Source organism: Populus trichocarpa, chromosome 3 (assembly GCF_000002775.5).
Source record: "Populus trichocarpa isolate Nisqually-1 chromosome 3, P.trichocarpa_v4.1, whole genome shotgun sequence".
Classification (NCBI taxonomy): domain Eukaryota; kingdom Viridiplantae; phylum Streptophyta; class Magnoliopsida; order Malpighiales; family Salicaceae; genus Populus; species Populus trichocarpa.
In genome coordinates, this window is record NC_037287.2 from 3,823,230 (window position 1) to 3,895,318 (window position 72,089).

Genomic DNA, 72,089 nt, shown 5'->3' on the forward strand with positions numbered 1-72,089 from the left:
GGCAAAATATGAATTGTTATGGTTTGAGAAGAGATCGAGTGTTTATGGGTTGAGAAAAAAGTAGTGTTTTTTTATATGACAGAGCAGGGGCTATGTTGAGAGGAAGATTGATGCGAACCCGAAGGGTAAGAACTTTAGAACCCACAAACAAGATAGAAACAACCCAAGAAATTTAAAATCAGATTGATAAACACCAAACCCAATGACTATATGAATCAAGAAACCAAAGTTATTGGATGAAAAACCCTAACTCTTTAATTATAATGAATAAAAAACTAGAAATAGTGAGCTAATAGCTCAACTAGCAATAGTCAAAAGGAGTCTGTTGTTCAAGGATTAAGGCAACTTAACACCTAAGAGAGGGATGAATTAGGTGTATCACTACATTCAACAATTAATGCAAATTATATCAAGTAAATATAATAACCAATAATATAATTAAAGTATTTAAAGTAAAGAGATAAGGGAAGATAACTTAATTCCATGCCATCCTTTTTATTTTAAGTCCTAATTATACTATTTTTAAAATGAACTAGGCTAACAACTTAGCTCAACACAAAATTAATTAACTTGTCATGCATGTTTTTAACTTGTATACTTAAACATTACATTTCTCATATTAATTCAATCTCATCTTTTTCTCATTTACTATCATGCATACAAAATACCAACACATCACCATTCAACCACAAAACCAAGATCACTTTCCTCTTAATTTACTAAACCAATGATTTAACCAATTTTAACAAAATTTCACAATTTAATCATAATTCCACCAAGTTATTTTTTGAACATATGACTTTCAATATCCAAGACACAAACAACAATTCAATTCAACAATTCCGCTTACTATTTATAAAATCTTAAACTTCCACACATGATAATCGTATGCTCAACCAATAAGTCTATTTCAATTTTCCTAATTATAACAATTAATCTTTCACAAACCAGTGACACAACATCTTGTACACATACTTAATTTCCATAACAACACCACAACATCTATAATTTATATATGGAAAAATTACATTTAACATCCTATGATTTTTTGTGAATTACACTTTTTCTTTATAATTTAAAACAATACTCTTTGCCTCGAGGTCAATGTAGAATTTCAAATCTAGTGAAATGTCCATTTTACCCTCATATAAATTATTACTTAAAACCCACAAACAAAAAAGCAGACAACATATCTTTCTCTCTCGTTTCTTGGATTTGTCACCTTCCCTCGTTCTCAGATCCAAACCATTATTTCACCTACTCAAGATTTCTTAAGATGTAACGATTGTAAGAGAAAGGGGTTATCTTAGCTGGAGGAGGGAGAGAATCGTGGTTGGTGGCTATTAGATCGAGTCATTGTTGGTGGCTAGGTTGTCATTGCTGTCATGGTGGTTGAGGTTGGTCGGCGTACATGGTAAACCTTGTTGTTGGTGGTTGGCGATGAGGAGAGGTAATTTTTCGCCTCTTGTGGTGCTACTGTGGTGGTGGAGGACAGGGAGGAGAGCAACACCATGGTTAAGAGGAAGGATTTGTTTGATTTCTATCGGGAGAAAAAAGTTGGGCCTGTCAGTAAATTCCTTTTATGACTGGTGTTACATTTTATGTGTTTTATCTTATCCTATAAGGTTTCTTTAGAATAAAATTTTGTTATGCAATTTAGTTTTTTTTTTAAGTTTAATATGTTGTAGTTTAGAAAAAATGCAGTGTTTTGTTTGTTTTGCCTTCTCCTTTTCTTGCTTCCTTTATTATTTGCAATGATTTGTGCTGTAATTATCTTTAGTTTTGAAAGATTGTCTCAAGTGGATATATTTGCCTTATTTGCTGCTAGAAATTTTCTTATTATGATTTTTCTAATGTTTGCATTCAACATGATGGTCACTACCTCTGATGATTTTTATTAGAAATTAGCCTTGTTTGGTTTCATTTCTTTTATACAATCCTTATAATTTTAGTTATTATACAACTAGCAATTTTACGGTTAATTGTTGTGCATTTTGACTATTTTGCTTTTTTTTTTGTTGCATGTTAAATTTTTCATGAGAGAAAATGTTGTTTCAATCATAGACAACATAAAGACTCGATGTGAATCCATGTCTACAGAGGACTTGAAAAATTATCCTTGACATGCCATTGTAGCTAAGCTCCAAATGTAGAAAATGCAGTAAATAAAGCAATTAGCAAGTGTTCTAGGTCTGCCAATTGATACAAACACCCTCAATAAGATGATGGCATTACATCCTGGAATAAACAACCATGTCAATAACAACAATCAAATGGTTGGTCAACATGCTTTGAGTGGTTCGACATAGGTTGTTTGTCATTAACAAACTACCAAATTCTGCTCACGAGATAGAACTCGATGAATTTACTTAAAAAAATATCTCCCCTTTTACAAAGATAATATGTTGATTAGTTTTGTTGCAACCACCTATAGGTGCTACTAGGGGCTGCTGAAGACTGGTGACTGTGCTATAAGTGTTGTTGAAACAAGAATAAAATGGGTTTGTGTGTTTTGGTGTGTTTATTGTGATACAGATAAACCCACAAACACTATTAAGGATTTATTACATGTTTCAATTAGTCTAATCACAAGGTACAAGATAAAAGCATTAAAGGGGGCAATGAATGAGTTTGTTACAAAGGTTTTGGCTAGGGCTGATTTTGGAGATCCATTGAAGTATCATGACGAGGTTCTAATTCATCTAATCCAAGTGCAAGAAGGGCCTAATCCATGTTCATCATAGGCCTGATATATTTAGCCCTATGACAGCCTTGTTTGAGCAAGATTTTCTAATGTTACAAGGATTCTAAGCAAGCAAATATTCTCTTACTAATTTAAAGAAGATTTTGGCCAGATTTGATTCTTAAGCTAGGAAGGATCATTTAATGATTTTTCTAATCGGAAACTAATAAAGTAGCAATAAAGGGTGATATTTGTATTTATTATTATCCATGTATTACAAGGAAACCTAGCTCTACAAGAAAAAGCAAGAGGCGATAAAATTAATTCCACATTCAGATAAGATTTTTCTAGTCTATTTGGGATATTTAGAGGTAGCAACTCTTCTTAGAGTTACAAGCAATATTTATTTCAGCTATAACACCTTTTTAAGCTAGGAAAATCAGACTTATCTTTTTATTTCTCTTTGGTTATTTGTGGTAGCATAGAGAAACTTTATTTTAACTTTTATTTTTAAGTGTTTTTGGTTTGTTTAACATTTGTTAGGTTTATTTAAATTATGTTTTGGGTCTGATTGTGATTGGGCCTAAAATCAACCTACATCTTAAGTAAATGGGTTCAAATAATCTTAAGACACTTTTTTATTTAGTCTTACGATCAAAATTGTTGATGAACTATTATTTTTTAGTATTAGGAGGATTTCTCGTATTCTTGGGTTCTCCAATGAACTAAATTGATTTATCAAAGAATAATTGGCTTCATGGCGTCTTCCTTATACTTCCTGTTTGTGAATTTATATTTGTAGGGCGTGAGTTCTTATTTCAATAGTACTAGTCCCCTTGGGACATGTTTTCATCGTGTCACACTTCAATCAAACCTATGTTGGCTTTTTGGGATTCGTTGTCAATCTTGTTGTGGGTTATATGACCATGTAATCACGAGGTTCGCATAAGATAATGTTAGAGAAGAAGATTAATCCATGAAATTTTTTGCAAAAGAAAAGCTTGGATGGTAGTCAAAAGATGGAGTGGCCTTTTCATTATATTTTTGTTTCAGGATCTTTTTATTCATTTTTAAAAAAATAATGGCATTCATATAAATATTTAAGCAACTTTTCTGGACTTATTTTTAAGAGTATGTAAAGTGTTACTTAGATATCAAACTATAAGAGGCAAAACATAACTTTTCAAACTATAAAGGCAAAGTGTAATTTGCATCAAATCACCAGATGTTAAATGAAAATTTCCTTTTATATATATACTCATATATTAATGTAATTTTGCCTTTATACTCATATATTCCAAACACATACTCAATTCCTTTACATGCTTATCACACCAATTTATATAATTTAACCCAATTCTCAATTTCCATTCATAACAACCATATCCTCATCCTTATATTATTAAATTAGTATTTACATATCATGATTCCAAAAAATCTAAATCCTATCATTTCCACCACAACACTACAAATCATTTATTATGAGTAAATCCACAATTCTATGTTTTTTTACATTTAAGTTTCCAAACTTCATTTTCTATGCTTTCCAACCATACATCATAACATACCCACATCACATGAAATTTATAAAACCTTTTCCAAACACATTTTATCATATCTATACATTGAATAAACACATAATTTCATAACATTAGATCAATTTTGCCATTATTCTTAAAGCTCCCTCATGGTTGGCCTAGGAGGATGATATTTCCCCCTTTATTTCTTTTCATTCCTTTTTATGATTTTATCTTATAAACACTCCTATCTTATCAATTTAAGCAATTTCTCAACAAAACATCCATTTCTCCAATTTTAATCTAAGAACCCTTGAATAGTAAATTCAGGATTTATTCTCTAATCCTAAAAGACAAGTTAAAAGTGTAAATAAATAGAGCGTTAGTCCCATACCTTGGACATTTTAACTCAATTTGATGAGTTCTTGCCACTTCACTAATTTCCTCTCTCTCCTCCAAGAATCCAAGCTTTCTCTCTCTTCCTTCTCAACTTCCCAACTCTTAATCTCTTTAAAGTTCCTCACTTAGTTATCTTTCCCTTCATAAATCTACTCACACACACCATAAGCCCTTAAATTTGGAGAAAACTAAACTCAAATTGGAGAAAAATGTGAAGATTCCATTACTTATACCCATGTGTTTTTTCTGTAATTTATCCGGCCATCGATACTTTCACCTATTTTCTTATTACTTAATTCGTTGAGATTTTCAAACTAATTACATGCCATATGCTTATGTGTTTTCACTCAAATTTATTCAATGTTATATTTGCCATATGCTTGCTCTTTAATCTTATCAAACTAATTACTAAGTATTACATGTAACACATGAATCAAATTTTTTTTATTCAATGTTGTAAAGGGATTATGGTTAAGGTGATGTAAAAAACAGGTAAAGAAAAGGTTAATAAACAAAGAATCTTGTATAGCATATAAATGACGAACTCAATGATATATGTTCATCAAAACACATGAATTCATAAATACATAGCTTCTTTTGATTTTTAATCCCCACAATATATTCTTATTAAACTCATAAATGAAATATTTTCTTTCATTTCTTCTAGCACCAACATGTTTCTACTTTTTTTGTCATTTTTTTACTTGACTTGCCCAAAACTGATCATACTCCATCACATAACTATTTTTCTCAAAATTTCCAACCATAAACCCATATAAACATCACACATATGTTCTATTAGTCTTTAGCCAGGGAAAGAGAACATATGAAAAGTTAAGGCTCATAAAACAAGGGAAAGCAAAAAAAAAAAAAACATGTTAAGCTCAAAAGGGTTCACTAATGGATAACATTATTTTGGTTGACTTTTTAGGTTTAAATAGTTAAATTCATACATGCCATTATCATGTTCATGCACACATGTAATGTAAATATATTCTCGACAAGATATTAAGAAATTTATGGAAACACATAACCTTTAAATGAATAACGCTCATCAAATAATCATGTTGGAAGCTTAAAAGCTCACAATAGATAAATTCATATGTTAAGTCAATATGTCATACTTTTAAAGTTAATCCGTAAACCAATTCAGCTTTAAATATTACAAGTAAAACCATTCATTCAGTTTATACCTTCATCAAATTCAACTAGTTCAAACCTATAATGCATATATTCACATTAATAATAGGGAGATTAAAAGAATAAATTAAAAAATTCAGCACAATTTTTCTTTTATTAAAAACAAGTAATCATACCCGAAGTGAAGTAAATCACACATGCAAAGGAAAAACACTCGAACATGGACATATTTGAATAAAGCAGGTAAAACATGTATAATCACACTAGAAACAAAGAGAGAAGAAAAAATAAAAGAGAAAAGCAATTTTTTTTGTTATTGTTTTTTTTTTAATGTTGGGTTGCCTCCCAATAAGTGCCTTTGTTCATTGTCTTTGGCTTGAATCCATGCTTATATTTAAGGTTTGGCCAAATTGCACCATGATTAAATATGTTAGTCAACAAAAGGTCCAATCTAATGAGAACACAACTTACCAGGAAAGAGCTTCAAATGTGAATGAAAAAGAGAAACTTTCTACTCAATGCCTAATTCCTTCCACAAAATCATTTTATCATGGAACGTCTTTGTAAACCCATGACCTAAACAATTGGTAAAATAATGTTAAATAGGGTAATCCTTAATTGAGAATGGTGGATTAAAAGGAAAATTATTATGATTGGGATGAATATCCTCAATAAATTAATTTAAATCTCAGATGAGATAGATTAATAAATGGATACGTGAATGTTAACCCAGTGACAAATCACGTAAATTCTCCAATTAGATAAAATAGTTATTTAAATGATTTTTTTTATAAATTAGGATGAAAATAGTTAGACAACAATAATAAAAATAAAATATAACTCTAAATAAACTAATGGTTGGTTGAGTTCATTAGCTCAAAGAATAATCGTAACATAGGTAGGTTTGGCACAAAACTTCTTAGCAAGTTTTTTTCTACCAGCAAAAACAATAAAATTAAGGAATGACATCACTACTTTCACATAATTTGACATGGAGTCTCTTTATGAAGCATGGGAAAAATAAAAAAAAAAGTATTTTTTTCACAAATGTCCCCATTATACTTTACCAACTTTGCTACAAGTATAAGCTTTGTATAATGGTATAAGTGCTAACACTCGAATCATGATTGATGCAGCTGTAGGTGGAGCGTTTATAAGCAAAATGCATGATAAGGCATACGAGCTATTGAAATGGCCTCAAATCATTATCAATAACCCTTTGAGAGACAAGAGGCAGGAAAACTTCTGGAATTCATGAGGTAGATGTTATTACTACTTTGGCAGCATAAATCACTTTATTAACAAAGTGGATGGACAGTTCAAACATCAATGTCATCCACTCAAAAAGTTGGGTTTATGAGATATGTAGTGGATCTCATGCTATTAATGATTGCTAATTTGGTAGCTTTTTCACTCTGTCATCTTCAGAACAAGCACACTTTGTGTTTAATTTTCAAAGGTAACACCAATCGTATTCCAATACTTACAATCCAAGTTGAAGAAATCATCCAAATTTCTCTTGGAGCAAAAATCAAAATGCATTGTAGCCTCAAAACATGCCCCCTTAAGAGAAAAAGGTAAATTTAGAAGAGGCTCTTGCTTAACTTACTACTAATACTAATCATTCATGACAAAAAACAAAAAGTAGCATGCAAAATCAAGCAGCTTCAATCCACAACCTGGAAGTACAAGTGGGACAACTTGCCAACATGATTTCAGGATGACCACAAAGAGCTTTTCCAAGCAATACAAAGAATAATCCATTATATCAAGTGAAGGCAATCATGTTAAGGAGCGAAAAACAAATAAAACAACCATAAGACTTTGTTGATCATGATTATCAAGGCATTGAGAAGGAAATGAAAGCATGTACGGGACAAGAAAAACATATGGGTTTAACAAAGAAGACTGATTCGCAACCTGAAATTTATAGTCGACCACCATATGTTCAACCAGTTCCATTTCCACAATGGTTATAGAAGAATAAGCTAGATAAGTAATTCTTTATTTTTCTTACTTTTTAAAGAAATTGCATATTAACATCCCTTAAATAGATACTTGGAACAAATGCCAAGCTATGTAAAGTTGATAAAAGAGATCTTGTCTAACAAAAGGAAATTAGGTGAGTATAAGACCATGATGTTAACAGAGTAGTGCACAACTATCTTACAAAACAAATTACCACCGAAGCTTAAGGATCCATGAAGTTTTACTATTCCCTATATAATTTTGAAAAAGCTCTATATGATTTAGGTGCAAGTATAAATTTGATGCCTTTTTCTGTTTAAAGCAATTAGTGCTAGACGAGGTCAAGGCCACCACTATCTCTTTACAATTAACGGTTTGATCTGTAAAACACCATAGAGGTGTAATTAAATATGTTCTTGTTAAAGTTGATAAGTTTTGTAACGACCCAGCTTTTTCAAGGCCAAAATCGCTGGAATTGTTTTTTTTTTTTCCGTTCAGTTTCTAGATGTTTTTCACCATATCATTCTTTATATTTATCATTGCATTCTGTTCATTAATAAGGCACAATCTATGTAAGATAACATAAATCAACATTCCTATAAAATAAATTCTCAATACACGTGCCCATAATATTATTTTTCCATACTCATAGGCTTACATTACATCATATCAACATACTCATAAATTCACATTCTTGTTCTAATCTCGTTATCATCACGAATTCATACAAGAGTGTCGAACAATAAGTTACACAACTAGTACTTTTGTTATCTTGACCGCATGTAATTTTCACAACACGACATCCTCATTAGATGAATACCTCATATGAATATTCATATACATTATATCAACTTATTTGTACATTCACATCTGTGTTCCATTTCAATTTTTCATTACTAGTCTTTACAAAAGGGGTCGGACGACTAATTGAGTGATTAACACGTCCGTTCATGCAGAACTCATATCACCCATAACATGCAAATATATAGTTCTTTTCAAAATGTATGAGCCGTGAAACGAACTTCTTTATGCACCATGTTGGTATGATGTCCCTGTTACAGCACAAGGTAATTTCAAGCATTATAGGCAATTTAAGAAAACATAATAAAACAATATTAACATTACATTTCATTTATGGATCAAAAGAGCATAATTCTTTCATTTCTCCTTACTTATGTAAATACCACCATTAATAATTCGTCAATTACCGATGCTAATTACAATACTCAAACCTGATCATTCTTCTTGAATACCGTTAGCCAAACTAATGTTATTCTCTGTTTAAAGCATGACAATCTTAGTTCTTTCATATACATAGTATATACAAAACATAGTATACATGAATGCATCAGTTCTTAAAACTAACTCATAACACAAATCCGACTATCCTCTTAGGATGTCATTAGCCAAAGCCAATCGTTTATTCATCCAGGTCATCCACTTAGGATGCTATTGACCGAAGCTAGTCATTTACTCATCCTGGTCATCCAATTAGGGTGCCATTAGTCGTAGCTAATCATTTGTTTATCCCGGTCATCCACTTAGGATGCTATTAACCGAAATAGTCATTTATTCATCTCGATTATCCATTTAGGATGCCATTTACCGAAGCTAATCATTTATTCATTCTGGTCATCCCTTTAGGATGCCATTAGCCGAAGCTAATCAATCACTTATCCAGGTCATCCATTTGGATGCCATTAGCCGAAGTTAATCATTTATTCATCCCAGTCATCCGCTTTGGATGCCATTAGCAGGAGCTAATCAATCATCTATCCTGGTCATCCATTCGAATGACATTAGCCGAATCTAATCAATCATTTGTCCCGGTCATCCATTCGGATGCCATTAGCCGAAGCTAATCATTTGTTCATCCCGGTCATCCACTTAGGATGCCATTAGCCGAAGCTAATCATTTATGAATCTCGATCATCCACTTAGGATGTCATTAGCCGAAGCTAATCATTTGTCAGTCCCGGTCATCCACTTAGGATGTCATTAGTCGAAGCTAATCATTAACCCATCAATTTCCAGAGGCAGTTAATGTAATCACTATAACAAGATATTATATCCTTTGTAATACATCAACAAATATTCCATAACAGTTTAGCATTTAGTACAACACAACAATAAACCCTTCATATTTTTCATCCAACCATTCATGACGGTTAATGTTCAATACAATACAACAATAGATCCCTCATAATACTTATACAACCATTGGTGATAATTAACAATCAGTATAATACAACGGTAGATCTTTCGTAATACTCATACAACCATTCATGACAATTTCATTCAATATAATACAACGGTAGATCCTTCGAAATACATTCGTCACAATTACATTCAATAATATGAAATAGTAGATCCTTTGTAATACCCATACAACCATTCATCACAATTACATTCAATAAAAATACAATAGTAGATCCTTCGTAATACATTCGTCACAATTACATTCAATATAATAAAATGATAGATCCTTCGTAATACTCATACAACCATTCGTCACAATTACATTAAATAAAAATACAACAGTAGATCCTTCGTAATACTCATACTACCATTCATCAGCAACCCAAATTCAAAATAACCCAATCAACATCTCATATTCGGTTTAAAATTCATCACAACACAATAATATATCCACCTCAAATGGGTCATTTTAGAACACTAACATTTTCGTAATTGTTTCAACATTCATTAAGAACTCGATCGACATTTCATAGTCGTTTCGACAATCATCAAGAATTCAATCAAACACTTCATCGTCGTTTCATCATTCAACAAGGATTTAATAAAATATCATTATAAGTAAATCATTTCAAAACATAAACATCATACGAGAAAAAGGTGGAAACCACCTACCTGCTCCACTTGTGGGTTGTCCTTGTCCTGGCGATGGTCCGATCCCGACCACACCACCTAAGACATCAATGGCCACAAATCAGTACATTTGCATCTTTAAATCATATTCATCACCATACTTATTTCAAGAGTCCATATGTTCACATTCAAGTGTTCCACATTTTACACCATCATACAATGAAATTGTTACAAGCATTTAAGTCATTTCTGCCCGGGGGTTTTATTGTAGAAAATCGGCAGCAAAAGTGATTCACTACTGGCCACACAATTCAGCAGCGAAAACTGGTTCGCTGCCGGCCGCACAATTCGGCAGCAAAAACTGTTTCGCTGCAGGCACCACTATTTCAGCAGCAAAAGCTACTTCGCTGCAGCCAACAAGCTTTTGGCAACGTATGCTAATTCTCTACAGGCAACTCAATTTCGGCAGTGAATCACACTTCTGCTGTAGACAACACAACTTCGGCAGCGAACGCAGATTCGCTGTGGACAACATAAGTTCGGCATCGAACACCTAATTCGCTACGGACAACACAATTCAGCAGCAAACACTTGATTCGTGGCGGACAACACAAATTCAGCAGCGAACACCTGATTCGTTGCGGACAACACAAATTCGGCAGCGGACACCTGATTCGCTACGAAATACACAATTCTATTCCGCAGCGAACACCTGATTCGCTGCAGAATACACAATTCTATTCCGCAGCGAACACCTGATTCGCTGCGGAATACACAATTCGGCAGCGAACACCTGATTTACTGCCGACAACACAAGTTCAGCAGCGAACACTTGATTCGCTGCAGACAACATAAATTCGGCAGCGAACACATGATTCACTGCAGACAACATAAATTCGGCAGCGAACACATGATTCGCTGCAGATAACACATGTTCAATAGCGAACACATGATTTGCTGCAGATAACACATGTTCGACAATGAACACCTGATTCGCTGCAGAATACACTATTCGGCAGCGAACACGTGATTCACTGTAGACAACACAAATTTAGCAGCGAACACGTGATTCGCTGCGGACAACACAAGTTCAGCAGCAGACACCTGATTCACTGTGGAATACACAATTCGGTAGCAAACACTTGATTCGTTGCAGGCAACACAAATTCAACAACAAACACTTGATTCGTTGCAGACAACACAAGTTCGGTAGCGAACACCTGATTCTCTGCGGAATACACAATTCAGTAGCGAGCACTTGATTTGCTGCGGACAACATAATTCAGCAGCAAACACCTAATTCGCTGCTGACAACACAATTCGGCAGCAAACATCTTATTTGTTGCAGACAACACAAATTTGGCAGCGAACACCTAATTCGCTGTAGAATACACAATTCGGTAGCGAACACCAGTTCGCTGTAGACAACATAACCTCGGTAGCGAATGTTGATTCGCTGCAGACAACACAGTTTGCAGCAGCGAACACTAGTTCGCTATAGACAACACAAGTTCATTTAGCAAGGTTTTTTTTTTTTTAATTCATTCATTCCATGTTTTCACTTACATTATGGTAATACATCAACACCACAACTAGCAATTTCATAATTCATAAGTGTCCATTTTTGGTCACGGACTTAATTCCCTTAAGGTGTTTGTCACGGTGAATTCTCTCATTGTTCCCTGAATCCTTATAGCTGGACATTGCTGCCCATTACACTTAGCTACACATGCAAATCATCACATTTCTCACAAGTATAATCACAATCACAATTCACAATTCATTCTCTTGATTCACAATTACACATGTTCGTTCATTAAACAAACAAACCGAAGCATTATATGGTGTGGTTCCTGTTTCAGTTGTAGCATGCTTTCAAGGTTCATTAATAACATAATTTGCACTTAACATCATTCCACCACCGTTCCATATAATTTCATCAATCAAATATGCAGAATTTACATCATCAACACAAGTATGATTCTTTTTTTGATTAAAAAATGTTCTTAGAAGTCCCACGAGATCATCATCCATGCATTTTGTCACTTTAAGTCATATTTTGTCCAGTACTCACCATGGTCGACCCTCCGCTAGGTTCATGCATTCAAAATCGTTTATGTTTCTTGAGTAAGGGTCTGTGCATGTGTTCATTCATCTTTTGTTCTACATAAGTCTGTCCATTTAGTCAAGTTTCCTTAAGTTAAGGTGCAAGAACACCACCCCTTCCATTTTCAAGTTTTCTTCCCTTTTCCTTTTGTCTGAAATCTGGGGTAACAGCCAGCCAAGAGAAGGATATTGGTCTTACCTCATGTTTTTAAAAAATCTTTGAGCAGGTCTTAGTGGTATGGTTCTTCCCTTAAGTCTCAGTTTTCTGCCCTTCTTCCTCTACTGGTTGTTTCCAGTCGGCCCTAGGCTCCCTTTTTTCCCATGATTTTGGCTATTCAACCTTCTCTCTCCCTCTCCCTCTCCCTCCTCCCTCACGCCTAAGGAGGGCATATGCAGCTGGGGTTTGGTCAAGTTTTTCTTTGGAAAGGGGAAGAGAAGAAAGGGCATGCTACTAGGCACATGCAGCAGAGTTGTTAAGCTCTCTTTGGGATGGAGGAAAGAACAAGAGCATGCAGCTCATTTTGGGAAGAGGGAAGGGGACAAGAGCATGCAACTCGTTTGGGGAAGAGTGCTCCTCTCTCTCTCTCTCTCTCTCTCTCTCCTTGCAGCACTTATAACCCTCTTAAATGCAAAAAGGGGGTGTTTGGACGTTGGACCAAGGCTGTCCTAATCCCCCCTTTTGGGTTATCCTTGAGCTGGTTTCCATTCCTCTTCTCCTCTAGGATAGGTTAGTCTAACACCAATTTTTTTTGTTAGGTTTTACAGTGTCGCTGCTGATTTAGAAATCGGCAGCCACAAACTGTGTCGCTGCCGATTCAGAAATCAATAGTGAGAATTGTGCTACTACCGATTCAGAAATCGGCAGCCAACTATGCCACTACTGAATAAAAAATCGGCAGCCAAAAACTGTGGCGCTGCTGATTCAGCAGCCAAAAACTTTGCTGCTGCCGATTCAAAAATCTATAGTCACAAACTGCGTCGCTGCCGATTCAAAAATTGGCAACCAGAAACTGTGTCACTGCCAATTCAGAAATTGGCAGCGATGGTGGCGTCATTTCGGTTTTACTTCTTCTTCTTTTTTTAGGTGTTTACAAGTTTATTTTCCTAGTTGACTTTATTATTAATGATATGGAGAAGGACCATCAAAATCCTCTAATTCTTAGATGTTGGTTTTTAGCAACAGGCAGAAATAGATGTCCAATATGGCAAGCTCATATTCGAGTACAAGATGAACAAGTCACATTCAATGTTTTTTAAGCAATGAAGTATCCTTCAACATCTTATACTTTCTTTGATATAGATATAGTTGATGTGCTTGTGAATGAAGCATTTGAATAAAGTAATCTAAAAGAACCACTTGAAGCATGTCTCATTCAATCTAGAAGCATTTAATCCATGAATGTCAATATTGATAAGCGAGTATGCACATTACTTGGAAGCTAGTTTGCCCAAGAGGAGGATGAATGTAGAACCTCTTCCTTCTCAATTAAGATATGCTTATCTAAAGGATTCTTCATTGCTAGTAATTATTTATTCATCTTTAAAAGGTCCTAAGGAAATGAAGTAACGCTATGTTTAAAATCCTTGCTTCCTTTTAATACAAATTTTCGAACTAAACTATATCAAAAGGTTTCAAAAGAAATATCTGATTATACTGAAAAACCAAATTATCAAAATATTTTAACCATAGAAAATGGATATTTCCATCCTGATCCATCTATTGTAACCACAAAAATCTTCCCTCCAAATTGGTTTTTCAAACCATGGAACTTATCCAAATCCCAATCTTATTACATGTCAATACTTGAAATAACAGGCTTTGTCAAATTCAAACATTTCAAACTACAACAAAATCATTCCCAATATGTCTACTCCATATGCATTATTCAAAATATCATTCATCCCTCTGATTGGAAACAACCCCTTTACTAAACATTTCAATTTCTGATCAGGTACCATGTCAAACTTGGTGATTCCATTGCCCATTCTTATTTATACTAGGATTATCAACAAATATGGTTCAATACTTTTTTTCTTTAAAATAGTAAAGGCAGGCACTCTTGGCTATTCTATTTCAATAATTCCATCAAGACTTCAAACTTACCAAATTGGTTCCTTCAATGGTGGGATTACTTTGGTTGTATTTATGAAGTAATAAAACCCCACCTTTTAATTGAAAATGGCTTTATTTATTTCGAACAAAATTTTAAACCTTCAGAAAATGAGAAAACATTTCCACCAATTCTCATGTTATGTTCCAAATTCTTTGTTCCTTGGGTTTGTTCTTGGTATTTTGACTATAATTACCACCAGCATGGGTATCTCATCCTCATTAGAAGATACAAAGTAAAATGGTGGGACTCTTTGGCAGCAAAAAGCAAAAGTTCAAAACCTGCTGTAACAGAATGACTTCAGCAACACCAAAAGGCCTAAATTATAGATCCAAATCCTCAATCCAAATTTCTAGCTCGAAGATCTCATGCTTCTACTCTTCTTGCCTTAGTCAAATCTAAAGAATAGTATTTTTAAATCATGAAATAACTCTTACAAAGCATAAAAGATGATGAATCCTCTCCATCTTCATCTTCAGGTTCCGTTGTTAGCCTAGCGGATGACAATGAAGATGATTATTATTGAATTTTTCCACCTGTAAAAAAATAATATGCACTTATTGTAAAAAAAAAAGTATTTTCCTAGTCCTAGAAAATTTTTAGCCCAATTCCTTCTATCAACACAAATGGTTAAACCAGCCAGACTTCAGTTCAACTTTGTCAAAAGCTGACCTCCACTTACAAAAGATGACAAACATCAAGAAGGCAACATGCAACTTTTCATAAAGCAAATTATTTACTTTATGAAATTTTTAAAAAGCCAATCTCAAGCCCTTCTATATAAAGAGGCTCCTCCCAAGCTTTGGAGGCAGAACCACTTATAAGAGATCATCTGCAGAAGGCATCAAAACCTCTCCCTTTGTATTTCCTTGTAACTTTATGTATTGCTCTCCAATATCCTGTAAATATATCCATATTTTTGGATCCGAACCAAAAACTTATATCTCTTGTGCTGATTTTTGTACAAATTTAAGTAAGATTCCTTTAAATCTCATTTTTATTCCAAATCCTTACTGTTATTCTGTATTTACATTTCTGCAAAATTAAGTATACTACTCTGTGTTTGTTAGAGGATCCTGTCATTCCTTGACTTACTTCTTCATTCACATCAAAAATTTATTTTGTTTTTTTTTATTTTAATAGTTTTGCTTTGTTTTGAAATCAAGTATATCGGCTGGAAACCTATGACCAGATCTTTAGATCATTCTCAGGTGCAACAACACGACATACTGGTTTTTATTTCTATTTCTATACCAATATTTCTATTGGGGTATATATATATTAGCCGGAAACCTGTGACCAAATCTTTAGATCATTCTTAGGTGTAACAACGCCATGTACTGATTTCTTTACTCTATTTGGTATCAGAGCTTACTGGGATCTGGGTAGCAATAATATTATAAGAAATAATATTTGTGGTGAGAAGAGAAAAAATTATAAGTATAGGTGAACGCTACTAAATGGTAGGAGGTCTCGTTGAGTGATAAAAGGGCAATAAACCCACACTACGACCTGGATTTTTAAATTTATCTTTTTAAATCATGGATTATGTTTTTTATAGAATAATTTCTATTTCAGCTTCCTCTACCTCTGAATCTTTTGAAAATAAAAGAGTTATCAATAGTGAAGAAATTACAATTGAAGATTTTACAAAAAATATTGATAATTGAAAAATTCCAAAAGTTTCAAAAACACAAATTCATCAAAATTCCAAATTTGATCTTTTCAAAATTGATTTTACAACAAAACTGAAGAATGAGATATTCAGCTCACAAAACCCTTTGAAACAATCCAACTCCTTTCTCCTAAATCCCTGCAAAAAAATCAAGATCAAAACAACAAATATATTCATGTCGGCCTAGTACAGGTTGAGATCAAATCTTTTACCAAAGAAGGTCTCAATATCTCTATTTTAACAGTACTCAGAGACGCTAGATTTCAAAATTTCCAAGACTCTTTACTAAGTTCCATCGAGTCTAGCCTATGTAGTGAACCAATTTCCTTTGACTGTTACCCAAACCTTACTATATCTCTCAAAGACCAAAATATCTTACAAAGTATGATCCTACAAATAAAAAACCACAATTACAATATCCTTGAAGGATCGATTCTAGTCACCTTGATCTTCAAGATCCACTACAAAGCCATGTTTTCAGCCTTTGCCAATAAACACAAATTCCAATCATAAAAATGTGAAACCTTAATCCTCTAAATTGACCTTTCTAGATCAAACACAGTTGTTCCTAGAACCATCCAGTGGAGAGATGTAACCTTTTTAGAGCCTTAAATATCTGATGTCGCAGAAGGTGTTGAACATGCGACAAGGGAGATGAGTAGAATTAATTAAAGACTACGATTGTATTATAGCTTATCATACAGGGAAAACGAATGTAGTCAGATGCTCGCAGCCGTAAAGACAAGGCGATTAGAGGTGGACCAGCGACTTGGAATGAGAAAACTATGATTGAGCTAAAGAGATTGGGGGTAGTATTAAATGTGAGTCTGGAAGGATCCTTAATGGCTCAACTAAGGGTGAAGTCAGGATATCGGGAGCAAATATTAGAGGCACAACAACTTGATGATGAAGTGTTAAAAGTAAGAATCAAACTGGAATCGGGGGGTGAAACTCTTTTTCGAATGGGTGATGATGGAATAGTGATGTTAGGGAGACGTATGTATGTGCCTGACAACAAACCCTTAAACAAAAGTTACTACGAGAGGCCCACGAGTCTAAATTCACTGTACATCCAGGTAGTACTAAGATGTACCAGGATCTAAAACAATACTACTAGTGGCCAAATATGAGAAAAGAAGTGGCTGGCTACGTGGCAAAATGTAGTATTTGCTAGCAAGTAAAAGTAGAACAACGAAAACCAACAGGGCTGTTACAACCATTACCAATCCCTGAGTGGAAGTGGGAGATGATCACAATGGACTTTGTGTCGGGACTACCTAGAGGAAAGAGGGGAAATGATGCAATCTGGGTCATTATGGATCGACTAACTAAGTCTGCCATTTTCCTACTAGTAAAGATGACAGATCTAGTTGACAAGTTGGCTAAGATGTATGTGAAAGAAGTTGTGAGGCTTCATGGAGTTCCAATATCAATTGTTTCAGACCGAGACCCAAGATTTACTTCACGTCTCTGGCCGAGCATACAACGTGCCTTGGGAACAAATTTGAGTATCAGTACTGCCTTTCATCCGCAGATTGATGGCCAATCTGTGAGAGATTCAGATCTTAGAGGATTTACTAAGGGCATGTGCTTTGGAATTTGGTGGAAACTGGGAGGAGCACTTGTCACTAGTAGAATTCACGTATAACAACATTTATCAGTCAACAATTGGAATGGCCCCATTTGAAGCTCTTTATGGCAGAAAGTGTAGGACACCCTTGTACTGGGAAGAAGTTGGGGACAAAAAGTTATATGGGGCAGAACTAGTACAAATCACTACTAAAAAAGTGAGGATTATCAAGGATCGAATGAAGGTGGCTTAGGATAGACAGAAGAAGTATGCATATATTAGAAGATGACCACTTGAATTTTATCCTAGAGATATGTAAACCCCGAAAAAAATAAAAATAAAAATAAATAAAGGTTGCTTAAATTGAAAACTAACTACATGAGAAATAAAAGTGAAGAAATTCAGGCGTATGGTTAAATAAAAGACAGGAATTTAGAAATTTAAAGGAAATGGGGCCTAAATGCAAATAAGAGAAAATATAGAGTATAAATACTCTCTCCTCATCAAAAATCTGCAGGACTTTATCCAAAAGTATCGATCACACTGGTCGTGTGCAGCCTTTTATGTAAATAAAAACTTTGAAATTGAAATAGGCACACCTAGACTTGTGATCAATTACAAACCTTTAAATTCTGCTTTAAAATGGATCAGATATCCAATCCCCAACAAAAAAGATTTGTTGCAAAAATTGCATTCTGCATTCATATTTTCTAAATTTGATATGAAATCCGAATTTTGGCAAATCCAGATTGATCCCAAGGATAGATACAAAACTGCTTTTACAGTTCCTTTTGGCCAATACGAATGGAATGTCATGCCCTTTGGCTTGAAGAATGCACCATCTGAATTCCAACGCATCATGAATGACATCTTCAATGCACATTCAAAATTCTGCATTGTTTACATTGACGATGTACTTATTTTTTCACATTCTATAGATCAACATTTCAAACATCTATATACATTCTTTCATACTGCAAAACAAATGGTTTAGTTGTTTCCAAAACAAAAATTTCTCTTTTTCAAACCCGTGTCCGTTTCCTAGGCCATTATATCTGCCAAGGTATCGTAACACCAATAGAGAGATCTTTAACCTTTACAAATAAATTTCCTGATAAGATTTCTAACAAAACTCAATTGCCAAGGTTTTTAGGCAGTCTTAATTATGTTCTAGACTACTATCCCAATATTAGTCGTCTTGCCAAACCTTTACATGACAGGTTAAAAACCAACCTCATTCCTTGGTCTGACCTCCACACTAACCTCGTCAAACAGATTAAGAAACAGGTCCAAATCATTCCTCTCCTCTATTTAGCTAACCCGTTAGCTCCTAAGATCGTCGGGACCGATGCCTCTGACCTAGGATATGGTGGGATTCTTAAACAAGTACAAGATAACAAAGAACAAATACTCCAGTACACATCCGCCCACTAGAATGATTGTAAAAAAAATTACTCCACTATAACAAAGGAGATCCTTTCAATTGTTCTTTGCATTACAAAATTTCAAAGTGATTTATTAAATCAAAATTTTCTTTTACGTGTTCATTGCAAATCTGCAAAAGAAGTTTTACAAAAAGATGTTCAAAATCTTGCTTCAAAACAAATTTTAGCCTGATGGAAAGCTATTTTAAGCTTTTTTTTATTTCGATATTGTCTACATTAAAGGAGATTCAAATTCCATCCCTGATTTTCTAACTCGAGAATTCCTTCAAAACAGGTCCTCATGCCTCCTAAAGCAAAATCCAAAGACAAAGGGAAAGCCCCCCAAACTCAGCCTACAAAACGAGAGAGCTCCAAGCCTTCTGCAGAACTCATGTCTTCAGCCATCTTAGCTGTCAAACCTATCAAATCCTGGTATAAGGCAGTTATTGAAGAAGAAGAAATTACAAAACCACCACAGGTACAAATAGACGCAGTTCAACATTAGGTTGACACTATATCCAAATCACCAGAATTACTTCTGGCGTTACAAAAAATGTCCCAACAGGCCTCCTGTGACTCCGTATCTCAAACAGGTAGTATTTCCAAATCCGTTTCAAAACCCCAAGGAGGCATTTCTGCTTCAAAACCCCTCCTTTCTTTACAACAAACCAGTTTTCCAAAAACCAAATCCAAATATATTTTCAAAACTAGTTTCCAAAATATTTTAACTATGGAAAAAGGATTTTATCATGAAAACCCTTCCATTGCTGCTTCAAAAATTTTCCCTCCAAATTGGTACTACAAACCCTGGAATTTAGCCAAACCACAATCCTACTATGCCGCCATCCTTGAGATTACCAACTCTATCAAGTTCAAACACTTCAAACTACATTCAGATCACACTCAACCGACGTATTCTACATGCATCATTCACAAAGTTATCCATCCTAAAGATTGGGGACAACCCTTACATCAACCTCTCTCCTTCACCATACACTTCCGTACAAACCTCCAGGACTTCAATACTTCCTATACGTATTGGGATTACCAATAGGCATGATTCAATGCCTTCCTTTTATAAAATCAAAACCATAGCCATTCTTGGCTTTTCTACTTCCATAGTGTCATGAATACTACAAACCTCCCCCTCTGGTTCCTCCAATGGTGGGACTACTTTGGTTGTCATGTTGACTACCTCAAAGAACATCCTCTGGTTGAAAATGGTTACCTCCATTTCAAAAATAATTTTCAGCCAACTCCTTCTAAAAGGAAGTTTCCTTCCCTTCTCATTTTCTGTACAAAGTTTTTTGTTCCATGGGTATGTTCATGGTTCTATGATTATAATCTCCAAAACGGACATCCAGTACTTGTTCGCAAATTCAAAATCAAATGGTGGAATTCCTTTGCACCCGAATCTAAAAGTTCCAAATTAGCTGTTACGGAATGGTTACAAAAACATCAAACAACTCCCATTATTGATCATCATCCTTAATCAAAATTTCTAGCCCGGAAGGCTCAAACGACAACTCTCCTTGCCTATGCTAGAACTGAGGAAGAATACCTTCAAATAGTACAAGACATTATACAAAGCCAAGACCCGAAAACAGTCTTGTCCAAATCCAGCTCATCTGACTCGACATCTCCTGCCATTTCCCTTGGAGACGATAATGAAGATGACTCCTTTGGCATTTTTCCACCTATCAAGAGAATTAAAAAAAAAAAGAGTATTTCATGCTTTTAAGGCTCATCTGTTTCGAGCCCATATCTTTTCGACTCAACTGTTTTGAGTCACATTTGTTTTAGGCCTTTTTCTTCAAATATTACCTGATGCTACAAACAGATAAATCTAGTGTTGGTGGCAAGAAGACAACAAACAAAAATCCCACAAAAAACATGGGAAATTTTTATTTTGTCGTCACCCAATCATGATAGGCAATACCACATGGGTTCTGAAGGAATCTCCAGGCTTTCCAAAAACAATACCACATGGGTTCTGAAGGAATCTCTAGGCTTTTCCAAAGACATTTTGGCCTCTTCCGTGTCAACTCATCTATAAAAGGGGACTCATAAATCCTTAGAAGGCAGACTATAATTTTCCCTCATAAGATTTTACTCTCCTCTGTAACCCATATCCATTCTCCTTTGTAACCAATATCTCCTGTATTGATATACATTACAAATTTAAGTAAGATTCTATTTTCATTATTTACATTCTTGCTATATTATATATTCCTATAAATTTAAGTATGCTCTGTGTTTGATCAAGGATCCTCACATTGTTGGTCTTGCCTTGTTCATTCGCATCACAAATCTGTTTAAATTACCTGTAAAAGAAAAAGGAATACTAACATGCAAAGAAAGCATTACAACATAATAAGTGTTCTTAAACATTTCAAAAGGGTTAATTACAAGATAACTAAAGTACTACATGCTAAGCTGAACTTTTAGAAATACATCAAGGTTTACACAAAAGCATACTACATCAACGCGTTAATTCCCTTTTGTTTAAGTTAAATATTTACATAAGCTTGACAAAGTAGAGTCCTAAACTAATGATCTCCTTGGATATTTGATGGACCTGTTACATAAATAAACATACCATTATATTGATAAAAGAAATATACATATGCTCATGTAATGTATATGAAAGAAGTAATAATTTTCTATCGGATCCATAAGAATTCTAACAGACAACTTATATTTTGCTTGTAAATCTTTTAAACCCAATTAACACTCATTTGTATATTCTTAATTTGAATACTCTTATTTACTTGCATGAACCGGGTGACCTTGCAAAGTCTCACGGATGCCATTAGTCGAAGCTAATCTTGTAATCCATTTCCCGGCAATCCTATCACGGATGCCATTAGCCGAAGCTAATCTTGTAATCCATTTCCTAGCAATCCTATCACGGATGCCATTAGCCAAAACTAATCTTGTAAACACGCTAGACTTTATTTACATTGAACATGATATTTATTGTAATTGCATTCACCAGAAGAATTTTAAATTGTATAAGTGCAAAAAGAGAGAAAATCACACACCTGTTCCGCCTGTCTCGTGACCTCCTCTAACAGAAGATCCAATCCTGGTTGCTCCTCCTGAATCACAAGGAAGTTTTTGGTTATTATTCCTTCAAGCCGATATTATAGAGAATCCATATTCATCCATTACTCATATGTTACTTTCTATGCATGTTCATTTCCTCATAATCACAAACATACATATATCATGTATATTTTTCAAAGTTAGTATCTCAATGTGCAAGTGTTCGTATGACTCAATTCTTTTATATTCTTACATATAATATTCACATAAAAGTCTATTGTTACTGTTTAACTTTGAACTGTTATTGTCCAACTATTACTGTATAGACATTGAACTGTTACTGTCCAACCGTTGATGTCCAACCGTTGCTGTCCAACTGTTGATGTCCAACCGTTGTTGTCTAGAAATTGAACTGTTACTGTGCAACTGTTACTGTCCAACCATTGCTGTCTAGACATTGAACTGTTACTGTCACTTACTATATGAACACTCCTCAGATTTTTAACTATATCTAGAGTTCTACAACTCCATTTTAAGTGAGATTGATCTCGTTGGAAAGCTAAGACACGAGGCTACAAGTTCTCTGAAGGAAAGAGAACCCAATTCTGCCTCCAAGATAGTCAAAATTGCTCATCAACTAATCAGTCCTACTGCCCTACAGAATCAGTCACGACTCAGTCTCGGTTGGTAACCCATAACTGGAGTTCTACATCTCCAAATTGAGCAAGACCAGTTTCCTTGGTTAGCTAACATCCAAATCTACAATTTCTATGAGGAACCAGACCCTAATTCCCTCATCTTCCTACTCGAAATCTCACCGAAAGTCAAGAGACAAGTCTGTCCAGATTCATCACCCCCTTTCCTTCACACAATTCTTTCATAAACGACATACCACACATGAATTAACTTAATTTTAACAATAATTACTTTTTCCCCAATTCATGTCTAGGAACCCTAACCTATAATTCAATATCAAGGCATCAATTCATTATCGAATTTAAAATGAATATTTAAGATCATGTTTAGAACGCCTTACCCGGTACGAATTAAGATTTTGATCTTCAACCAGTTGCAGATTTTCAACTCCCTCTTTTCTTTTCTTCTTGTTCAATTTCTTGTTAATCCCTTGCTCACAAGTGTTTATCCCATCTATAAACCCTTAATCTTGGATGGGTTCTTGGAATTTTAGTGTTTCTCTCTTGATTTTGCAAGAATGGGTATAAAACTCCCTATTTTCTCTCCTTATGGTTCCTGCAGATTTTTGATATGGAGAGAGTATTTCATGCTTTTAAGGCTCATCTGTTTCGAGCCCATATCTTTTCGACTCAATTGTTTTGAGTCCCATTTGTTTTAGGTCTTTTCTACAAATATTACCGGATGCTACAAACAGATAAATCTAGTGTCGGTGGCAAGAAGACAACAAACAAAAATCCCACAAAAAACATGGGCAATTTATATTTTGTCGTCACCCAATCATGGCAGGCAATACCACATGGGTTCTGGAGGAATCTCCAGGCTCTCCAAAAACAATACCACATGGGTTCTGAAGGAATCTCCAGGATTTTCAAAAGACATTTTGGCCTCTTCCGTGTCAACTCGTCTATAAAAGGGGACTCTTAAATCCTTAGAAGGCAGACTATCATCTTCCCTCAGAAGATTTTACTCTCCTCTCTAACCCATATCCATTGTCCTTTGTAACCAATATCTCCTGTATTGATTTACATTATAATTTTAAGTAAGATTCTATTTTCATTATTTACATTCTTGCTATATTATATATTCCTGTAAATTTAAGTATGCTCTGTGTTTGATCAAGGATCTTGACATTATTGGTCTTGCCTTGTTCATTCGCATCACAAATCTATTTATATTTGCATGTGTTTATTTCTTTGTTCTTTTCACAAAATCAGTATATCAGCTGGAAACCTGTGACCCGATCTAAAAGATCATTCTCAGGTATATAACAACGCCACGTACTGTTTAAATCTCCTTACTATTCAGTTTATTATTGATTTTATATTTTATAATACACACACACACACACACACTATATATATATATATATATATTGTGTGGATTGTATGAGGTGTTGAATTATGATGATTGATATAAGGTCCAGAATTATGGGATCTTGCGATGATGGGTTGATTGAGTAAATTGATAGTAGTCGATAACTTTGGATGTCCTAAATACAAATGAAACTCTGCTGAATTTTTGGTAGATTTTTTTAAACAAATTACCCTCAAATTAAGAGAATATGTTGGGATCTTTTAACATTGATCAAGTCGTACAGCCGGGTTGTTACAGTTGGTATCAGAGCCCTGGTATAGGTCTTGGGAAGAATTCAAAAGAGGTTGTTGATGTTCATTAATTTATTGCAGTATGGTACGTACCCGCCAAGAGATTAGAACAGATCTAACCTCTGCAGGGAGGGGGAATAGAGATATAGACTTTTCCAAGAGGCAAGAAGAGAGCCATTTGGAAGATACTGCTTCACATGCACCAGAAATATCGACTCAAGCAGGGCATGAAGAATCGACGGGGCCTCAAATTAGACATGCACCAAGGCAAACTGGGGATGTTCGGTCGACCATGTCAGCCCCACGGGAACAAAAAGAGGAGCCCCCTCAGGCCATCTGTTCTTATGTTGATCCGATGCTCCTGGCCCAGCTAGTCAAAGCAGTAATGGAAGGTATGGCTAATGCTGCCACTCCTATGCTAGCACCCCCACCTGCACCCATCATACCAACCGTTTCAGAAGCAGCTACAGCTACTAATAACGTGGTACATCTAGTTCATTTGGTGAAAAGTATGAGAGAAATGGGTTGTGAACCCTACTCAGGTGAACAGGATGCTGAAGTGGCGGGAAGGTGGATTAGAAAGGTGGAGAAAACAATGATTTAAATTAAGATACCACATGATCTGCAGGTAGATTATGCTATCATCGGAAGATGAAGGAATAAGAATTCCTAGCCTTGAGACAGGAGGGAATGTCAGTACTCGAATATGAGAGATGATTTCATGACCTCTCACTATTCGTACCACATTATGTCCCATCAGAACAACACATGATAGAAAAGTTAAGGGATGGCTTCAAACAAGAATTGAAGTAGGGGTTGATTGCTTTACAATTCAAGACAATAAGAGAACTGATTGAAGCAGCACAGGCCTTGGAGGCTTGTATGGAAGAAGGTCAACAGAGTCATAAGGGTGCAGGAAAACAAAAGGATATGGAATTTTAGGCAGGCCACCGCTTCCAATTTTTAGGCAAACAGTTCCTTCAATTCAAAACGAAAGGGGGGACATTAACTAGCTTCGGATAGGATATTGGTGGGAGGTCGGGAAGTGGTCAGACCCGCTCCAGGGCTATAACTGCGAGGGGGCATAATGATCAGAAGGAAGTTGTCTACCCTCGATGTGTTTAATGTGAACAAAGACACCCCAGAAGTTGTTTGGTTTCTCTTGGACGACGCTATATATGCCGAGGAGAAGGTCATAAGTGGAAAACCTCCTAGTACTTGGGAAGAGGATGTCATCACTGTGGTGAGAAAGGTCACTTTAAAAGGGAATGCCCCTAGTTAAACACTGAACAGCCTCAGAGACATAGGCAACAAAGTCAGAGTCATCAGCAATCCATCACAGTAAACAGACCGGGAAGGTCGACTCAGTCAGGAGCTAACTCAAATAGGGGACAACCTAGAGCGCAAAATGAAAGGGATCAAGGAAGGGTTAGGAGGATGTCAGAGCAACATCAAATGTGGTGGCAGGTATGCTGCAAATGAATGACTATCAAATGCATGTTTTGTTTGATTCTGGTGCCACTCATTCCTTTATAGCAAATAAAAATGTAACCAAATTGAGTAAGGAAACAAAAAGGGTAGAAAAAGGATTTATTATTGGGACACCTTTGGGTGAAACTGTGGAAACAAATGTTGTATTCAAAGGGGTGGGAGTTAACATTAACGGGTATGAACTAGAAGCAGATTTAATACCCCTAGAATTAAGTAATTTTGATATAATTCTAAGTATGAATTGGTTTGGCAAAAATAAGGCTCGTCTAGACTGCTTTACGAAAACAGTAACCTTCCAAGGGGCTAAGGGTGAAATAATGGTCTTTAAGGGGGAGAGAATTTCCAACTTTACAAATTTAATCTCGGTTATGGTCGCGAGAAAACTATTAAAGAAAGGTTGTCTAGCATACCTTGCCTATGTGATAAATTCGAAAAAGCGTAAAATAGGACTGTTTGACATTCCAATTGTGAGGAAATTTCCGAACATATTTTCGGAAGAATTGCCAGGACTACCCCCAGAAAAAGAAGTTGAAGTCACCATCGACATATTACCTGAGGTGTCTCCTATAGCCCAACCACCGTATAGAATGGCCCTAAAAGAATTGGATGAGTTGAAAATTCAATTGCGAGAGCTCTTAGACAAAGGGTTCATACGACCAAGCAACTCAACTTGGGGTCACCCGTATTATTTGTGAAGAAGAAAGATGGAACGTTGAGGCTTTGCATAGACTACCGTCAGCTGAATAAAGTGACGATAAAGAACAAATATCCGCTTCCATGGATATATGATTTGTTCGATCAGTTGAAGGGTGCTAAAGTATTCTCAAAGATTGATTTAAGATCAGGATACTACCAAATGCAAATCAAAAGGCAAGATGGGCCGAAAACTGCCTTTAGAACTCGCTATGGACACTTTGAGTTCTTGGTGCTACCCTTTGGATTGACTAATGCTCCGGCACTTTTTATGGATTTAATGAACCGACTCTTCCAACCATACCTTGATAAGTTTGTTGTCGTATTCATCGATGACATCTTGGTTTACTCCAAATCCTATGAGGAGCATGAATAGCACCTGAGACAGACACTACAGACTTTGAGGAACCGCCACTTGTATGCCAAGTTGGATAAATGTGACTTCTGGTTAAAAAAAAGTTACCTTTTTAGGGCATGTAGTGTCTTCAGAAAGCATTTTTGTGGACCCTCAGAAGGTAGAAACAGTTCTGAGATGGGAAAGGCCTACTACGGTAACGGGAGTTCGTAGTTTTCTTGGATTAGCAGGGTATTATAAAAGGTTTATCGAAGGGTTTTCAACCATAGCAACTCCATTAACACGACTCACCAGGAAGAACATAAGATGAGAGTGGTCAAAAAAGTACGATGAGAGCTTTCAAGAATTGAAGAGAAGACTTACTACTGCCCCCGTACTAACCCTTCCATCCGGAACAGAAGGCTTTGTAGTCTACAGTGATGCCTCAAGAAAAGGACTAGGTTGTGTCCTAATGCAGCTTGGAAAAGTAGTTGCCTATGCATCGAGACAACTGAAGACTTATGAAATCAACTACCCAATTCATGACTTAGAATTGGCAGCAGTAGTTTTTGCCTTACGAGTATGGAGGCACTACTTATACAGATCCCAAGTTTAAACTTTCACGGATCATAAGAGCCTTAAATATCTGATGTCGTAGAAGGAGTTGAACATGAGACAACGGAGATGGGTAGAATTAATGAAAGACTACGATTGTATTATAGATTATCATCTAGGGAAAGTGAATGTAGTCGCGGATGATCTCACCTGTAAAGACAAGGCGATTAGAGGGGGACCAACGACTTGGAATGAGAAAACTATGATTGAGCTAAAGAGATTGGGGCAGTATTAAATATGAGTCCGGAAGGATCCTTAATGGCTCAACTAAGGGTGAAGTCAGGATATCAGGAGCAAATATTAGAGGCACAACAGCTTGATGATGAAGTGTCAAAAGTAAGAATCAAACTGGAATCGGGGGGGGTGAAGCTCTTTTTTCGAATGGGTGATGACGGAATAATGATATTGGAGCGACGTATGTATGTGCCTGACAACAAAACCCTTAAACAAAAGTTACTACAAGAGGCCCACGAGTCTAAGTTCACTGTACATCTAGGTAATACTAAGATGTACCAGAATCTAAAACAGTACTACATGTGGCCAAATATGAGAAAAGAAGTAGCTTGCTACGTGGCAAAATGTAGTATTTGCCAGCAAGTAAAAGTAGAATATCGAAAACCGATAGGGCTGTTACAACTAAGGTTGTCAATTCCGTTTCGTTTCGCCCGGAATAGCCGAAACATTCCATACCAATTCAAAAAACGAAACAAAACGGAATAATTTTCATCTCATTTTAAATCTCGGTCCGTTCCGGATTTTTCAGCTAAATTTCAGCCGGAACGTTCCGGTTTCATTCCACATGTTCCGTTCCGCTCTTGAAAAGCCATTGAACCTTGTTCAATTTAATTAATTAAACCACCCAAGTATAAAAAGCTTTTTTTCATTACTATTTTCAATAACAATGATATTAATAATAATATTGAAAATTATTATTACTATTTTCATTAACAATGGTATTAATTTTTAAAAATTAGATTTATCACTAATATATATAGTTTATATTCATATTGTTTTTTTCATGTTTATACTTTGTAGGAATTTGAGCAAAACAATAGATGTTTTAGATTCCATTAGCCTTGATAACATTGACCTAACTTTATATTTAAAATATTTGTGTTAAAACATTTTACTTTCATAATATTTTGATTTTTTTTAAGTTGAATTACTTTAAGTTAAAGATTTATTTAATCTTGACTATTTAGAAATATTTTAAATTTTAAAATTATATTTGTTTGGCATTGTGTTTGTATTGCATAATTTATAATTAATTTATCTTGAATTTGAATTATGTTTGTTGAATATATATATATATAATACCAACCTCCATACCATCGGAAAACAGCTTACCAGATTGGAAAAACACATACAAAAAATCCCACCCCACTTCATAACTGATAAAACCCCAATCAACCTTAAACTCAAAAACCCAGTATTCAAACCATATCAAGTTACTCAAACGAGCCAAGTACAAATTCAAGAAAATCAAACAAATTTTCTTAGAGCCATTAAAATACACTTATAAAACCTTGACCGGACAACCTTGACTGTCCCAGACACACCCCAACAATCTAACCCTTCATCCTCTACAAATCAGGTTAATACTCTCCAAAATAACCCCGTATCAACCTCTGATACAGACACCATTCAAGAACAACCTCTTCAACTAAACAGACTCACCTGGCAAGCTCCCAAAACAACCATTGCTCCAGATATTTCCATATCTACTGAACCAACTGTCATCAGCCAACATAAATATAATGCATCTTCCCTCTATGAATGGAACATAGATGACATGCCCGAATATAATATCCTAAACACCCTCCAACAAATGACCATGACAGCTAATGCCTACAAAACCAAAACAGGAACCTCAGACAAAGCCATAGCTGAACTTCTTATTGCAGGCTTCTCTGGCCAGCTTAAAGGATGGTGGGATTACCATCTCACTGAAACGGATCACCTACATATTCTAAACTCTATACAAACCTATGAAGACCAAACACCTATCCTTGACCCTTCAGGAAACACCATCTAAGATGTTGTGTCTACCCTTATCCTTACCATCTCCTTGCATTTTGTTGGAGATCCTTCCCATTTGAAAGACAAAAATGATGAACTTCTCTCCAACCTTCGGTGCAAGAAACTCAGTGACTTTCAGTGGTACAAAAATACATTCCTTACCCGTGTTATGCTCCGAGAAGATTCAAACCAACCATTTTGGAAAGAAAAATTCCTTGCAGGCTTACCAATTCTTTTAGGAGAAAAGGTCCGAAACAAGATCAAAGATACCTTTACAACCAAAACCATACCATATGACCAGCTTACATACGGTGAACTTGTGAGCTTCACCCAAAAAGAAGGTCTTAAGATCTGCTAGGATCTCAAACTCCAAAAACACCTAAAGTGGGAATGAAACGCACCAGGCAAGAACTTGGTAGTTTCTGTCATCAGTTTGATCTTTCCACCAAAAAACCCTCCTGCAGTGGAACCTGTTCACAGCCCAAAAAATATTCGAACCACAAGCCTCCTTATAAGCGATCGGCCCATAAATACCGACAATAATTTTATCCCAAACCAGATCAACCTTATTACAAAAAGCCCTACAAATTCAACAAACCCCACAGACCTTTCCAGTCAAAACCCAAACCAAAATTTGACCCCAAAAATATTACCTGTTACAAATGTAACCAGAAAGGACATACATCCCGTTTCTGCAAAGTCAATACCAAACTTCATGAACTCTAAATAGATGAAGATACCATCAACCAAATACAAATTCTTTATATTGGAGCCACAGACACTGACCACTCTCCTTCAGACACTTCTGAAGAAGAATTTCAAATTGATGAAATAATAACTACTAGTGCTACTTCAGATGCCTCTACGAATTCCAAACAAATTAACGTCCTAACCCAAGACCAAGAATTCATTATTGAGGCTATCAAAAGACTTGATGATCCTCATCTTCAAAAAACCTACTTGGATAGACTATTGAAAGATTTTAACCAACCAGAGCACCCCCCATATAATCCTCCAAACCGCTCTCTATTACCCTCTACCAGCATCAATACATATGACCTTACAAAGAATCTTAACAAAAAGAAGTCCAAAACCACAGTCACCATTCCAGAATTACATTCTGAGATCAAAACCCTTAAATCTGAATTACAAACCTTGAAACAAGCCCATTAGAAAGACTCTACCATATTACAGCATCTCCTGTCTAAAATTGAAAGCCAGTCTGACACTGAATCTGAACCAGAAGATCAAACCATTGAATCTCATGCATTGTCCCATACACTTACAAATATTGAGCATATCCCAGATGATTTCCTGAATGTATTAACACAAATATCTTCAAAAAAATATTTGATTAAAATTACTCTTATTTTTTCAGAAGATTTTAAACTGGACACTATCGCCTTATTTGACACAGGTACAGATTTAAACTGCATCAAAGAAGGCGTAGTTCGAAAATGATTTTTACAAAATACCTCTGAAAAACTCTCTGCTGCTAATAATTCAAAATTGCATATTGCAGGAAAAACCCAAGCCTCTGTTTTCAACACGGGCCTCCGTTTTTCCATGTTATGATCACCATAAAAATCACTTTTGAGAAGAGGTTTGTTTATGACAAAATGCTTTTCTGAAGTCAAAACATTCAGCTCATTTTGCATGTTTTCAGTAACAGCTGAAAAAGTTGGTGAAGTTGGAGGAGATGGTTGCTCAAGGTCTGTATAAACTGGTTTTGGTATATTTGTAGTATAGTCTGTATTTTGGAAACTAGTAGAAGGGATGTCAGATGTGGATTTTCTAGGAAGGTTTGCATGATAAGGGATATTGATAACAGAAGGGATTTTGAAAATTCTTCCCAGATCTATTGTACTGGAAGAGGAAGAGGTTTCTGAGAATCTGGAACTTGTAGAGTGTCGGTGGAAAGATAGTTTGACTTTTCCATCTGTGTATTGGGTAATATTTTTAATTTGGACATTGGGTTGAGGTGGTGGCGGTAGTTCTAGTGGTGCTGCACCTTCGAGGATCCAAACTTCTAGTAGGGATATGTCTTTTCATTGGATTGCTTTTGGGACAACAGTGTTTGAGCAGGATAAATCTGTTTGTAGTAGGAGTGTTTCTCCTTTTTGAGATTGGAATTTGTGTTTGCTGGCAAAGGCTGAGAACATGGCTTTATAATGGATTTTGAATATGAAAGCAACAGGGATAGATCCTTGGAAGTTTTGAAATCTAGCATCACGGAGGACAGGGATAAACTAGGAAACAGGCTGCAGGTTATATGGATTTATTGCCCTAAAACTCAGACGGGAGTTACACCATTCAGTTGCATACCTATAGTCTAATGGTCTCTTGTTCTTTCTAAGAATACTGAATTTTATGTTACTATTCCTACCCAGATCCCAGTAGGCTCCGATACCAGATAAACAAAAAAGCAGAGTTCTAAACAAAAAGCAGAGTTCAGTACGTGGCGTTGTTATACCTGAGAATGATCTAAAAGATCGGGTCACAGGTTTCCAGCCTATATACTGATTTTATATATAAAAAAAGAACAAAGAAAAGAAGAACATAAACAAACAGATTTCTGAAGCGAATGAACAAGGCAAGACCAACAATGTCAGGATCCTTGATCAAACACAGAGCATACTTAAATATAACAAGAATAAAAAGAATAAGAACACATATAACAAAATGTAGATAAAAATCAGATTATCTTACTTAAATTTGTAACGAAAATTAATACAGGAGATATTGATTATAGAGAAGAACAGAGATGGGTTACAGATATGAGTTACAGGGGAGAGTAAAATTTTCTGGGAAAAAAATTAGTTTGCCTTCTGAGGTTGTAGGAGTCTCCTTTTTATTGACGAGTTGCCATGGAAGAGGCCAAAACGTCTTGTTGAAAAGTTTGGAGATGCCTTCAGAACCCATGTGAACCCATGTGGTATTGTCTGCCATGATTTGGTGATGACAAAATGAAAGATGCCCATGTTTTTTGTGGGGCTTTCATTTGTTGTCTTCTTGCTACCGACACTTGATTTGTATGTTTGTAGTAGCAGGTAATATTTGTAGAAAAAGCCTAAAACAAATGGGCTTTTTAGCAAAGAGACTCAAAACAGGTGAGTCAAAAAGATATGAGCTCTAAACAGATGAGCCTGAGAAAGTCCGAAATACTTTTTTTTTTTTGAATGTCGCTTGATAGGTGGCAAGATACCAAAGCAGTCATCTTCATTATCATCTCCAAGGGAAATGGCAGGAGATATCGAGCCAGATGAGCTGGAGTGGGACAAGACTGTTTTTGGATCTTGGCTTTGTATAATGCCTTGTACTATTTGTAGGTATTCCTCTTCAGTTTTAGCAGAGGCAAGGAGAGCTGCCGTTTGAGCCTTGCGGGCTAGAAACTTTGATTCAGGATGATGATCAATGATGGGAGCCGTTTGATGTTTTTGTAACCATTCCGTAACAGCGAATTTGGAACTTTTGGACTCAGCTGCAAAGGAATCCCACCATTTAATTTTGAATTTCCGAACAAGTACTGGATGTCTGTTTTGTAGATTATAGTCATAGAACCAGGAACATACCCATGGAACAAAAACTTTTGTACAGAAAATGAGAAGGGAAGAAAACTTCCTTTCAGAAGGGGCTGGTTGAAAATTATTTTTGAAATGGAGGTAACCATTTTCAACCAGAGGATGGTCTTTGAGGTAGTCAACGTGGCAACCATAGTAGTCCCACCATTGGAGGAACCAGAGGGGAAAGGTTTGTGGTATTCATTGTATTATGGAAGTAGAAAAGCCAAGAATGGCTATGGTTGTGATTTTGTAGGAGGAAGGCATTGAACCATGCCTGTTGGTAATCCCAATACGTTTAGGTAGTATTGAAGTCTTGAGGATTTGTACGGAAGTGTATGGGGAAGGAGAGAGGTTGATGTAAGGGTTGCCCCCAATCTTTAGGGTGAATACCTTTGTGAATGATGCATGTAGAATATGCGGGTTCAGTGTGATCAGAATGTAGTTTGAAGTGTTTGAACTTGACAGAATTGGTAATCTCAAGGATGGTGGCATAGTAGGATTGTGGTTTGGCTAAACTCCAGGGTTTGTAGTACCAATTTGGAGGGAAAATCGTTGAAGCAGCAATGGAAGGATTTTCATGATAAAATCCTTCTTCCATAGTTAAAATATTTTGGAAAGTAGTTTTGAAAATATATTTGGATTTGGTTTTTGGAAAACTGGTTTGTTGTAAAGAAAGGAGGGGTTTTGAAGTAGAAAAACCTCCTTGGGGTTTTGAAAGGGATTTGGAAATACTACCTGTTGGAGATATGGAATCGTTAGAGGCCTGTTGGGACACCTTTTGTAATGCCAGGAGTAATTCTGGTGATTTGGAGATGGTGTCAACCCAATGTTGAACTGTGTCGGGTTGGACCTGTGGTGGTTTTGTAGGTTCTTCTTCTTCAATAACTGCCTCATACCAGGATTTGACAGGTTTGGCAGAAAGGATGGCGGAAGACATGAGTTTTGCAGAAGGCTTGGGGCTTTCTGGTTTTGTAGGCTGTGTTTGGGGGGCTTTGCCCTTGTCTTTAGCCCTTGCTTTAGGTGGCATCAGGACCTGTTTTGGAGGAATTCTCGGGTTAGGAAATCAGGGATAGAATTTGAATCTCCTTTAATGTAGACAATATCGAAATCAAAAATGCTTAAAATAGCTTGCCATTGGGCAAAAATCTGTTTTGAAGCAAGATTTTGGACATCTTTTTGTAAAACTTCTTTTGCAGATATACAGTCAACACGTAAAAGAAATTTTTGATTTAATAAATCGCTTTGGAATTTTGTAATACAAAGAACAATTGAAAGGATCTCCTTTTTGATAGTAGAGTAATTTTTTTGACAATCATTCCAGTGGGCGGATGTATACCAGGAGTATTTGTTATTTATTATCTTGTACTTGTTTAAGAATCCCACCATATCCTATGTCAGAGGCATCGCTTTCGACTATTTTAGGAGCTAAAGGATTAGCTAAATGAAGGAGAGGAATGGTTTGAACCTGTTTCTTAATCTGTTTGACTAGATCGGTATGGATGTCAGACCAAGGAATGGGGTTGGTTTTTAACCTATCATGTAAAGGCTTGGCTAGACGACTAATATTGGGATAGTAGTCCAGAACATAATTTAGACTGCCTAAAAATCTCTGCAATTGGGTTTTATCAGTGATTTTATCAGGAAATTTACTTGTAAAGGTTAAAGATCTCTCTATTGGTGTCACAGTACCTTGGCAGATATAATGGCCTAGGAAACGGACACGGGTTTGGAAAAGGGAAATTTTTGTTTTAGAAACAACTAAACCATTTTGTTTTGCAGTATGAAAGAATGTATGTAGATGTTTGAAATGTTGATCTATGGATTGTGAAAAAATAAGTACATCGTCAATATAAACAATGCAAAATTTTGAATGTGCATTGAAGATGTCATTCATGATGCGTTCAAATTCAGATGGGGCATTTTTTAAACCAAAAGGCATGACATTCCATTCGTATTGAGCAAAAGGAACTGTAAAAGCAGTTTGTATCTATCTTTGGGATCAATCTTGATTTTCCAAAATCCAAATTTCATATCAAACTTAGAAAATATGAATGCAGAGTGTAATTTTTGCAACAAATCTTTTTTGTTGGGGATTGGATATCTGATCCATTTTAAAGCAGAATTTAGAGGTTTGTAATTGATCACAAGTCTTGGTGTGCCTCTTTCAATTTCAGAGTTTTTATTCACATAAAAGGCTGCACACGACCATGGTGATCGGGACTTTTGGATAAGACCTTTAGACTCGAGATCGCGGATTTCAAGTCTGCAATGCTCTTCTAAATCAGCATTCATTTGTATAGGTCTTGCTTTTGTAGGTATGAGTTTTTCTGAAAAAGTATCTTCATATGGAAGATCAACAATGTGTTGTTTTCTTTTCCAGAAAGCATTAGGTAAATCTGAACAAATCTGTTGTTCATTTTTAGTTTGTAAATCAATGATTTTCTTTTATAAATCGGGGTTTTGTAATTGTCTGTTGATACGACAAAAAGAAACATGGTTTTGTAAATCATGTAAATGGAATTGTTTTCCATGAATCGATGCATTGATATGATATGTATGTATGGAACATGCTTTAATTAAATTTAAATTTCTAGTATTAGATTTTTCTAAGAATGGGAAAACAAGTTTGATGCCATTGATTTTGGTAGTAATACAATCATGATGTGCTTGATATGGAGTGATCATGTCAATAAATGGAGTGCCAAGAATGATGGTATGGTTTATATCTTTTGTAACAACAAAGAATGTTTTAAGAGAAATGCCCGTGTTGAAAACAGAGGCTTGGGTTTTTCCTGCAATATGCAATTTTGAATTATTAGCAGCAGAGAGTTTTTCAGAGGTATTTTGTAAAAATCTTTTTGGAACTACGCCTTCTTTGATGCAGTTTAAATCTGCACCTGTGTCAAATAAGGCGATAGTGTCCAGTTTAAAATCTTCTGAAAAAATAAGAGTAATTTTAATCAAATATTTTTTTGAAGATATTTGTGTTAATACATTCAGGAAATCATCTGGGATATGCTCAATATTTGTAAGTGTATGGGGGCAATGCATGAGATTCAATGGTTTGATCTTCTGGTTCAGATTCAGTGTCAGACTGGCTTTCAATTTTAGACAGGAGATGCTGTAATATGGTAGAGTCTTTCTAATGGGCTTGTTTCAAGGTTTGTAATTCAGATTTAAGGGTTTTGATCTCAGAATGTAATTCTGGAATGGTGACTGTGGTTTTAGACTTCTTTTTGTTAAGATTCTTTGTAAGGTCATATGTATTGATGCTGGTAGAGGGTAATAGAGAGCGGTTTGGAGGATTATATGGGGGGTGCTCTGGTTGGTTAAAATCTTTCAACGGTCTATCCAAGTAGGTTTTTTGAAGATGATGATCATCAAGTCTTTTGATAGCCTCAATAATGAATTCTTGGTCTTGGGTTAGGACGTTAATTTGTTTGGAATTCGTAGAGGCATCTGAAGTAGCACTGAGGAATACCTACAAATAGTACAAGGCATTATACAAAGTATTTCAGACTTTCTCAGGTTCATCTGTTTAGAGCTCATATCTTTTTGACTCACATGTTTTGAGTCTCTTTGCTAAAAAGCCCATTTGTTTTAGGCTTTTTCTACAAATATTACCTGCTACTACAAACATACAAATCAAGTGTCGGTAGCAAGAAGACAACAAATGAAAGCCCCACAAAAAACGTGGGCATCTTCCATTTTGTCATCACCAAATCATGACAGACAATACCACATGGGTTCACATGGGTTCTGAAGGCATCTCCAAACTTTTCAACAAGACGTTTTGGCCTCTTCCATGGCAACTCGTCTATAAAAAGGAGACTCCTACAACCTCAGAAGGCACACTAATTTTTTTCCCATAAAAGTTTACTCTCCTCTGTAACTCATATCTGTAACCCATCTCCGTTCTCCTCTGTAACCAATATCTCCTGTATTAATTTTCGTTACAAATTTAAGTAAGATAATCTTATTTTTATCTATATTTTGTTATATCTGTTCTTGTTCTTTTTATTCTTGTTATATTTAAGTATGCTCTGTGTTTGATCAAGGATCCTGACATTGTTGGTCTTGCCTTGTTCATTCGCATCAGAAATCTGTTTGTTTATATTCTTCTTTTCTTTGTTCTTTTTTTATATATATAAAATCAGTATATAGACTGGAAACCTGTGACCCGATCTTTTAGATCATTCTCAGGTATAACAACGCCACGTACTGAACTCTGCTTTTTGTTTAGAACTCTGCTTTTTTGTTTATCTGGTATCAGAGCCTACTGCGATCTGGGTAGGAATAGTAACATAAAAGTCAGTATTCTTAGAAAGAACAAGAGACCATTAGACTATAGGTATGCAACTGAATGGTGTAACTCCCGTTTAAGTTTTAGGGCAATAAATCCATATAACCTGCAGCCTGTTTCCTAGTTTATCTTTCCTTTCTATGGATTCCGTCTTTCATAGGACTACTTCTATTTCGGCTTCCTCTACCTTTGAATCTTCTGAAAGCAGAAGGATAGTACAAAGTGAAGGAATAACTATTGAAGACTTTACAAAAAAACATTGATGATTGGAAAATTCCAAAAATTTCTCAAACTCAGATTTATCAAAAATCTAAATATGATATTTTCAAAACAGATTTTACTATCAAAACTGAAGAAAGAGATATTCAGCTTACAAAACCTTTTGAAACCATTCAACTCCTCTCTTAAAAATCCCTACAAAAACATCTAGCCCGAAACTATAAATACATTCATGTTGGCCTTGTCCAGGTCGGAATAAAACCCCTTACAAAGGAAGGCTTAAACACCTCCATTCTAGCTGTCCTCCGTGATGCTAAATTTCAAAACTTCCAAGACTCCCTCCTCAGTTCTATTGAGTCTAGTCTTTGCAGTGGTCCGGTATCATTTGACTGTTATCCAAACATAACCATATCCCTCAAAGACAAATATCTTGCAAAGTATGATACTACAAATAAAGACCCATAATTATGACATGCTCGAAGGATCTATCCATGTTGCTCTCATATTCAAAATTCATTACAAAGCCATGTTCTCAGCCTTTGCCAGCAGACACAAATTCTAATCTCAAAAAGGAGAAACACTCCTACTACAAACAGATTTATCCCGCTCAAACACTGTTGTCCCAAAAGCAATCCAATGGAAAGGCATATCCCTACCAGAAGATTGGATCCTCGAAGGTGTAGCACCACCAGAACTACCACCACCACCTCAACCCAATGTCCAAATTAAAAATATTACCCAATACACAGATGGAAAAGTCAAACTGTCTTTCCACCGACACTCTACAAGTTCTAGATTCTCAGAAACCTCTTCCTCTTCCAGTACAATAGATCTAGGAAGAATTTTCAAAATCCCTTTTGTTATCAATATCCCTTATCATGCAAACCTTCCTAGAAAATCCACATCTGACATCCCTTCTACTAGTTTTCAAAATGCAGACTATACTACAAATATACCAAAACCAATTTATACAGACCTTGAGCAACCATCTCCTTCAACTTCACCAACTTTTTCAGCTGTTACTGAAAACATCCAAAATGAGCTGAATGTTTTGACTTCAGAAAAGCATTTTGTCATAAACAAACCTCTTCTCAAAAGTGATTTTTATGGTGATCATAATATGGAAAAACGATCTTGGTTTTTTCAACATTTCCTCCAACAGAGGAATGATATTCAAAAACAATTTTATGCTTACATTGAGACCCATAACGTGCAAATTTTATTCTTTGATTGGTTTGAATTCCATTATGTTTCAGCACAACATATTGCATATCCATTTGCATCCATTAAACATGCATGTCCTATTACAACCCGTTCAAAAACCCCTACATGGACCCTCACCAGTGGACCAACAGTTGAGTCTGATCATCCACCTTTACGCAACATACAACTTTCTCACAAAGATCAAACAGTTGATGCAGCCCCATACAAATTACCTGGTGAAGATACCCTCACAAATACCAAACATATCATCCAACAAAACAATTTTACAAATACCAACCTCCATACCATCGGTAAACAGCTTACCGGATTGGAAAAACACATACAAAAAAACCCAGCCCACTTCATAACTGATAAAACCCCAATCGATCTTAAACTTAAAAACCCAGTATTCAAACCATATCAAGTTACTCAAACGAGCCAAGCACAAATTCAAGAAAATCAAACAGATTTTCTTAGAGCCATTAAAATACACTTACAAAACCTTGACTGGACAACCTTGACTGTCCCAGACACACCCCAACAATCTAACCCTTCATCTTCTACAAATCAGGTTAATACTCTCCAAAATAACCCCGTATCAACCTCTGATACAGACACCATTCAAGAACAACCTCTTCAACTAAACAGACTCACCTGTCAAGCTCCCAAAACAACCATTGCTCCAGATATTTCCATATCTACTGAACCAACTGTCATCAGCCAACATAAATATAATGCATCTTCCCTCTATGAATGGAACATAGATGGCATGTCCGAATATAATATCCTAAACACCCTCCAACAAATGACCATGGCAGCTAATGCCTACAAAACCAAAACAGGAACCTCAGACAAAGCCATAGTTGAACTTCTTATTGCAGGCTTCTCTGGCCAGCTTAAAGGATGGTGGGATTACCATCTCACTGAAACGGATCACCTACATATTCTAAACTCTATACAAACCTATGAAGACCAAACACCTATCCTTGACCCTTCAGGAAACACCATCTAAGATGATTGTGTCTACCCTTATCCTTACCATCTCCTTGCATTTTGTTGGAGATCCTTCCCATTTGAAAGACAAAAATGCTGAACTTCTCTCCAACCTTCGGTGCAAGAAACTCAGTGACTTTTCAGTGGTACAAAAATACCTTCCTTACTCGTGTTATGCTCCGAGAAGATTCAAACCAACCATTTTGGAAAGAAAAATTCCTTGCAGGCTTACCAATTCTCTTAGGAGAAAAGGTCTGAAACAAGATCAAAGATACCTTTACAACCAAAACCATACCATATGACCAGCTTACATACGGTGAACTTGTGAGCTTCACCCAAAAAGGTATTAAAATCTGTCAGGATCTCAAACTCCAAAAACACCTAAAGTGAGAAATGAAACGCACCAGGCAAGAAGTTGGTAGTTTCTGTCACCAGTTTGACCTTTCCACCAAAAAACCTTCATGCAGTGGAACCTGTTCACAGCCCAAAAAATATTTGAACCACAAGCCTCCTTATAAACGATCGGCCCATAAATACCGACAACAATTTTATCCCAAACCAGATCAACCTTATTATAAAAAGCCCTACAAATTCAACAAACTCCATAGACCTTTCCAGTCAAAACCCAAACCAAAATTTGACCCCAAAAATATTACCTGTTACAAATGTAACCAGAAAGGACATACATCCTGTTTCTGCAAAGTCAATACCAAACTTCATGAACTCCAAATAGATGAAGATACCATCAACCAAATACAAATTCTTTATATTGGAGCCACAAACACTGGCCACTCTCCTTCAGACACTTCTGAAGAAGAATTTCAAATTGATGAAATAGTAACCACCAGTGCTACTTCAGATGCCTCTACGGATTCCAAACAAATTAACGTCCTAACGCAAGACCAAGAATTCATTCTTGAGGCTATCAAAAGACTTGATGATCCTCATCTTCAAAAAACCTACTTGGATAGACTGTTGAAAGATTTTAACCAACCAGAGCACCCCTCATATAATCCTCCAAACCACTCTCTATTACCCTCTACCAGCACCAATACATATGACCTTACAAAGATTCTTAACAAAAAGAAGTCCAAAACCACAGTCACCATTCCAGAATTACATTCTGAGATCAAAACCCTTAAATCTGAATTACAAACCTTGAAACAAGCCCAACAGAAAGACTCTGCCATATTACAGCATCTCCTGTCTAAAATTGAAAGCCAGTCTGACACTGAATCTGAATCAGAAGATCAAACCATTGAATCTCATGCATTGCCCCATACACTTACAAATATTGAGCATATCCCAGATGATTTCCTGAATGTATTAACACAAATATCTTCAAAAAAATATTTGATTAAAATTACTCTTATTTTTTCAGAAGATTTTAAACTGGACACTATCGCCTTATTTGACACAGGTGCAGATTTAAACTGCATCAAAGAAGACGTAGTTCCAAAAAGATTTTTACAAAATACCTCTGAAAAACTCTCTGCTGCTAATAATTCAAAATTGCATATTGCAGGAAAAACTCAAGCCTCTGTTTTCAACACGGGCATTTCTCTTAAAACATTCTTTGTTGTTACAAAAGATATAAACCATACCATCATTCTTGGCACTCCATTTATTGACATGATCACTCCATATCAAGCACATCATGATTGTATTACTACCAAAATCAATGGCATCAAACTTGTTTTCCCATTCTTAGAAAAATCTAATACTAGAAATTTAAATTTAATTAAAGCATGTTCCATACATACATATCATATCAATGCATCGATTCATGGAAAACAATTCCATTTACATGATTTACAAAACCATGTTTCTTTTTGTCGTATCAACAGACAATTACAAAACTCCGATTTATAAAAGAAAATCATTGATTTACAAACTAAAAATGAACAACAGATTTGTTCAGATTTACCTAATGCTTTCTAGAAAAGAAAACAACACATTGTTGATCTTCCATATGAAGATACTTTTTCAGAAAAACTCATACCTACAAAAGCAAGACCTATACAAATGAATGCTGATTTAGAACAGCATTGCAGACTTGAAATCCGCGATCTCGAGTCTAAAGGTCTTATCCAAAAGTCCCGATCACCATGGTCGTGTGCAGCCTTTTATGTGAATAAAAACTCTGAAATTGAAAGAGGCACACCAAGACTTGTGATCAATTACAAACCTCTAAATTCTGCTTTAAAATGGATCAGATATCCAATCCCCAACAAAAAAGATTTGTTGCAAAAATTACACTCTGCATTCATATTTTCTAAGTTTGATATGAAATCTGGATTTTGGCAAATCAAGATTGATCCCAAAGATAGATACAAACTGCTTTTACAGTTCCTTTTGCTCAATACGAATGGAATGTCATGCCTTTTGGTTTAAAAAATGCCCCATCTGAATTTGAACGCATCATGAATGACATCTTCAATGCACATTCAAAATTTTGCATTGTTTATATTGACGATGTACTTATTTTTTCACAATCCATAGATCAACATTTCAAACATCTACATACATTCTTTCATACTGCAAAACAAAATGGTTTAGTTGTTTCTAAAACAAAAATTTCTCTTTTCCAAACCCGTGTCCGTTTCCTAGGCCATTATATCTGCCAAGGTACTGTGACACCAATAGAGAGATCTTTAACCTTTACAAGTAAATTTCCTGATAAAATCACTGATAAAACCCAATTGCAGAGATTTTTAGGCAGTCTAAATTATGTTCTGGACTACTATCCCAATATTAGTCGTCTAGCCAAGCCTTTACATGATAGGTTAAAAACCAACCCCATTCCTTGGTCTGACCTCCATACCGATCTAGTCAAACAGATTAAGAAACAGGTTCAAACCATTCCTCTCCTTCATTTAGCTAATCCTTTAGCTCCTAAAATAGTCGAAAGCGATGCCTCTGACATAGGATATGGTGGGATTCTTAAACAAGTACAAGATAATAAATAACAAATACTCCGGTATACATCCGCCCACTGGAATGATTGTCAAAAAAATTACTCTACTATCAAAAAGGAGATCCTTTCAATTGTTCTTTGTATTACAAAATTCCAAAGCGATTTATTAAATCAAAAATTTCTTTTACGTGTTGACTGTATATCTGCAAAAGAAGTTTTACAAAAAGATGTCCAAAATCTTGCTTCAAAACAGATTTTTGCCCAATGGCAAGCTATTTTAAGCATTTTTGATTTCGATATTGTCTACATTAAAGGAGATTCAAATTCTATCCCTGATTTCCTAACCCGAGAATTCCTCCAAAACAGGTCCTGATGCCACCTAAAGCAAGGGCTAAAGACAAGGGCAAAGCCCCCCAAACACAGCCTACAAAACCAGAAAGCCCCAAGCCTTCTGCAAAACTCATGTCTTCCGCCATCCTTTCTGCCAAACCTGTCAAATCCTGGTATGAGGCAGTTATTGAAGAAGAAGAACCTACAAAACCACCACAGGTCCAACCCGACACAGTTCAACATTGGGTTGACACCATCTCCAAATCACCAGAATTACTCCTGGCATTACAAAAGGTGTCCCAACAGGCCTCTAACGATTCCATATCTCCAACAGGTAGTATTTCCAAATCCCTTTCAAAACCCCAAGGAGGTTTTTCTACTTCAAAACCCCTCCTTTCTTTACAACAAACCAGTTTTCCAAAAACCAAATCCAAATATATTTTCAAAACTACTTTCCAAAATATTTTAACTATGGAAGAAGGATTTTATCATGAAAATCCTTCCATTGCTGCTTCAACGATTTTCCCTCCAAATTGGTACTACAAACCCTGGAGTTTAGCCAAACCACAATCCTACTATGCCACCATCCTTGAGATTACCAATTCTGTCAAGTTCAAACACTTCAAACTACATTCTGATCACACTGAACCCGCATATTCTACATGCATCATTCACAAAGGTATTCACCCTAAAGATTGGGGGCAACCCTTACATCAACCTCTCTCCTTCCCCATACACTTCCGTACAAATCCTCAGGACTTCAATACTACCTAAACGTATTGGGATTACCAACAGGCATGGTTCAATGCCTTCCTCCTACAAAATCACAACCATAGCCATTCTTGGCTTTTCTACTTCCATAATACAATGAATACCACAAACCTTCCCCTCTGGTTCCTCCAATGGTGGGACTACTATGGTTGCCACGTTGACTACCTCAAAGACCATCCTCTGGTTGAAAATGGTTACCTCCATTTCAAAAATAATTTTCAACCAGCCCCTTCTGAAAGGAAGTTTTCTTCCCTTCTCATTTTCTGTACAAAAGTTTTTGTTCCATGGGTATGTTCCTGGTTCTATGACTATAATCTACAAAACAGACATCCAGTACTTGTTCGGAAATTCAAAATTAAATGGTGGGATTCCTTTGCAGCTGAGTCCAAAAGTTCCAAATTAGCTGTTACGGAATGGTTACAAAAACATCAAACGGCTCCCATCATTGATCATCATCCTGAATCAAAGTTTCTAGCCCGCAAGGCTCAAACGGCAGCTCTCCTTGCCTCTGCTAAAACTGAAGAGGAATACCTACAAATAGTACAAGGCATTATACAAAGCCAAGATCCAAAAACAGTCTTGTCCCACTCCAGCTCATCTGGCTCGATATCTCCTGCCATTTCCCTTGGAGATGATAATGAAGATGACTGCTTTGGTATCTTGCCACCTATCAAGCGACATTAAAAAAAAAAAAGTATTTCGGACTTTCTCAGGCTCATCTGTTTAGAGCTCATATCTTTTTGACTCACCTGTTTTGAGTCTCTTTGCTAAAAAGCCCATTTGTTTTAGGCTTTTTCTACAAATATTACCTGCTACTACAAACATACAAATCAAGTGTCGGTAGCAAGAAGACAACAAATGAAAGCCCCACAAAAAACGTGGGCATCTTTCATTTTGTCATCACCAAATCATGGCAGACAATACCACATGGGTTCACATGGGTTCTGAAGGCATCTCCAAACTTTTCAACAAGACGTTTTGGCCTCTTCCATGGCAACTCGTCTATAAAAAGAAGACTTCTACAACCTCAGAAGGCAGACTAATTTTTTTCCCAGAAAATTTTACTCTCCCCTGTAACTCATATCTGTAATCCATCTCCGTTCTCCTCTATAACTAATATCTCCTGTATTAATTTTCGTTACAAATTTAAGTAAGATAATCTTATTTTTATCTACATTTTGTTATATCTGTTCTTGTTCTTTTTGTTCTTGTTATATTTAAGTATGCTCTGTGTTTGATCAAGGATCCTGACATTGTTGGTCTTGCCTTGTTCATTCGCATCAGAAATCTGTTTGTTTATATTCTTCTTTTCTTTGTTCTTGTTTTTTTTATAAAATCAGTATATAGGCTGGAAACCTGTGACCCGATCTTTTAGATCATTCTCAGGTATAACAACGCCACGTACTGAACTCTACTTTTTGTTTAGAACTATATATATATATATATATATATATATATGAACAGTACAACCCCGAAACGGCACGCCGAAACACTTCGAAACTGAAACATTCCATTCCAATTGAAAAAACAAAACACCTACCGAAACAGAATTGACAACCTTGGTTACAACCATTACCAATCCCTGAGTGGAAGTGGGAGATGATCACAATGGACTTTGTGTTGGGACTACCTAGAGGAAAGAGGGGAAATGATGCAATCTGGGTCATTGTGGATCGACTAACTAGGTCACGAGACAGAAGGAGCAGGTGCGTGATTTTCCCTCCTTTTTGCACTTATACAATTTAAAATTCTTCTAGTGAATGCAATTACAATAAATATTGTGTTCAATATAAATAAAGTCTAGCGTATATACAAGATTAGCTTCGGCTAATGGCATCTGTGAGACTTTGCAAGGTTGTCTGGTTCATGCAAGTAAATAAAAGTATTCAAATTAAGAATATACAAATGAGTATTAATTGGGTTTAAAAGATTTACAAGCAAAATATAAGTTGTCTGTTAGAATTCTTATGGATCCGATAGAAAATTATTACTTCTTTCATATACATTACATGAGCATATGTATATTTCTTTTATCAATATAATGGTATGTTTATTTATGTAACAGGTCCATCAAATATCCAAAGAGATCATTAGTTTAGGACTCTACTTTGTCAAGCTTATGTAAATATTTAACTTAAACAAAAGGGAATTAACGCGTTTATGTAGTATGCTTTTGTGTAAACCTTGATGTATTTCTAAAAGTTCAGCTTAGCATGTAGTACTTTAGTTATCTTATAATTAACCATTTTGAAATGTTTAAGAACACTTATTATGTTGCATTGCTTTCTTTGCATGTTAGTATTCCTTTTTCTTTTAAATTTTATGATATGATATGTGGGCTATGTTCATATTGAACTTACTCGTAGGATATATACACACACACACACACATATTGTGTGGATTGTATGAGGTGTTGAATTATGATGATTGATATAAGGTCCGGAATTATGGGACCTTGTGATGATGGGTTGATTGAGTAAATTGATAGTAGTCGATAACTTGGGATGTCCTAAATACAAATGAAACTCTGCCGAATTTTTGGTAGATTTTAAAAAAAAATTACCCTCAAATTAAGAGAATATGTTGGGATCTTTTAACATTGATCAAGTCGTACAGCCCGGTTGTTACAAAAATATTCAAGCATAGTTTTCAAGACCAGAGGCCGGCCATAAACAAAGTAAGGGCCACCACTAAGAACGGCAAGCTTGTCAGCTTCAGAGGAGAATGTATAAATCAGTCACCTAGAATCATGCATATTTAGCTTAGCATTACATTTCAAGGAACTAGAGATGAGGTTATTCAAAGCAGTAAAACCTAGAAATTTCCCAGCAACATAGCCAATAATGCATAGTTTCCACAAATCCTTATTATTGCCAAGATCATCATCCATTAAATGACATGATGTAATATAGTTAAAATCAGGATAATGCGCTCTCAGTAGTAAGAGAGAGAGTAACCGGTTGTAGTGAGAGAAGCTCCCGTTTGCGTGAGTCTATTTTCCTCTCATTGTGCGGCGTCTTCTCTTCTTGCTCTCTGCACTTTAATGGTCTCCTCTAATTCACAACTCTATGGCCAAATCCAAGAACAAATCTTTGATTTTACGGTTTGCTCAGCAAAACTACAGTCTTCAAGCCTCCCGCCCTTCGTTCGCTTCGCGTGCACCAAGGGCTCTGTATCATAGTAGATCGCCTATCCTGCAAGACCCCCCGTCTCCTTCTAGAGCCTCCACCCCTCCTAGAACTAAGGTGGTCTTCACAGATGTTGTTAGTTCCTCTCGTGGGGTTAGGGTTTGCTCGAAGGGCAGAAAGAGGGACATGCAGAGAAAAACACCTTATGCACAATCATCTTCCTCTCCTGCCTCATGTGGACAAGATGATGGCTCTTCTGGCAGCACCAGACCTTACCTTTCCTCAGATGACCATTCTGATGGGTCAAGTCCTTGTGGTTCCTACCCGGGTATTAGAAACCCTAACCTAGGACTGAGCGCAGACCCTTCTCTCCCGCCAGTTTCTGGGCGCGGCCTCCCCACTTTTCATCTTGCTGCAGTCACCTCTTCGGTAGGCGCTGCCATTTCCCCTTCCCTGATGAAAGGCAAAGCTCCTTCTGGAAGTCACCGGTGAGTCTCCCTTGATAACCCAACAGGTACTTCGAACATACAGTCTCCCACAATAGTGCATTTTCTTGAATATGCATCTTCAGCATCTTGTCACTTTAAGGAAACTGATCTTGGAGAACACATAGATATGTGGCAGTTCTGTTTAATCGATTATATTCCTGGGAAATTTCCAGGGTTTTCAACTTTGTCGAAATTCATTAGCAATTCCTGGAAACACAAAGCAAATTTTACTATGCACGACTCTAACTGGCTAATTTTTGCTTTCTCCTCTAAACTGGAAATGCTTGATATACTTGGTGGCGGTCCCTACTTTGTCTTTGGCCGACCACTCATACTGAAGGTCATGCTAGAATTCTTTGATTTCACAACCACTAATATGATGCAGATGCAGATGCTGATTTGGGTAAGACTTCCTAACTTACCTCTCAAATGCTAGTCTTTAATTTGCCTTTCAAAAATTACTAGTATGATTGGGAAGCCCATTCACTGTAATGCTCCTACTGCCTCCATGACTCGGCTATCATACGCTAGAGTTCTTATAGAGGTTCACCTACTTGTTGATTTGCCTACTTCTATAAATCTAGTCCTGCCTAATGGTTCACCTTAACTCAGCAGGTAATGTATGAATCCCTACCTCGTTTCTGCAAACAATGCAGGGTTCTCGGGCATACAACTTCTACTTGCAACAAAGGAACTGGTCACAAATGTAAGAAGAGATCCCATTAAGCTCTTGTTCGCTCTGGTTATTCCAGTCCTTCTGCCAAAACTGCTGTTGTTGATAAACAACAACCATACCGTGAGGGCCTTCATGACGAACCATTCATAAATCCAATGTTTGTTGAAGTTGCAGCAACTGTGGATGAACGCCCTGTATCTCATGGGCACAAACGGACTAAATTAGCTTAAGCAGGACATTTGAATGCTGAACACTCTACTTCCCCAAATGTTATACATTTCTCTTACAATAGTAATGTTATTGCAGATGTGGAGCCTGTCAAAAGGCAATATCTAACTCGTAGCAAAGTCCTTATGGCCATCAGTTTGGGCCAATAGGGGAGACATGCAACCAAGAACCCCTCTACGGCTGATCCAAAGCATAAGACCATCTCTGATGATTCTGCTACCTTATCCTCTCTTTGAATTTTTCTCTTTTGGTTTCATTTTTTGTGGATCATTATTTGCAAGGGAGTATGTTCCCTCTGTTAATTTATTTGTACCCTGTCATGAATTTGTTATGTTGTTCTTCATCTTATGTTGATCAAGTCCCTGTCGGGTCTTGGTTCTGTGTTTCTCTTGTGCTGCTTGTTTGGCTTGTGGGCCTGTTATTTTATTGGTTCTTCTTGCTTGCTTTCTCTTAGGCTTTAGGCTGAGGTAAGCCTATGGTTGTTCCACTGGTTTTTCCTTTTGTGCAGTGTTGTTGGGTGCTGTCTTTTTCCTCCTGCTGAGGTTCTGGTGGTGGTTGGTTGTGGTGTTCCTTCTGCTGGATTGGCTGAAGGCCCTTGTTGTAGCTGGCGTGCTTGTTGTTGGTGTAGTGTTCCTGCTTGTTTTCTCTTGGCTTTTGTAGTCGAGTTTTGCTTGATGTAGTGTTCCTGGTTGGGTGCTATGTTGCTGGTTATGCTGATGCATTACCTGCATGCCTCCTCCGTTGCTGCTATAGGTGTTGCTGGCTGATTATGTTGCTGGCTGATTATGCTGCTTTTTGCTATTAAGTTTAACAGTGTCCTTGCCTGCTCCTCGCTTTGTAGTTGAGGTTAGCTTGTTGTAGTGTTGCTGGTTGCATTGATGCATTGCCTTCTTGCCTCTCAGTTGCTGTTTTAGGTTTTTAGGTTATGTTTTCTAGCTTCAGTTGTAGTTTAGCTGGGCAGTTGCTGCTTGTTCTAGTTCTTTTGTTTAGGGCTGTTTTCAGCCTCTGTGGGAGTTTGTTCCTCTATCGTGTATAAGGGAGCATGTTCCTTTTTTCTGCTCATATTTGTATATATTTTGACTTGCTGGTTCTTTAGCTCTGTTTCATTTGATCTATAAATTTCTTACATTTGATTAAAAAAATAATTAGGATAATGCACTAAGGATGGAGACTCACTCCAATCATCTACAGATGATTTACCTTGTGGGAAGCCAGTAGAATCTCTACCATGGTCTCCAGAAGGGGCATTAACATCTACCACGGGAAGCGAAATGCATGAAGAGTCAACACCAGACGAAAAGGGAACCCAAGAGGGACGGGGAGCTGAGGTACTCGATTTAGGGCTAGAAGAGTGTCCACACCCAGAGCCGGAGGGAAAGGAAGAACCAACGTCAGCATCCGAACAAGATTTAGCAGTCACTGAGTTAAGACCGAAGGAACCAGACCCGGATAGATGAGCACCAAAGGGATGCCCAAACTTAATGGCATCAGGACCAACCACATTAAGCCCAAAAGGAGCAAGAGAAGGTGTTGCTTGAACAGGAGTTTGCGTATCCTCCATGTCGAGGCTCTTGCCCCTATTGCAAGCCCTAACATCACGATAAGGACCAGAAGCTCCTTCAGTGTCAACACTAGTACGAGCTGGCGAGGGTGAGGCTAGTGCATGGGTCGACTTTTCCTGCATGGCAAGAGATTTGTCCCAATTCTGAGCCCTAACTTTATAGGAGGAACCAGCCGAGGGTCTAGAAGATTATAAATGACCGTCGTGCAGAGCAAAACAAAGAAGTGAAGCTTTCTTCATTGATTTTTCCATAGGAACTAGAATGTTTCAAGAGACCTATATAGAAAGGGACGACAGTCACTTCTGAAATACAAGAAGAAAGAGACAAAACACAGCCACCGAGAAAAAAAAACGTTGCACAGTGAAGAGAAACCTTCTCTTTCTAACCAAGAGCTTATCTCACTACAACTTTTTTTCTATTAAGAGCTCTTTCTGGATGGACGACATCTTTGATAATACTGGTGGAATAGGTTGGTTCAGTATGGTATTGTTTAAGGTTAAAATGTTTAAAATTTACTGAACTTTTAATTTCAAAGATGGTCATGTAGTAAGCATGGGTTTTTGTAGTGTCCCAAGGTTTGAAGTACCACCCTAAAGGAAAACATTTTGCAGCTGTGACAACAGGATTAGAAGATATAGCATAAGCCAAAGTTTGCAATTTTGCTGACTGAGGGGCTTTGCCCTTGTCTTTGGACTTCGGAGGCATCAGGATCTGTTTTGGAGAAATTCACGAGTTAGAAAGTCAGGAATGGAATTTGTATCTCCTTTTATATATTCAATATCAAAATAAAAAAATACTTCATATAACTTCTCATCGAGCAAAAATCGTTTTGAAGTAATATTTTGAACATCTTTATGTAAAACTTCTTTAGCAGATTTGCAATCAATACATAAAAAGAATTTCTAGTTTAATAAGTCGATTTGAAATTTTTTAATACATAGAACAATTGAAATTTTTTCTTTCTTGATGGTAGAGTAATTCTTTTGACAGTCATTCCAATGGGCAGAAGTAAATTGAAGAATTTGCTCTTTGGAATTTTGAACTTGCTTGAGAATACCCCCATACCCTAATTCTTACGCATCTGTTTCTACAATCTTAGGAGCTAAGGGATTGGCCAGATGAAGACAAGGGATTTCTTGGACTTGCTTTTTAATCTGACGAACAAGAGCAGTATGTGCATCGGGCCATGATACTGGGTTTTTTCTCAATTTATCATGAACGAGTTTTGCAAGTCTACTGATATTAGGATAAAAGTCTAAGACATAATTTAGACTTCCTAGAAACCTTTGTAAGTGAGGTTTATCAAGGATTTTATAAAGAAATTTGTTAGCAAAAGTAAGGGATCTCTCAATGGATGTGATGGTACCTTGGCAGATATAATGATCGAGAAAAAAAACACGAGTTTGAAACAGAGAAATCTTTGATTTGGAGACAACTAAACCATTTTTTTTTTTTTGTAACATGAAAGAATGTTTGCAAGTGTTTAAAATGTTGTTCTAATGATTTTGAAAAAAATAAGATCATCAATATAAACTATGCAAAATTTGGAATATGCATTAAAGATGTCTTCATTATACTTTGAAATTCAGATTGTGCATTTTTTAAACCAAATGGCATAACGTTCCATTCATACTGACCAAAATCAACTGTAAATGCAGTTTTGTAACGGTCTTTAGAATGAATTTGAATTTGCCAAAACCCTAATTTTATATCAAACTTAGAAAATATGAAAGCAGAATGCAATTTTTGTAATAAATCTTTTTTATTTGAAATTGAATATCTAATCCACTTTAGAGCAATATTTAGTGGTTTGTAATTGATCATAAGTCTAGGTGTGCCTCTTTCTATCTCAGAACTTTTACTGACATAAAATGCAGCACACGACCAAGGTGATCTAGACTTCTAAATCAGACCTTTAGACTTTAAATCTTGGATTTCGAGTCTACAATGTTGTTCTAATTCAGCATTCATTTGGATTGATCTTGCTTTTGTAGGTATTTGCTTTTCAAAACAGTTATCTTCATAGGGAAGATCAATAACATGTTGTTTTCTTTTCCAAAAAGCATTTGGCAAATCAGAATAAATTTCATGTTTGATCTTGTTTTGGAAATATGAAGTTCGTTTTTGTAAAATAGAATTTTGTACCTGATGTTCAATTCTTTGTAAAGAATAAATCTTTCTTCAAATCATGTAAATGAAATTTTTTTCATGGATCAATGTATTGATATGATATTTATGTATAGAGCATGCTTTGATTAAATTGAGATTTCTAGTTTTTGATTTTTCTAAGGGAAAACAAGTCTCACACCATTAATTTTTGAAGTAATGTAGTCATGTTTGGCTTTGTAAGAGGTGATCATGTCAAAGAATGGAGTTCCAAGAATGATGGTATGATTTATGTCATTTGCAACAAAAAAGAAATTTTTAAGATAAAAACCATTGTTGAGAATGGATGCTTGTGTTTTTTCTAAAAGATGAAGTTTGGAATTGTTTGCTGCAGAAAGTCTTTCAGAAGTATTTTAAAGAGATCATATAGGAACTACTCCTTTGATGCAATTTAAATCGACACATGTATCAAACAAGGCAATAGTTTCAAGTTTGTAGTCTTCTAAAAACTAAAGTAATTTTTATTAAATACCTTTTTTGCAGTAATTTGCGTTATAACATTTAAAAAATCTTCAGGAACATGTTCGATGTTTGATAATTCATGATCTAATACATGAGTCTCAAGAGTTTGTTCTTCAGATTCTAGTTCAGAATCTAACTGACTTTCTAACTTGGATAGGAGGTGTTGTAATATGGCTGAGTCTTTTTTGTTGGGCTTGTTTAAGGGTTTGTAACTCAGACTTAAGGGTCTTAATTTATGATTGTAACTCTAGGATAGTAGCTATAGGTTTGCATTTCTTTTTCTTGCTAATGATTTTTGTAAGGTCATAAGTGTTGGCACTGGTTGTAAGTAAGATGGAATGGTTCTGAATAGGTTGGGGTGTCTCAGGTTTGTTAAAATTAATCAACAACTTGTCTAAATAGGATTTTTGTAATTGGGGATCATCTAATCTTTTGATGGCTTCAAGAATAAATTATTGGTCTCTAGTTAAGACATTGAGTTGTTTGTGGGACAAGGTTTCAGAATTAGAACTAGAAGTTGCCAATTCATATATTTGGAAAGCTTCTTCAGAAGTGTCTGAAGGGTTTGATTCAATATCAGAAAATGCAATGAAAAGGTTTTAAATTTGGTTAATAATCTCTTCATCTATTTGTAGCTCATAAAGTTTTGTATTGACTTTGCAGAATCGAGAAGTATGACCTTTTTTGCCATATTTGTAACAAGTAATGTTTTTTAAGTCAAGCTTGGGTTTGGGCTTGGACTGTGAAGGTTTGTGGGTTTTTTTTTTTTTTTTTGCAGTAAGGTTGTTCTAGTTTAGAGTAGAAACGTTTTCTATGAGTTGATCTCTTGTAAGATGGTTTATTGGGCTTTGAATAAGGCTTGGACTCGAGATAGTTTCCATTACAAATGGGTTTTTGTACAGACAAGTTAAATTGTTGGCAAAAGCTTCCTAATTCTTGTCTGGTTCGTTTCATTTCCCACTCCAAGTGTTTTTGGAGTTTGAGGTTTTGGCATATTTTAAGACCTTTTTGGATAAAACTGACTAACTCTTCATATGTCAGTTGGTCATAAGGAATGATTTTGGATGCAAAGGTATCTTTGATTTTCTTTCGGATCTTTTTCTCTTAAAAGGATAGGCAAACCAGCAAGGAATTTTTCTTTTCAAAAGGGTTGGTTTGAGTATTCTTAGAGCATGACACGGGTGAGGAAGGTGTTTTTATACCACTAAAAATCACTAAGCTTCTTACATCTAAGGTTTGAAAGGAGTTCAACATTTTTATCTTTCAGATGGGAAGGGTCTCCTACAAAATGTAAAGAGATGGTTAAGATGAAGGTTGATACAACATCTTGGATGGTATTCCTAAAAAAAAGTCAAGAATAGGTGTTTTCTTCAGTCATTTGGATGGAATTTAGAATTTGAAGATGTTCAGCTTCGGTGAGATGATAATCCCACCATCCTTTTAACTGGCCAGAAAAACCAGCTATAAGAAGTTCGACTATGGCTTTATTTAGGGTACCAGTCTGGGTTTTGTAGGTGTTGGCTATCATGGTCATTTGTTGTAGGGTGTTTAGGATGTGGTATTCTGACATTCCATCTATGTTCTATTCATAGAGGGAGGAGGCATTAAATTTGTATTGGTTGATAATGGTAGGTTCATTTTGAATGGATATGTCTGGGGCAGCCGGTGATTTTCTCTAGACAAGTTTATCAATCGCAGAAGTTTCTTCTCTGAAGGTGTCTTCATTAGAAGTTTGGATATGATTTGTTTTGTTATTTTGAATGGTGTTAATTTGGTTTGTAGAGGTTGAAGCATTGTTACTAACTTGAGGGGAATCGGGATCAATTAGGGTTAACGCTTTGATTTGATGGAGGTGGTCTTCGATGGCTTTGAAAAAGTCATTTTTGTTGTTTTGGAGTTGTGTTTGGCTTGTGTTGGTGACTTGGTAAGGTTTGAAAACTAGGTTTTTTAACTTGAGGTCTATAGGTTTTGTAGTTTCAAAAAGGTTGGCAACAGTCCTTTGGACATTCTTTTCTATTTTGGTTAATTATTTGCTTAAGGTGTTAAGGTTGGTATTGGTAAAATTGTTTTGTTGGATAATATGTTTGGTATTTGTAATAATGTCTTCATTGGAAATTTTGTAAGGAGTAGATTTAACTGTTTGATATTTATGTTGGATTTTGAGGTTTTTTAAGGGTGGATGTTCAGACTTGACTGAAGGACCACTAGCAAGTTCCCAAACATGAGTTTTTATTTCTAAATGTTATAGGACATGCATGTTTTGTAGGTGTGAAAGGATATGTAATATGATGTTCAGATGCATAATACAATTCCAACCATTTTTATGTAATGTGATGAAATCATAGAAATATTTTTGTATCTCGTGTCTTTATTGTAAAAAAGTTTTGAAAAACCAAGACCTCTTGTCAGAGTAATGGGCACCATAAAAATCATTTTTAAAATAATTTTTGTCAACAACAAATTCTTTTTCTGAAGTCAAAACATTCAACTCGTTTTGGATGTTTTTTGTGACTGTAGAAGAGGTTGGAGGGGATTATTATTCAGGGTTTGTATATAAAGGTTTAGGTATATTTGTGGTGTAATCTACATTTTGAAAGCTAGTATTTGGAATATCAAATGTTGATTTCCTAGGTGGATTTGTTTGGTATGGTGTATTTATCATAGAAGAGATTTTAAAGATTCTTGCTAGATCTATAGTATTGGATGAGGAAGATTCATCCGAAAATCTGGAACTAGTTGAGTGTCGATGGAAAGATAATTTGACATTTCCATCAGTATATTGAGTTATTTCTTTGATCTAGATATTTGGTTTTGGTGGTTGTGGTGGTTGAGGTTGTGTTACACCTTCAAGCATCCAGTCCTTTGGAAAGGTTATATCTCTCCACTGGATGGTTCTAGGAACAACTGTAATTGATCTAGAAAGGTTAGTTTTGAGGAGTAGGGTTTCACCGTTTGTGATTGGAATTTATGTTTGCTGGCAAAGGCTGAAAACATGGCTCTGTAGTGGATCTTGAAGATCAAGGCGATTGGAATCGATCCTTCAAGCATATTGTAATTATGGGTTTTTATTTGTAGGATCATGCTTTGTAAGATATTTTGGTCTTTGAGAGATATAGTAAGGTTTGGGTAACGGTCAAAGAAAATTGGTTCACTGCATAGGCTAGACTCGATGGAACTTAGTAAGGAGTCTTGAGAGTTTTGAAATCTAGCATCTCTAAGTACTTCTAGAATGGAGGTATTGAAACCTTCTTTGGTAAGGGGTTTGATCCCAACTTGTAATAGGTCGATATGAATATATTTATAGTTTCAGTCTTGATGTTTTTGCAGGGATTTTTTAGAAAAGAATTGGATAGTTTCAAAGGGTTTTTTGAGCTAAATATCTCTTTTTTTAGTTTTGATTGTAAAATCAATTTTGAAAAGATCAAATTTGAAATTTTGATAAATATGTGTTTTTAAAATTTTTAAAATTTTTCAATCATCAATATTTTTTGTAAAATCTTCAATTATAATTTCTTCACTATTTATAACTCTTTTATTTTAAAAAGATTAAGTGGTAAAAGAAGTTGAATAGAAGTTGTTCTACAAAAAACAGAATCTATGATTTAAAAAGATAAACTTAAAAATGCAAGCCACAATTTATATAGGGTTTTTGCTCTTTTATCACTCAACGAGACTTACCACCATTCAATAGCGTTCACCTATACTTCTAATGTTTTATCTTCTCACCACGAATATTGTTTCTTATAATACTATTCTTACCCAAATCCCAATAGACTATAATACCAATAAATTAAAACAATAGATCAAAACAAATAGATCAAAATAAAATTCTGATGTGGATGAGGAGGCAAGTCAAGGAACGACAGGATCCTCTATCACACATATAGCATACTTAATTTTGCAAAAAACAAAATATAAATTTGAGGAATTTAAATAGAAGTTGATCAATATAGTTTGAAGAAACTAATATTTTATAATCAAGTTATATATATAAAAAAACTTTGGGTTAAACATAAAACTTATAAAAAAAATTAGAGAACAATTATTATAAAAAAGACAGTTTTGACATCCAATTGACAAGATCTGTTTAGTGATCATACTACAATGGGTCAATCCTTTGATGATAAAACCTAACAACACAAACATTTATATATAGGTATATATACTTCTGCTATTTTTTAAAAAAATCTTTGGAAACCAAAAAGTTACAACTTTCATATTTAAAATGCATCCACACTCAAAAATACAAATTATCCCACCAAAAATTATTTACACATAACAATTAAAAAAGATATTTGCATACATGATCATCAACTCATGAAAAACAAATATCCACACAATATATCATCAACATATGAAAACCAAATATTTGCACACAATATCAACATATAAAAACCAATTATCCACGCACATGATCAACACATGAAAACTAAATTATCCACACACCATATCACATTATAATTATACAAATCCAATAATTAAAAATTCATTTTAGATCCAAAAATAACTTGTTGAAACTATCAAAATCAACTGAAACAAGTTGGATCGAGACGAACGGTGTCAGCACATGCATCTCACGTGCTGGTTGATTAGGTGCTAAGATTGATGGTGGTGCGTGCTCTTCACACATTACTATTGAAAGGTGCAAAGGCTAAAAATAGCGGGTTTTTAGGTGAAAATTAATGCTGTGATATTTGGGTTATAAGTTGGGTTGTGATTTCAAATGTTTTATGGATGAAATTTTGGGTGGTGTTATCTTTTAAAATTGGGTTTGGAGATTGGATTTTCTAGGAAAAACCAAGATTGTTGTTGTTAGAGAAAAGTTCAGGTGTTTGTGGGTTAAGAAGAGGTAGTGTGTTTTATGATAGATCAGGGCTATGTTGAGAGGGAGATTAATGTGAACTCGAAAGGCAAGAACCCTAGAACCCACTATTAAAATAGAAATACCCTCAGAAAGCTAAAATCAGATTGATAGAAAATCCGACCTAATAATTACCTTAACCAACAAATTGAAGTTATTAGATGAAAAACTCCAACCCTTTAATTATAAATAATTAAGAACTTAAGGTATAAGGAAGAATCCCACTGATGCAAAACCCAGAGGTTAAGAACCCTAGAATCCACAATTAAAACAGAAACAATTAAAGAAAGCTAAAATTAAATTGATAGATAATTCGATTCAATGATTACATGAGCCAATGAACTGAAGTTATTGGATGAAAAACCTTAAACATTTTATTATAAAGAATCAAGATTTGAAAGTATAAGAAAAAACACCTCAAAGACAACTAATCTTTGATAAGTCCTTAAAAGTTTGATGAAGAATAAAAAATACAAGCAACCTCGTAATATATAAAATATTATTCTGAAATAATTCAAGTTTTTTTTTTCTAAAAAATACCTAAATACAAACTAACTTTATTTATACTTGATAAAACATCCTAAAAAAGACAAGAAAATTTTTTAAAAAAATGTTATAAATGAAATAGAAAAAATAATTATAAGCCAATTAGAAAAATAATGCAATTCTCACATAGTAGCTTTTGATTTTATTACAAAGTCTTCTTAAACTTCGATTGATATGAACGTTTAACCTTAAAAAAAAACTTTTAGAATCTTCAGATAAAATTTCAATTTAATTCAACAATCATATAAAAAATTATTCTTGTTATCACAAAATTATACATTAAAAAAACAATTCAAAACTACCTCTAATATTCTTAAATAATAAGAATTGTTGTTGCCTAATAAATCTTTGCAAAATAAAAATTGTTGTGTAATTAGTAATTAATCTTACAGGAAAGTAAGGAATCCAAACACAAAACACGGGCAAGAAACAAAGGAACTCATGGTGTATCATTGTATCTCACCTGCCATTACTTGGTCCACAGTGACCATTAAAGAAGCTAGTGAAAACAGAGGCTCAAAATTGACAGTGTCGGTGAACAAAACAGAGGAGCTAGTGAAACAAAAGGAAAATTACAGCATAGATTGATGACACCAAGACAGAAAGCAGCCCAGATAGTAGCATATGAACACAGATCTAACATGAATCAAAAGAGAGAAGAAAACCTCTATGTACTACTTGTCAAAAGGGATTTATTAATAGAGAAAAAGAAAGAGCATGAGGAAGAGACGGGGGAAATTTACCTGGAGTGGAGAATGAAGACTTGCTGATCTCTTTTCAATGGTTAGATTCTGAGCTCCAAGAAATAAGAGAGAAGAGGCAGAAGGAGAGGAAGGGATAGACACGAGCGAGATTATTATTTTTTTGTCATTTTCCTCCCCTTCCCCTGACTGAAAATGTTTTATCGTTTTTCTAAAGAGAAGAACACTGTAAAACACACAAAATATTTTCCCTAAAAAAATATTTTACGTGAAACAAACGCCTCCAAGTCAAGTGCACTGTGTTCGTGGGTTGTTTAATCATGGAAGAAGAGTGAACAGAAAAAAGTTCCTTAATTGTTTGTTACCCAGTGATGAATGTGGACCAGCACAGAGTGCCATTTCTTGCCATTATTCACCAGCAAAATGATCATCTATGCCATGAGAATTTGTGTTGAGCACAATTGATCTCCCAATGTCGGCCTCCTGCCACCCTGATGAGAGAAAAATCAAAACCACCTGCCTGTAGCCCTGATTTCTGGTTGCCTCATTTTGGCTGTTGGAATCCCCGAGGAGGAGAACAAGGACCAGGTCTGTCTCGATTCTAATCTTGCCCAACAACTTGGTACTATGAAGAGTTAAATTATCACAGGAGATTACTGAACCGGTAGGTCTCTGTTTAAATATCTATGTTGATGGGTATAACTTAACTGATTAGGTTTTAGATTTGTTTTTTTGAGATTATTAATTCGAGTCTCACAAACCTCAGGATCATTGGAGGTTTACATAGTTATTAACTACATGACCAGTGAAATTAGTCGAGATACGTATAAGTTAGCCCGAATATCCATGTTAATAAAAAAAAATTACCTGAGTTCTTTGCAATTACAAAAAAAAAATAATAATGTGTTTGAATTCATGTTTTTTAAAAAATTAAATTTTTTTTGTTTAGAATTAATTTTATATATATTCAGATTATTTTATTATGCTGATGTTAAAAATAATTTTTTAAAAATAAAAAAAATATTATTTTAATATATTTCTAAATAAAAAATAATTTAAATAACTATTATTATATTTTATCATATTTTACATAGAAGAATCTTTACCTGTAGTGTAAAAGGAGGGGAGAATAACGTTTTGTCTTGTAGTGGTATCTAATTAAACTGTTACGAAGAATTATTTGATTTTTAATGCATCAGAATTATTTTATTAAACAAACACATACCTTTCTTCAATAAAATATTGGAGCTCCGTCAACATCAAATTTCATCAAGTGTTCTGTAATCTTAGAGACTGCTTCTTTACATTGTGTATTGTATAATCGAAGATCCTTGAGGCTGAATGCCCAGATTGTCCTGCTGAAAACCCACATTAGTGTGTCACTAAAACAAAATATATTCCTTGTGGGCTCGTTTTTCCTACTTCGCCTTCTTAACGGTGGCAGTCTCACACAAGCGGTGGGTTTTGCAGGTGAAATTCTTAAACCATGGTGGTCCAATTAAACGCCGTCTTGGTGTGTGGTCCATGGGGCTAAGAGGGGGGAGAGCAGTTTCCATTTCCATGGTTCAATTCATTCTGTAGAAAAAGACCTCATCAGTTTAACATAATTAGATTAGTTCCCAGATCCTATCACTTTATTTTATTTTATTTTTGGGAAATTTTGCCGAATATAGATTTCAACGTTCACATTAAGAGGGTCACCAGCAGCGTGTGAAAGTTGCTCTCAGGGGTCACGGTTGTGTGATTTGGGACGGTGTAGTTATTTCTTCTGCTGCGACCTCCACCACTACCCCCACCACCGCAAGACATTTGCAGCCAAGTGGAGCAAATTGACTCGTAGGAGCTTCATAGCTACCGCCTGCAATTTCTAGGGTCAAGAAATACAACCCTAGGTGGTCTAGTGGAGCCCTGGCATTTCAAAACTCGCTTTCACACTAGAGAATAGAGATAACACTTCCAAGCTATCAAGGGTCAGTTTTGTTAAATGATTGGGTTGTGTAATAATTATTATAACTTGTTCGTTTTATGTGTTTTAAAAACGTTTAAAAAAATTACTTTTTATTTTTTATTTTTTAATTTAAATATATTACAAATAAATTTTAAAAATAAAAAATTATTTTTATATATTTAAAAAAATAATAATTTAAAAAACAACTTCTATCTATCGTAATACTCCACACCAAAACATTATAATAAGAAATGATATCCAAGAAGAAAAAAGGTTGAACCTTGTCTAGCCTTGGTAAGACAGAACTTGCAAAGATATAACTGGAATCGTGGACTTTGGATCTCCCTCCCATATCTTTCTCCCATTCCATCAAAATCGTCTCACTCATAAGCAACCATCTGTCAAATCCTTCTGCACTATCTAGGCCACCACATTCATGAAAATTCAAATTCTGTGGTTGCTTGGAGTACCAGAGGAGGCAGAAATATTTTTTAAAGTTTTTTTTATTTAAAATATATTTTTTTATTAAAAAAACATTTTTAGAAGAGACCTGTAACGCACAGCACACTGGCACAGTAAACACTCAAGCTAGAAAACAAGGCAGAGCAACACTTTCTTGCATTAACATGACCTAAGAAAACAAGGGAAAAAAAAGTCATAATTCTCCGCATCACAAAATAGAAAAATTGAAAACAAGGACACAGAATAAAGGAAAAGTCTTTTTTACCCTTTTTTTTTCTCCTTGTAAATAAATAAAAAAACCCACACAAAATAACACCAAATTAAAAGAGTGATATTATGGCTACGGGCTGAGGTGCTAGGATTTAAGTGCTAACAACAAATTCACTGTCCCCTCTTCAACACTTTTACTTGCCATCATAAATAACCCAACGTATCACAATAAACACACCATCATAAAAAAAAGTGAGAAAAAAAAATAAACAGAAAAAAGCACTATTGGAAGCTAGAACCTGGAGTGTAAATAGCAAGACCAGGCCACCCATTATTACTATTTCCCCACTCCCCACCTTGCAAGTAACTCTCGCCACCACCATCATTAGTAGTGTTATTGTTACTGCTCCCTTGCAAATCCAAACCCGGGTCTCTACTTGGACCCGCATTCAAATCCTCCCCAAACCCACCCATCCGCACCATTTTCAAGCCCGACCCGCCTGAATCCAGCCCTTCAAAAATACTCCCAAACTGCCCGCTTGATGCCAACAACGAGCTGAAGCTCCCTCCCATATCCAGTATCTTCCTGTCCGGATCCGCTTCCACCCCATATACGCGGGTCGGATCCTGATTCCCATTACCCGCCAGCTGCTGTCCCGATGTTGACGAGGTCGCTGAGGAGGAGGAGGAGTCCGCAACCCGGCGGGTTGGCTTAACGGGGTCGGGATTGGGGTCGGGATTGGCGCGTTTGGTGTTTGAGGAACGTTTAGTGTTCTTGCGGCTGCCACCACCGACGGGGATGTTTCTCAAAGCGCCACCTTTGGTCCAGTATCTCTTGCAGTTCTTGCAGAAATGACGGGGCTGAGAGAGGTTGTAGTTGTTGTAGTAGCAGAACTTGGTGTTGTTGGAATCACAGCGGGGGCACTTGAGTTGCTCTTGCTCTGGAAACTGAGGCTTTATTGTATGGAATGCTGTCGATGGATCTTGCATATCTTGATGTTCTCTGTTTCTGAGACTGTATTGAATGATAAAGAGAGACGGGTTTCTGAGGATTTGTGAATTGGAGGTGGATTTGGTCTCCCTAGCTAGTTTCTAACATGAAACATGAACAAGAGAAGCTGATTTTTCCGAGGATAATTATGTGGGATTTGGAGAGATTATCTGGCTTTATTTGGCAACGAAAAAGACTTGAAATTTATGGTCTTTGATTTGATGAGAGACCGAGTAGTCTTCAAGTTTTGCAAGGAGAGTGAGTTTTTTATTATTTCTATGTATGAATACGATAAATGGTTTGTGGGAATTTACGAGCTGATGAAGTTGTCAGGTGGAAAAAGATGAGAGAAACAAAAAGCATGCAATTTGATGAGAGTAGAGGTGATGAGACAAAACCAGATGGAGTTTCAAGCCATAATTAACCAGACAAAGCACATGAGCTCCAAGTTAAGTTGTTATTGTTCATGGAAAACTATCAAAAGAAGAAGAAAACTAATAAGACTGGATTTCTTTCAATTTTAGGATAAAAACAAAAAAGAAAGAAGGTCAGTTTGTTCAAGAAACGATGAGAGAAGCAGATGAGAAGAGGATATTTGTGACTGAAAAATCTTTGAAGAAGAAGAAGACGAAGATCAATCTATCAACCGGTTTGTTGGTGTCATTGTGTGTTTCCGCGTGAGAGTGACCTCTATAAAACACCTCAAAGTTCTGTTTTTCTTTTTCTTTTTTTCTTTTTCTTTTTTTCTGGATATGGCTAGGCTTCATTTCACCCGCTGGACACCACTGCTCATCACGCACTAACACCAAGCTAAATTGTCTAATAATGGCGGCAGTATTTTAATCAAAAAGTAAATGAGTTTTGGTTGATTTAATACAATATACCTTAACGGAAACGGTAGCCTGGCCTTTGTTTTATTTGAGGGCTTCAATTTGTTTTTTTGGCGAGGTAGCAAATGTCAATTCCAAATGATTGAATGCTCTCCTCACCTAATTTATGAGAAACAACACCATGTTTGCCAAATATAAACTTCAATCAAACAAGAAAGATGATAACAAAAAAACAAACATGACATGCAAGTATATATTTAAATGAACCAAGTATAGCCGATGATTAGTTGTAGCTATGTTGAAAAATTTATTTAAAAATATGGTTAATACGCACGGTAATAAATTAAAAGTGAAATTTATTTATTTTTAAAGTTAAAAGTTTTTTAAATTTTAATTTTTAATATAAATTTTTTGACATTTACCATCAACATGATTTAAATAATTTATAAATAAATAAGAAATTGATCTTAAATATTTTTTAATTAACATGTTTATCCAAAACCCTCTAAAATAACTCTATCACATTTGAAAAAGAAACAAAAAAAAAAAATTGGTGTTTATATAGTGGGAAGATAAAAAGTTAAAATTTAATCAAAAAAGCACCTAAACTTTTAGAGTGGAAATGACCTAAGTAAAGTGGGCTTTAGGTTAAAACTCATATACACAGCCAACCTAACCTTGTCTCATGTTCGAGACTAAGTTTGGGTTTATTGTAAAATAATATTTGGGTTACAAAAGATTATTTTTTACTAACTAAAATTTGGGTTTGAGTTTGGTAAATTAAGAATTATTTCTTCGACCTATGAATGTTACGTTATCTGAATAATTTTTTTCAGCTCAAAAGTCACCCGATTTAAATCCAAAAATATGTAGATTTAATTTTGATTTTATGGTGGGTAAATAAAATTATTAATGAGGAATTCCAAAAACTTTTAGTTCCTAAAATTCTGTATTGAAAAGGGTTAAAGAAGAGTGTTTAGGGTTGGTTAATTATGCACTATTTTGGCAAAATTTGACACTCTTTCTTCACCTAATTTTCCAATATTGCTCTTCTAGTTTTAAAGCTTTTCTTTCCTCTTTAAATTTCTTTCTTGTCAAGAGTTTAGGTTCATTCCTTGTAAAGAGATAATTAAGTACTATTTTCTTGGTTTGTTAGACTTTATTTAGGAGTGCATCTAAACAAGGTGACGTTGTTAAAATCTTAGGAGGTTTAGTGAAGAAAGTTCTTTTGTACTAAGAGGTAAGTAATAAAGTTTTATAGACAAAGAATTAATCATTTACAACAATAAAACTTTATCAATTTTAAAGTGCTTCAACAAGTACCCTTTTTAGTTTTGTTTAATTTTATACATTAGTATGTATGTTAGGATTGTGGTTCAGTCATTTATGCAAGTTTATTTATCTGTTTAGTAAGCATGCTAGTCCTTTTATTATGATTACAAATTGTCATATTTTTATTATATTGAATGTTTCTAAACTAAAACTCAATTTCTCACTTGTTTGATTTTATTTGTGAATTTTAGGAAACAAGTTGTTTATAAAGAATAGTAAGTTATAAGTTTTAATCGGTTTTAAAAGTGAACTTATCTAATTGAGAATCTTAATGAGTTGGTAATTTTTTCATAATTTGTAAGAATTTCAGTTAAAAAGTGTGTGTGTGTGTGTAAAAAGGTATGGAGATGCTAAAAAAAATTGATAAGTTTCTTAAACATTAAACATAGCATCTCAAACATGTTTAAAACAACTAGCTATGAAGTTTGTTTAAAAAAAAGGTTTGATGATTATCAAAAACAAAAACAAAAAAAGTAACAAACATATTTAGGTGAATTGACTTCTATTCTATAGCTAAATAAACTAATTTATATTGTGTTAGATCTAGAATGAATGAGGAATCAAAAAAAGTATTGCATGAACTAATAAAAAAAACACACCAAAAAATTATCATGCAATCATATAACACATATAATTATGTATTCAACTGGTCCAAGATAAAAGTGAAGAAAATTCTAGTTATTCTAGAGCAAAGCATCCTTAATTTATAAAAAACATTGATAGCATTTTATATTTTCTTTTGTAGGATAAAAAAGGTCTTTTTTGTTTAGTTTATTTTAATCTAGTTAGAAATATTTTTCTAACGTGAATTAGTGAGCATAGCTAAGAAGCACTAAAAGGTTTGAAAACTAAGAAGATCCAAGAGGAATTGATTGGGCTGATTCTAAATACTTACATTAACAAGTTACAAATCTATTATACTAGACTTTCGTGTATTGTTTGGACCATATATGAAGCAACATAAGAAATTTTGCTACAATTCAAGTTGGGCTAGAAACTAGATATCTCAAGCTTTCCATCCATATATTATATACTTAGTAAATCATCTAAATGATAGGGAAAGACGTGTTTAAAATCAAGATTGAAATCTACCAGCAAACAAGAATATTCAGAAAATGATTGTTTTCCATGTGATTTAAGATCTTTACAAAGTTAGGATTTAATTACTTATGGAATCCTTATTTTGCAAGGATTACTTACTTTTTAAGAACATCAATTAGGCAACAATCTTTATTTTGCAAGGATTACTTATGTAGAAATAATCTTTATCATTCAAGAACATTTAAGTCAATTTTGGGCTTTATTTTTTTCTAATGTATAATTTTATACCATGAAACATATTACTGATTCAATAATTGAATTAGACTAAAATGTTTCTAAAAGACTCTAAAGCCTTTAATTTCATAGTGATCAGATATCAAAAGCCTTGTGATAAGGTCCAAAATCTACCATACGAGATTTATATTATTTTCCTAGTTTTGTTTTAGATTCTTTTTTCTATTTGGATTAATACTCTTTTATTATTTTCCTAGCCTTATAGGGTAATTTAGCATATAAACAGGGTTATTTAGTAATTTTTTTACCTATTATAAATAGAGTTATTTAGCTTATATTAAGGTTTTTTTATAGACTTTGATTATTTTTAGAATAATATTTTGCATGGCGAGGTCGCTTATACTTTTGGTTCTTCATTGATATATTCTTGGACTTATCAAATATCGATTGTCTTTATGGTATTCTTCCTTTATACCTTCAATTCATAACTCATTATAATCATAAGGCTGATGTTTCTTTCATCTAATAACTTTAGTGTCTTGGTTCAAGTAATGATTGTGTCAAGTTTTATCTTAAATTTCATTGATCTTTTCTTAAACTTATCAAATATCAACTGTTTTTATGGTGTTCTTCCTTTATACCTTCAATTCATGATTCATTATAATCATAGGGTTGAGGTTTCTTTCATCTAATAACACTAGTATCTTGGTTCAGGTAATAATTGTGTTGAGTTTTATCTTCAATCTGATTTTAGTTTTCTTGAGTTGTTTCTTTATTGTGTGTGGATTAAATGGTTCTTACCCTCGGAGTTCACATCAGAAGGTATCAGGAAAAAGTTCTAAAATCAAGTTTTATCTATTTATCTATCTTTAGTTTTCTAAGTTGTTTGTTTCATTGATTTTTAGTCTTGATTTTGTTGCAGCTAGTGTGTATGTGTGTGTGTGTGGGTGTAAAAAAAACACAAAAGAAATTGCATTAGTTTAGTTTTTGACGCAAAAAATAAGATTACACAATTTGAACTCTAATTCTTGAGAAATTGAAATTCGTATCAGTTTATCTTTTATTAGTGGGTAATGATTGCTTGGGTATTGATTTTGGGTTATTGAAACTATAAATTTTGATTTTAGGTGTAAAAAACCATTACAAATCAGTTACGTCGAATTAATGTTTTCACTAGTAGAGTCTATTGTTTTCAAATTAATTTTGATTTTATTTGAGTCTTTTTTGGTTTTGGGTTTTAAACTCTCTTTCTTCATTTCATTTTCATATTCCTTTTTTTGTTTGTTAGCGTATCTATTATTGTTATTGTTATTGTTATCGTTTTCATTGTCATAAAGTCATATTGTTGTCATTTTTATTTTTATTTTTCTTGATTTGTTTTAGTCCTAAAATCTATGATTTAAGTTGAGATAAAAACTAGACATCTCAAGCTTTACATCCGTATATAATATGCTCATTAACTCATCTGTAGGAGAGAGAACAACATGTTTGAAATCAGGATTGAAATCTACAAAAAAAAAAAAAAAAACAAGGAAATTCAGAAAAGAATTGTTTTCCATATGATTTGTGGATTCTTATAAGTAAAATATTTAACTACATGTGAAAACCTTATTTTGCAAGGATTCCTTACTTTCTACGAATATCAATTAGACAATGATCCTTAATTCTTATTGTTTAAGGATATTTAAGTCGGTTTTAAGCTTATTTTTTATAATGCATAATTTTATGCTAATAAGAATAATTATTGATTTGATTGTTGAATTGAGTTGAAAGTTTTTTCAAAATATTTTAAAGAGCTTGTTCCTTATAAGGTTAAAGTTTCATTGCGATCAAACAAAGGAAATGCCTTGCAAAAAGGTTTAGAAACTATTGTGCGAGATTTATATTATTTTCTTAGTTGGTTTAAGATTATTTTTTCTATTTGAATCAATACTCTTTTATTATTTTTCTAGTCTTGTTTAGGATCTTTTTTCACTTATTATAAATAAGGTTATTTAACTTATATTTATATTTTTTCATGTTTGAATTACTTTCATAATAATATTTTGTATGTGGTGAGGTCGCTGATACTTTTGGTTCTTCATTAAACTTATCAAAGATCAATTGCCTTTTATGTGTTCTTTCTTTATACCTTCAGTTCGTAATTCATTATAATCTTATGGTCGAGGTTTCTTTCATCAAATAACTCTGATATCTTGATTTAAGTAATCATTATATCGAGTTTTATCTTCGATCTAATTTTAACTTTCTTGTATTATGTTTTTATATATGAGTTCAATGGTTCTTACCCTTTAGATTCATATCACTCTTTGTTTAATTAACTTTAAGATTTAGGGCATCTTCCTCTTATTAATAAGAAAATTCTTTCTAGATTTAACATGGTAATTTAGATAAGATAAATTTTATTCCTTTATAAGAAAGGGTTTTTTCCACGCAACAAGTTGGCATCCCTTCTATGCAATAAAAGTAGTATTTATAGTTTTATTACTCATATGATATATTTTATAATCCAAAAAAAAGCAGTCTCTTACTCATCAAATTTATAAATTGATTAAATTCATAAAAAATGTATGAACTTTGTTATTATATTATATTATGTTATGCTATGCTATGAATTAAAAATAATGTTGTGAATGATATATGTATTTGGTCTAACAATTATATATTCAAAAACCTCGATTAATGAAATAAATTTTAATTTCAGTAATTTTAGTTTTTTTTTTAGCTGGGATACAACAATGAGAGATTATATCCCATGATATTATTAAATATCTTTTGGAACATTTAATATAAACGGCTGCAGGAGCAAAGCTCAGCCAGCTGCCAATGATTAGTCATTAAATGTGTAATTAAGCTAAGCCAAGCCAAGCCAGCAAGCAAGAAAGCCAGTGACAAATCCCTGCGTGCAAATAAAGCAATTAACCCAAGTCGGAGCATCATTTAGATTCTATCAGTAGATCATGACAATCCATTTTTTATATGCTCAAATCAACACCGTTCACGAGTCAAATCATATCACGAACTTCGCGTTTAGATGCCGTCACGAACGAGCCAATGTCACCCGCAACACGTGGAAGAACCCCATGAGTGATATAAGCTATAAAGCGGAATGTTGAAGTGTTAGGGTGACAGATGAAAGTATGGAACGGTGTGTGAAAGTTAAATATTATGACTGCACGTACGTAGGACCCTTTAGAATCTACTTTTGTATTTTTATTGAACTATCTACTTTGTTTGAGTTGTCTAAATTTGTCATTTACTTTTTCCAATTATAAACACGTGGAATATAGCGAATTTATTGTTTTCTCATCACATACCGAATATTCTTGATTTTTTTTAAACTAGCATAATTAGTTAAAATTTTTGACAGAATAACACAATTTTTTTTATGGTAAAATAACATACTTTCATCTTGTTGTCCTTTTGAAGCATGACATTTACTAAATGTTGTTATTTCTAAATATGACAAGATAATTTTTATGTTTTAAAATAACGATATTTAAACATATCACGCTTCTGAAACGCGACAACTTAACATGTAGCCTTACTGATAATTCTCTTGCTCAACCAGTTGATCCAGTTATATGAACTGATTGATCGTTTTATATAAAAACCATAATTTTATGAACCTTTTCTTTTCAATATGTTTTATGAGTGTCAATGATATAGTCAAGTTTGCGATAACGAATGATTTTGAGCAGTGAGGTGTGAGTCTACCACAACTAGATGAGGATCTGTCTTTGACAGATTATGTTGATGGCCTAGCAGATGTATTTATATACCAGTGAAACATGTCTAGGTCCAACAGGAGGTCTGGTCGCATCAGACCAAAATGATAACTTAAAAGGACCATAACTTTTGATCTGATCGTTGAATCACGCTCAATTTTTACAGGAGTTTCTGGAGCTCTTTTTCTTAGAGTAGCTATGGAATTGCTACTCCGATAGTTGGATCTTTATATTTTAAAAATATCGCTACAATCTTAATTTTGACAGTTTTGCGATTTAACTTGCTATTATGAACCGATCGACTAGTTAATCTTGAATTTAATCGATGTCGCAGTTGTGAACCACAATGCCAATTAAAATTTTATCGTGGTTCCTAATTGTGATATTTAATTAATGTCACGGTTTATAAATGTGATATTTAATTAAATGTCGTGGTTCAAAACCATGACATCCAAGAATATACTATTTCACCAAAACGTTTTGTTTGTATGTCAATTCACCATTTGTTTTTTTTTTTGTGCTAATTACCTAATTTGTCCTTGTATGCTTGAGTTTCTACTGAAAGTTAGTTATAGTCATGATTATGTATTTACACAAGCAATAGAAGTGGGCCATGTTATGCCATGGGGGAAAATTATTTTTTTTTCATAAAATACGATGTTCAATCATCGTAAATGCATTTTAAAAAAGGAGAAAATTTCCAAGACCCTATAAACCCGACGAGGTCAAATAAGTTGATTTTATTTTAATTAGATGATAAAAAAAATGCAATGATAGTAAATGGACTAAATTAAAAAAAAAACAATCACAATAACTTTGAAAAGAAACCTTTTTTTCAAAAAAAAAAATGATATAGCTCAATTTTTTATCAATTAAATATGGAAGGAGAAATTGAGTAAGAAAAGGACAAACAAAATGGCCTAAGTCAACTCGAGTTAGCATGAAAAACTATAACTTGGGTAATAAGGAGGAACAAGTCAACCCGGGTTTACCTGTCAAACCCAGTCATGAGATCGGTATAACCTGATTAAAAAAAAAACAAAGAAAACCACAAAATCCCTTAAAAAAAACCAATGTTTAATGATGACATTAGAAAAGAAAATAAGTAAAAAAACAGAAAAAAAAAATCGATGCTAACCTATGTTAACCTTTGAACCTGTGCTCTGAGTCATAAGACTGGAACCATCATATTTGATAAACCCATAAAGCCCAATTCCCAATGAATCAAATATTGAAGGACAAAATAGGAAACAAAAACCAATTATACATAAGGATCCAAAATAAAAATAGTAATTAGAAAAATGAGGATCAAAATTGAGATAAAAAATAAATTAGAGGACAACTATAAATTTTTTATTGAAGGGTAAAATTGAAAAAAAAAATCAATTTAACAAAAGAAACAAAAAAATCAAAAGAATGAGAACAGAATTGGAAAAAATAATGTCACAAATCAGGATTGAATGATGAAATTAAAAACAAATAAAACTATTTACAAAAGGATCATGAACAAAAAATCAAAATCAAAATAATAAGAACTGAAGTTGAAATATCAATAACTAAGAGGAAAACTCTAAAATTTTGAATGCCCAACAAGAATTCGAGGGGAGCATAGAGAAAAGAGAGGAAAAAGTAAAGTCTCGTCGGCGACAAATCATCCCGCCATGGCCCCACTAGGAAGAAGACACAACAACGATTTTAATGACATGAAGAAACAAAATTTTTGGGCACAAAAGGTGCGGCACATGCCTCTACAAGGTCGCAAAAGCCTCCCACATGCTGACACATGCATTACATGCTTTAGCCACTTTTCCATTTAAATAATATTTTATATTTTTTAAAAGATCAACTTACCCTTATTCTATTTGATAATAACAAAAATAAAAATAAAATTTAAAAGATGAAAAAGCCTATGTACACAAGTTTTAAGAATTTTGCTAGTAAGAGTTATTTAGTCATTTTACTATGTTTAAAAAAACAAAACGACTAAAAAGCCCTAAATGCTAGTTTTAAGAATTTTGTTTTTACAACTACTTGAGTTATTCCACCGTGTTTAAAATAATTGAAAAGATAATTTTACTCCAATCAATTTGATAATGACCAATGAGCCTTGTGAAAAAATCGAAATACTCCTAACATCAAGCCCTTTGATTTTTTTATGAGACAGGCAAACGACAATCACAAAAAAAGCTGAAATGGAATTATTTTCACTGTACACCTACACACATTTCACTATTTACTAGAATAATGTGGTTACCATTTTTCTTTTCTCGTAAG

At 34.8% G+C, this 72,089-nt stretch overlaps 1 protein-coding gene and 2 long non-coding RNA genes across 3 annotated transcripts; 1 reads left to right on the forward strand and 2 right to left on the reverse strand.

Annotated features, from left to right (window-relative positions):
* Window positions 1–21,766: 21,766 nt before the first annotated feature.
* LOC18096728 (uncharacterized) lies at window positions 21,767–59,680 on the reverse strand. The gene is made up of 3 exons (XR_008058712.1): window positions 59,082–59,680; window positions 22,467–22,523; window positions 21,767–22,000 (listed from the first exon to the last, which is right to left on the reverse strand). It is a non-coding gene; the product is annotated as an uncharacterized LOC18096728 (long non-coding RNA).
* Window positions 47,683–50,154, forward strand: LOC127905058 (uncharacterized). Its single transcript, XR_008058711.1, has 3 exons — window positions 47,683–47,863; window positions 48,011–48,240; window positions 48,820–50,154. It is a non-coding gene; the product is annotated as an uncharacterized LOC127905058 (long non-coding RNA).
* Window positions 59,681–61,693: 2,013 nt separating the features above from the next.
* Window positions 61,694–63,540, reverse strand: LOC18096729 (dof zinc finger protein DOF3.1). Its single transcript, XM_006385272.3, has one exon. It carries the CDS (start codon window positions 62,647–62,649, stop codon window positions 61,942–61,944), a length of 708 nt encoding a protein of 235 aa, XP_006385334.2. The 5' UTR covers window positions 62,650–63,540; the 3' UTR covers window positions 61,694–61,941.
* Between the last annotated feature and the right edge of the window lie 8,549 nt (window positions 63,541–72,089).

Excerpts from the sequence above, each read along its gene's own strand:
- LOC18096729 (XM_006385272.3), bottom strand. The coding sequence starts at position 62,649 with ATGCAAGATCCATCGACAGCATTCCATACAATAAAGCCTCAGTTTCCA.